Here is a 72,089-nt window from a genome sequence, read left to right on the forward strand (position 1 = left end):
CGTGGTAGGTCGAAAACCCGAAAGGGCGGCCTAGGCAAAAATGCGCTTCCCGGTGGATCGAAAACCCGAAAGGGCGATCCAGGCAAAAGTTAGGGACAAAAAAAATGAATATGAAAAAGCTCGCTGAGATTGTACGCAACTCAGGCAAGAATGAGCGCCTCGATGAGCCGAAAACCCGAAAGGGCGGTTCATGCAAAAATGAGGTTGACAATAAAGACAAGTAACTATATCTGGCAAATCACCATCACCCCTTGGGGCATCTACAACTGTCAATGATCATCTTCATCAGAGGATTCTGTACTTGTGAATTCAAAATTTCTATGAAATGTAGCGGTCATCGTGTTCAATGTATCACCAACCGATAAAATTACCATTTTCCAAGCTTTGTAAATCCGTGAAGTCATGCCTTTGGCTGACTCTCACTCTTCTACATCAATTTGAGCCTTTCTATTGTTTGAAATTCTATTTCCTTTCTACTTTCAAGGCTTTATACAAAATATTTCCTTTCCAATTGATAATGTTAATGTCTGAAACAAACATTTTTGAAAATTGAAAAATCTTTTTCTGTCTATTTTGAAAGCAAACCTGAGCAATAAAGTACATTTCAATGAAACATGCATGAATGAATGAATGTCAATGTCTATTTCAATACATGTTACAAGCAGGTTACTCCCCAGGATGATCTGTGGTCAATGGCAAGAATGAAAAAACAGAATGAAAATGAAAAAATGAAAAAAAATGAAAATGAAAAGCTTGCTAAGTTGAAAACCCGAAAGGGCGGCTTAGGCAAAAATGAGCACCCCGCTGATTGACAACCTATGAAGGCAATTCAGGCAAAAATGGGGCAATGAAAAGAATCTATTCCCCGGTGAATCGAAAACCCGAAAGGGCGGTTCAGGCAAAAGTGGGGTTTGAAAATAAAAAATGGAAAAATGAAATATATAAAAGCATTGACCACAGGTGCGAACATCCAATGTTTACCCAGCACTAACACGCCTAGCAACGGCGGCCTGTACCCAAGAACCTTCCAAGGGTCCTCCTTTACAAGTTTTATTGCCCTCAGCCATGGTTTTGATACGTCTCTCAAACGACGGTCTCTCCAAAGAGGTTTTCCCCTGTGAATATGTCGCAGCACGAGCCACTACGTGCCCAATCTTCCAATGTCTTGTCTGCCTTTGTGAAATTTCTCTGCCAAATTGCCAACCAATCATGCATTTCAAGCATTCATACATGCATAATCATGCATTTTATGTGCTCATACATCCAATAATCTTGCTATACCATACATACATGTTGCATATCCAACTGTCAACTGTCAATGTCAATGTTAATGTCAAATGCCAATGTCAATGTCAATGTTAATGTCAAATGCCAATGTCAATGTTAATGTCAAATGCCAATGTCAATGTTAATGTCAAATGCCAATGTCAATGTCAAATGCCAATGTCAATGTCAATGTCAATGTTAATGTCAAATGCCAATGTTAATGTCAAATGCCAATGTCAATGTTAATGTCAAATGCCAATGTCAATGTCAATGTCAATGTTAATGTCAAATGCCAATGTCAATGTCAATGTCAATGTTAATGTCAATGTTAATGCCAATGTCAATGTCTATGTCAATGCCAATGTCAATGTCAATGTTAATGCCAATCCAATGTCAATGTCAATGCCAATGTCAATGTCAATGTCAATTTCAATTTCCAAGCCAATGTCAATGTCAATGTCAAATTCAACTTTCAATTCAATTCAAATCAATGTCAATTTACTTTTGGGCCAACAAAAATGGTCATGTCTATTTTCAAATCAAGTCAATGACAATTTACCCTCAATTGGTATCTTGTTAAACCAGACTTTCAATTTGTATCTTGTTACTGGTCAAGTGCAAGGTTCAATCCAAAAAGAACCACTTGTACCTGCTTATATGTCTATGTTTCCGGTCAAACGGCAAGTTCGATCCAAAGAACAGTTTGTACCCTTTGCTTATGTTTTGTTATCGGTCAAACGGCAAGTTCGATCCAAAGAACAGTTTGCACCAACTTACATGTTGTGATATCGGTCAAGTGGCAAGTTCGATCCAAAGAACAGCTTGTACCCGTTTCTTGTTTGTATTTCCTCGATCAAGTGGCAAGTTCGATCCAAAGAACAGCTTGTACCCGTCTCTTGTTTGTATCTCTCGGTCAAGTGGCAAGTTCGATCCAAAGAACAGCTTGTACCTGTTTCTTGTTTGTATCTCCTCGGTCAAGTGGCAAGTTCGATCCAAAGAACAGCTTGTACCCGTCTCTTGTTTGTATCTCTCGGTCAAGTGGCAAGTTCGATCCAAAGAACAGCTTGTACCCGTCTCTTGTTTGTATCTCTCGGTCAAGTGGCAAGTTCGATCCAAAGAACAGCTTGTACCTGTCTATTTGTTGCCCGTTCTTTCTACCTTGATGTCTATAAATCCCTTGGTGGTGCGACACAGCCCGTAGATTCCGGTTCGATTGTCTTGCATTCATAAATGAAATGTTGCATGGCATTCATGTTTTTGAAAATCTGAAAACGTATTTTTATGTCCAAAAGCAGTGCAAATGTTAATATTTAAGTATCTTTGTCCCGTCAATTCTAAGACTTCGTCTCTTGATTCTCCGGACAAAGAAACTTAAATAGGGGCAGCTGTTATACCCTAATTTTGGACCTAAAAATACTTGTTCAATTCTTCTTTTCTTGCATTATAAGTCATTTGATATGTCTCTGATCAATTGCATCTTTCTCTGCATTTTATTTCAATGTTATTTGCAAAATTCACATAAAAGGGTATTTTAGTCATTTCCTGCATTCAACTCATTTTAATCCTTGAAAATTGTTTGAGTCTTTTAAATTGGTTTGTATAAGTCCTTATTTCAATCTCATGTCAAAATTCATTTCAAAAAATATCAGTTGAGTCGTTTTCTAGTCAGTTTAGCCCCTAGGGGCATTTTAGTCATTTCTCATGTTAAAATTTCTTTCAATCTTTAAAAATTTGTTTGAGTCTTGTCAAATAGTGTGAATAAGTCTTCATTTCAATTTTATGTCAGAATCCATTTCAAAAATTGCATTTAAAGTCATTTCGAGTCAGTTTTGCCCCTAGGGGCGTTTTAGTCTTTTCATGTGTTAAAAACCTGTTTAAATTCTAAAAATTGTCTCTGAGTCTTTTAATTCGCTTGTATAAACTCTTGCTTTAATCCCTTGTTAAAAAATCATTTTAAAATTTCATCTGAGTCATTTTAGTCGTTTTAAGCCCCTAGGGGCGTTTTGGTCATTTCACATAATATTTTTGATTCGTTTTAATCTGCTTTGTTGTTTTTAATCGTCTCGTTTTATGTCAATTTTCAATTTACTTTTTCAATTCAATTTTAGTTCTAATTTTCATTTTAGCCCGCGCACTTTTGTTATTTACGTTTTAATCCCTTTTAAGTTTGTTAGAGTCCAAGTGCCATGTGTCCAAATGTTATTGGTTCTTAAGAGTTTGTTAGAGTCCAAGTCCATGTGGCATTTCCTCATTGGTCCAAGCATCCCTTTCATCACCTATATAAGTCAAACTTGTGGTCAAAATTATTCATTCAATCATTTTTACACAAAATCATAAAAAATTCCACTTTTCTTTCCCTCTTCTATTTCCATCACGTGGCCTATTTTCTTCTCCTCCATAACCACCTTTCTCATCCTCCATAACCACCACTTTTCACACCTCTAACTAACTCCACCACCATAACTAACTCACTTCAACCACCCTAACCAACTCTAACCACCACTTCTATCACCCTAACCAACTTTTCCTCCACCTCTAACCACCACAAAACCACCACAACTCCACCAACACTCATCATCTTCAACCTTCAATTCACCACCACAATCCACTTCATACTTCAACAACCACCACAACAACTTCCATAACCTCTCAAATTCCTCACAAACTCACCAATTCAATCCATTTTCGCAACACAAATTAACAACAATCACCACTATTCAACATTCCAAATCATACATCCAAAGCCTTCATAACCGTGACTTTCTTTATCCATCACAACAATCTCAAATTCGCCACTGTTCTTGGAGTAAGCAACGGCACCGAATTGTTTCGTTTCAAGGAGGAAGCTCATTCCAACAACTTCGGAAGAGAAGAAGATAAAGGAAGTGTAAACAATTTCGAATCGAAGCCGTTCGAAGAACCGAAAATGGTGGCTGTTTGTTCGAAGTGGAAGTGATCAGAATCAAGGTCCAGGAGAAAGAAGATTCAGGCGAAATCAAAGTCAGGGAGGAAGAAGATTCAGTCCGAAAATCAAAGGCAAGAGGAAAAGGTAATCTTTGATTCATGGCATATTTTCTTTGATTTGTAGATCTAGCTTTGGATGAATTTTGCTTGCTTGTTTGATTTGTTTTTTTTCAAAGAAAATGGAGAATTAGGAGTAGGAAAGTAGGAAGAGAGTGTTTGGTTGTTGTAAAATTTTTTGAACATGGAGGATGAAAGAAAAAGTGGCGCTGCAAGTTGTTTTAGGAAGAAGAAGGTTTTGACCCATGGGTTTGACCCATAAACCGCCCCATACCCGCTCCAAGCCCAATGTTTTTCCTCTTTGTCCAGTCTTGCTATGCGCCCCCCCCCCTTTCCTGCGTGTTTTGCTATTTTCTTGCTATTTACACCCCCTTGCCTGTCCAAAATTGTTCATAAAAATCCTAAAAAATTTTCATGTATTCTTGATCATTTTCTTGACATTTTTCTGGTGTTTTTATGTGTTAAATCTTGGTTAAAAAATGTGTAGTATTTTCTTGTTAAAAGTTTACCATTTTTTGTTGAAAATTGTGAAATTTTACATGTGTTTGTGTCTAAAAATTCTCTAAAAAATTCCAAAAAAATTCATACATATTGCTTGATAGTTTTGTGGTATTTTTGTGATAATTGTTGCATGTTAAAATTGATAAAAATATATGTGGAGTTTTCTTGTGATTTTATGTTACTTTTTGATGATTTCTTGTGAAAATTTTGCATGATCTTGGCCCTTAATCTTGAATATTTGATATAGAACCTTGTTATATGAGTTTTATGAAAATTGTGACTTTGAATCCATGAAATTGGTGCTGTTTGTGAATATTTCATTAGTGCCTTGTGTTCCAAGTTTTGTTTGTGAATAAATAATGTGAACTTTGCCTAATTTTTGTCTTAAATGCTTGGTAGTGTATATTCCTTTAATCCTCTTTGTGAAAATTGAATTAAAATTCTTTGGAAACCCTTTGAAGTATGAGGATTATAAGTCATATTCAAGCCTTGCATTGGTGATGATTTTTTTAGGCCTATTTCACATTTGTTTTTGCTTGTTTTTTTCTTATGTTAATTTTCTTACTTTTGTTATGATAGCTTTGACTTGCTTTATATCTTGTGCTACTAACCATTTGTTCATTGTTTCATACATCATAAGCATTCCATATCTCATCTCTTTCTCCATTTTAATTTCTTGCACTTTAAGTTTCAATTTCGTGCAAAAATTAGAATGTAAAGATTTAGGAATTCTTGTAATATTTTACTTTCATGCTTTTAATTCCTTGGCAAAGAGGCCATAGAATGTATCTAGGGTATGATGTAAAGGACAATGGACTCTAATGATGTACACCGACACAAGCACCGACACATGCACACACACCACTTTAGCTATATAGTTAGAATATGCATGTTTAGATGTATGTTTAGGATTGTATGTTTAGATGAATGTTTAGGCTTATTACTTAGAGAAAAATCAATTTTCCAAAAACTTGAATAAACTTCACTCAAACCAATTTCCAAATAAACCTTGGGATCCAAAATCCCATTGTATTTTCTTTTTCATTTTCTTAATCAAATTTCAATGAAAATAATCAAACTTGGACCACATTTTGCAAATGACTAATTCAACCTCACGATTTCCCAATCTCATGCCCTTGAGGCCTCTCTCTCATTCTTCAAAACTCCATTTTCAAACTTAAAATCAACCAACAAAAACAAAAACATTTTTTGGAAGAGAACTACGGTGGATTTGATCCCTTAAACGGGTACGTAGGCAAGGAACAAAATTCCTTCAATTCAATAAAAATAAAAAATTCAAACACATTCTTCTCCCTCCAATTCTTCATTTAGTAACTCTTAGGCTTAATATCACTTTTCAAAATAGCATTTAAAAATAAAGCGCGCGCGTAGAAATTAAAGACGGTTCCTATAGGATACTATAGTCGTTATGGGTGCCTAACACCTTCCCGTAGCGAAAACAACTCCCGGACCTCGATTCTCAAGGGTTTTGCTTACTTTTTCCCTTCCCAAGAAAAAATAAGATATCACCGGTTAGAAAGGTTCAAACGTAATCAATGTTTGACACCCGAAAACCAAGATAAAACACCAACCAAAACAAACAACTTCAAGAACTCAAAAACCAAACCGGATTTCTGAATGATTCTCTTTCCAAGCTCAATACCAAAGTTGATTCTATTGCTACTCACTCTAAAATGCTTGAAACTCAAATCGCCCAAATAGCCCAACAAGTGGCTACTTCTTCCCAAACGCCTGGAGTCTTTCCTGGTCAAACCGAAGCCAATCCCAAAGCCCAAGTTAATGTCATATCTTTTGGGGGTAGTAAGTTAGGTGAAACTTTTGCTAAGGTTAAAAACATTGGGAAAGAAAATGTCAAGCCTTTAGGTGATAAAATTGTGATAGAAGAAGTAAAACCGCTAGAAGAAAACAAAACTCCATCCCCACTAAATCTTGATAAGCTTAAACTAGAGGGTAAGTTTGAAAAATTTGTTAACATACTTAGGAAGATTTGCATTAAACTTCCTTTTGCAGAGGCTTTGTCTAGGATGCCTCTATATGCCAAGTTTTTAAAGGAAATTTTTTCAAAGAAAAGGGCTATAGAGCATAGTGAGACAATAGCTTTGGCTAAGGACACTAGTGCAATCATTCAAGAGGCACCCCCTAAGCTTAGAGATCCAGGTAGCTTTGCCATACCATGTGAAATTGGGAATGAAACCATAAACAAAGCCTTATGTGACTTAGGAGCTAGTGTTAGTTTGCTGCCTTTGTCTCTTCTTAAAAGGATAGGGATATGAGAATTGAAACCTACCGAAATAGAATTGAAGCTAGCTGATCGTTCTACCATGAAACTTGTAGGATTTGTCGAGGACATACCTGTTAAGATAGAAGGGATATACATCCCAACTGATTTTGTAGTCGTTGACATTGCTGAGGACGAAGACATCCCTATAATCCTAGGTAGACCTTTCCTCGCCACTGCGGGAGCTCTTATAAATGTCAAGAACGGTAGGATAGTTTTTCAAGTGAGTGATAAGATGGTAGGATTTGAGTTGGAAAACGTTATGAAAGGTCCCGCTCTTTACTCTTCTTGCATGCTTAACGATCATGTTGTGAAAGAACGTTTTGTAGCGCCATCTACACAATATGATATCTTTGATCCATTCTAAGGACCCTTTCTAACCGTCAAGCTAATGACACTAAAAGAGCGCTTCGTGGGAGGCAACCCACGCATTTAATCGCTTTTGTTTTATTTTTCTTTGTTTTAAGTTGTTTTGTAGGTAATTGTCCAAGTGTGATTCGAAGAAAATCAAGAAATTGAAAAATTTTGAAGTCCCTCTGACCAGAAGGTTGGCACGGCCTGTGCTAAGGTTGGAACGGCCGTGCCATGGTTTGTGAACAAAATTTGAAGGCCAAAGTCAGAATGTTGGCACGGCCCGTGCTCGACCTCTACACACTTTATAACACAAAATTTTTCTTCCTTCTTCCTCATTCACAAACCACAACCCTCTTTCATCTTCTAAACCTCTCTCTAAACCTTCATAACCATCAAACTTCAAACTTTCACATCTTCATCAAATCTTCACCAAATCACTCAATTCTTTCACCAATCAATCAGAAACTTCATTCTAAACACAAATCACCAATCAAAAAACATCTTTCATCCATCCAAACCCATAATTCACCAAAACCCTAATCTTTCAAAACCTAACCCAAACACCACAAAATCTTAACCAATCTCCATATCTAAACCCAAAAATCTCACTTGAACATCAACCCCAACCCACAACCATCCTTTTTCACAAAAATTCTTACCAAACCCTAAACCTTCCCCAAACCTTCAATTCAAACCAAGGTTAAAGGTCAAATGGCTTCAAGGAGAAGTGGTAAAGAACCAGCAAGCTCCTCGGGAGGGCCTCCACAAAAGAAAAGGGCACCGGCAAAGAATCATGGCATCACCTTGAAGGATAACAACCAAAAAGAAAGGTACAAAATTCTTTTCACTAAACCTTTGCATCCTTGTAGGTACCCTCATTCCCATACTGTGAATACCTTAGGGATTAGGGACAATGCTTTTGAATTGCTGAATAGATTAGGATGGGGTGAGATGCTTAGTCCTATGAGGGGGTATGAAAATTTCACTTATGAGTTTTTAAGTTCTATCCAATTCAAGAAAGATAAGTTGAATTTAGATGACCCCGATCATAGAGTCTCCCTCCGGCTTTTGAATATTGATTACGAGATGTCCCTTGAAAACTTTTGTAATGAAATGGGCTTCGCAAATGCGGGGTTCATCCATGACTCTTGGAATCAAGCTTTAAAGTCGGAAGACTATGACCCTGCTAGCTATTGGAAACGTATCACCGGTTTAAATCAATATGTTTCACGTTCCAACAAGGCTAGTAACATCCACAACCCAGTTCTTAGGTACCTTCAAAGGGTAATGGCTTGTACCATTTGGGGTAGGAAGGAAGTAGGAACATGTAGGACGGATGAACTCTTTATGCTTTGGGCTATGCTTCATAATAATCCTGTGAATACTTGTTTTTATACGCTTGACTACCTTGCCTCAATAGGAACTAAGCCTAATCTTGTAGCTGACATAGTAGTGGGGGGTGTTATCACATTCATTGCTAGGAAGTTTGGAGTGAGCGAGGAGGAAGGGATAAATGAAATTCAGGGCAACAATAGGCTTAACATAGAGACACTAATCTCTATGAAATTCATTACACATCATTCACCCATGCAATATGCCCTTAAACTCAATGTGCCTATTCTATTTTTGCTTCCTAACCCATCTCGGACTAACACCGAGGTGGAGGAGAATTGGTTGTATGTTGATGATGTACAGGTCCTTGGTGAACAAGCTCATGATGCGGGAGAAGGTGCTACCTTGCACCAAGAGGAAGGAGAAGGTGCTAACTTGCACCATGAGAGAGAGTACAATGACCATGAAGCCGATGAGCTCAATAAAGATCAAATATGGGCATGGATTCACAATGAAGTTGAAAGAGTGAGCACCGAGCAACAAAGGCAAGGTGTTGAAATCACCGGACTAAGGAACGATGTTCAAAGGGGCAACCGCTTAACTCAAGAAAATAATGAGATGCTCCGCCGGATGATGCAACACCTACAACTCCAAGGTCCTCCTTATGGACCTCAATAACATGTGAGCTTTCCTCTTCCTCTCTTCCCTTCTCTCTTCTCTCTTTCTCTTATTCTTCTTCTACTCCTTCTTCTTCTTCTTCTTCTCCTTCTACTCTTTTAATTTCTTTTCTTTTGAATCATTGAGGACAATGCTTCCCCTAAGTGTGTGTGTGTGGGGGGGGGGGGGGGGGGGGGAGGGGGGGCTAATAAAGTGTCTAGAGTCGTAGTGTCCCAAACTCCCTCGAACTTTATTCTTTTTGTTTCGTTTTTATAGCAAGAGGCATGACTAGTAGCTTGTTTTTAATGTAAAATATGGCATAAATTTTTTTGTTTTGTCTCTTCTTTAAAGGTTGTTTCTTGTACATAAAAGTAGTTTCTTGTTTTTCTTGTGTTCTTGCTATACCCATGTCTTGTTTTATTGTGAAAATTCTCCAATGAGAAAAGCACCCGGTTGCAATCTTTGAGCAAGTGTATGACTAGGTATTTTAAGGAGCACGTTCTATCTTTAGTGTTAACTTAGACCCTTTAAAGTCTTAAGAGTAAAAGTAGTATAAGTTTGTGTGGGAAATTAATCAATGATCTTAATTGTTATATTCCTAAATTGTTAAAGTTATAATGGGGCGGGAGAATGACACCAACATGTGGGGGAAAGGACAATCCCTAACTTTCTAATTGTGGTGGTGACTCCCTAATTTGAACTTAAAGTGAAACAAATTCATCAATGCTAGGGGGAAAGGACAATTACATCCAAAAAGACTTCCTACGCGGAGATGAAATAAAAATAAAATTTTGCAGCACTGCTTTGGGTGATTTTGAATCTAGGGGGAAAGGACAATTACATCCGAGAAGACTTCCTACGAGGATAGGGACACTAGTGCAATCATTCAAGAGGCACCCCCTAAGCTTAGAGATCCAGGTAGCTTTGCCATACCATGTGAAATTGGGAATGAAACCATAAACAAAGCCTTATGTGACTTAGGAGCTAGTGTTAGTTTGCTGCCTTTGTCTCTTCTTAAAAGGATAGGGATATGAGAATTGAAACCTACCGAAATAGAATTGAAGCTAGCTGATCGTTCTACCATGAAACTTGTAGGATTTGTCGAGGACATACCTGTTAAGATAGAAGGGATATACATCCCAACTGTTTTTGTAGTCGTTGACATTGCTGAGGACGAAGACATCCCTATAATCCTAGGTAGACCTTTCCTCGCCACTGCGGGAGCTCTTATAGATGTCAAGAACGGTAGGATAGTTTTTCAAGTGAGTGATAAGATGGTAGGATTTGAGTTGGAAAACGTTATGAAAGGTCCCGCTCTTTACTCTTCTTGCATGCTTAACGATCATGTTGTGAAAGAACGTTTTGTAGCGCCATCTACACAATATGATATCTTTGATCCATTCTAAGGACCCTTTCTAACCGTCAAGCTAATGACACTAAAAGAGCGCTTCGTGGGAGGCAACCCACGCATTTAATCGCTTTTGTTTTGTTTTTCTTTGTTTTAAGTTGTTTTGTAGGTAATTGTCCAAGTGTGATTCGAAGAAAATCAAGAAATTGAAAAATTTTGAAGTCCCTCTGACCAGAAGGTTGGCACGGCCCGTGCTAAGGTTGGAACGGCCGTGCCATGGTTTGTGAACAAAATTTGAAGGCCAAAGTCAGAATGTTGGCACGGCCGTGCCCGACCTCTACACACTTTATAACACAAAATTTTTCTTCCTTCTTCCTCATTCACAAACCACAACCCTCTTTCATCTTCTAAACCTCTCTCTAAACCTTCATAACCATCAAACTTCAAACTTTCACATCTTCATCAAATCTTCACCAAATCACTCAATTCTTTCACCAATCAATCAGAAACTTCATTCTAAACACAAATCACCAATCAAAAAACATCTTTCATCCATCCAAACCCATAATTCACCAAAACCCTAATCTTTCAAAACCTAACCCAAACACCACAAAATCTTAACCAATCTCCATATCTAAACCCAAAAATCTCACTTGAACATCAACCCCAACCCACAACCATCCTTTTTCACAAAAATTCTTACCAAACCCTAAACCTTCCCCAAACCTTCAATTCAAACCAAGGTTAAAGGTCAAATGGCTTCAAGGAGAAGTGGTAAAGAACCAGCAAGCTCCTCGGGAGGGCCTCCACAAAAGAAAAGGGCACCGGCAAAGAATCATGGCATCACCTTGAAGGATAACAACCAAAAAGAAAGGTACAAAATTCTTTTCACTAAACCTTTGCATCCTTGTAGGTACCCTCATTCCCATACTGTGAATACCTTAGGGATTAGGGACAATGATTTTGAATTGCTGAATAGATTAGGATGGGGTGAGATGCTTAGTCCTATGAGGGGGTATGAAAATTTCACTTATGAGTTTTTAAGTTCTATCCAATTCAAGAAAGATAAGTTGAATTTAGATGACCCCGATCATAGAGTCTCCCTCCGGCTTTTGAATATTGATTACGAGATGTCCCTTGAAAACTTTTGTAATGAAATGGGCTTCGCAAATGCGGGGTTCATCCATGACTCTTGGAATCAAGCTTTAAAGCCGGAAGACTATGACCCTGCTAGCTATTGGAAACGTATCACCGGTTTAAATCAATATGTTTCACGTTCCAACAAGGCTAGTAACATCCACAACCCAGTTCTTAGGTACCTTCAAAGGGTAATGGCTTGTACCATTTGGGGTAGGAAGGAAGTAGGAACATGTAGGACGGATGAACTCTTTATGCTTTGGGCTATGCTTCATAATAATCCTGTGAATACTTGTTTTTATACGCTTGACTACCTTGCCTCAATAGGAACTAAGCCTAATCTTGTAGCTGACATAGTAGTGGGGGGTGTTATCACATTCATTGCTAGGAAGTTTGGAGTGAGCGAGGAGGAAGGGATAAATGAAATTCAGGGCAACAATAGGCTTAACATAGAGACACTAATCTCTATGAAATTCATTACACATCATTCACCCATGCAATATGCCCTTAAACTCAATGTGCCTATTCTATTTTTGCTTCCTAACCCATCTCGGACTAACACCGAGGTGGAGGAGAATTGGTTGTATGTTGATGATGTACAGGTCCTTGGTGAACAAGCTCATGATGCGGGAGAAGGTGCTACCTTGCACCAAGAGGAAGGAGAAGGTGCTAACTTGCACCATGAGAGAGAGTACAATGACCATGAAGCCGATGAGCTCAATAAAGATCAAATATGGGCATGGATTCACAATGAAGTTGAAAGAGTGAGCACCGAGCAACAAAGGCAAGGTGTTGAAATCACCGGACTAAGGAACGATGTTCAAAGGGGCAACCGCTTAACTCAAGAAAATAATGAGATGCTCCGCCGGATGATGCAACACCTACAACTCCAAGGTCCTCCTTATGGACCTCAATAACATGTGAGCTTTCCTCTTCCTCTCTTCCCTTCTCTCTTCTCTCTTTCTCTTATTCTTCTTCTACTCCTTCTTCTTCTTCTTCTTCTCCTTCTACTCTTTTAATTTCTTTTCTTTTGAATCATTGAGGACAATGCTTCCCCTAAGTGTGTGTGTGTGTGGGGGGGGGGGGGGGGGAGGGGGGGCTAATAAAGTGTCTAGAGTCGTAGTGTCCCAAACTCCCTCGAACTTTATTCTTTTTGTTTCGTTTTTATAGCAAGAGGCATGACTAGTAGCTTGTTTTTAATGTAAAATATGGCATAAATTTTTTTGTTTTGTCTCTTCTTTAAAGGTTGTTTCTTGTACATAAAAGTAGTTTCTTGTTTTTCTTGTGTTCTTGCTATACCCATGTCTTGTTTTATTGTGAAAATTCTCCAATGAGAAAAGCACCCGGTTGCAATCTTTGAGCAAGTGTATGACTAGGTATTTTAAGGAGCACGTTCTATCTTTAGTGTTAACTTAGACCCTTTAAAGTCTTAAGAGTAAAAGTAGTATAAGTTTGTGTGGGAAATTAATCAATGATCTTAATTGTTATATTCCTAAATTGTTAAAGTTATAATGGGGCGGGAGAATGACACCAACATGTGGGGGAAAGGACAATCCCTAACTTTCTAATTGTGGTGGTGACTCCCTAATTTGAACTTAAAGTGAAACAAATTCATCAATGCTAGGGGGAAAGGACAATTACATCCAAAAAGACTTCCTACGCGGAGATGAAATAAAAATAAAATTTTGCAGCACTGCTTAGGGTGATTTTGAATCTAGGGGGAAAGGACAATTACATCCGAGAAGACTTCCTACGAGGATAGATAGCCCCTAAGCATCTGCACCCCCTTGTGCTTAATTGTTAATTTAATTTAATTTTAACTTAAATTCCCATCACTCTTATATGAAATGAAGAAATGACTTTTCTCAGTTACTTTAGCACTAAGGATAGAACCTATTCCTCATAATATCTGTCTTATACAGGAGCAAGAAAAGGGTTGGACTGCACACACACACTCACTTGAGACTTGATGTTGGGTAGAATAGGTTCATGAGAAATATTTGAAATTGTAATTAGTGTACTTGAAGCAAAACCTTTCTTTTGAGACATGTGTTCTTAATATTGCCATGATTAATCTTTTGTTGCTGCTATGTCTGTTGCCTTTTGTTTGAGGACAAGCAAAGATTCAAGTGTGGGGGAGTTTGATGAGTCAATAGTTAGTCTAATTTAATGCATTATTTAGTTTAGTTTTATTTAGGATTTGATTTAATTTTATTGCATTTTATTTCCTTTTAGAATATTTTACTTTAAATTGCTTTTTATTTTATTTTAGGAACGAATATATGGTGGAAGGTGTCTTGGAGCAAAAGAAAGAGGACTGGAGCAAATACAGTGCGAAAATACGAAGATGCGGGACAAAAATATAATCCCACATAGTCAGAAGCTTGGCACGGCCCGTGCCAACATGTGGCATGACCGTGCCCGTCCCAGAAACCTCTTTTGCTGCTTTTTCTTCGGGCCTAAGTTACCCTGTTGCAGCTTTACTGTTTTATCCTTTTAGTTGCTTAGTTTCTAAGTCAATTGTAAAGCTATAAATAGAGTAGCTCTCCACCATAAACATTCACTTTTACTTTTGCTTAGAATATTTTAATTATCAATAAAAGTCTTTTATTCTTTTACTCTCTTTCTTGCAATTTTACTTTACTATTATTTTCTCTCTTCTTCCCCCATGTCTACGATGAACATAAGTGAGTAGACTTCTTCGTCTTGGGATTGTTGGGAAGTCTAATGACATAATCCTAAACAAACCAAAACATCATCCCAAACATCAATTCATAAAGCGAGAGCGGAGCTTTGATGTTGGAACAAGTGAATCTAGACAATAATTGCAAAAGAGTGAAATAGTCTTTGCAATTATTGAGACACAAGTAGTTTCAATCCTATATGCATCTTCTAGTAATCAAGTCAGCGAAATAGGCTTGGTTACTAGAAGTAAACTCTCACCGGACTTTCATCGGAAAGGTGAGGGGCTAAGGGAAACCGGTCTTTAGAAATTAAGGTGTAAACCATGAAATTAGATGTTTAAGTCTTGTCTAGTGAAGGGTTTGTTATTATGACAAACCAATAATCCCAAGGCTTTTTATTATTATTGTTAATTACTTTCAGCAATCAAACCTCCTTTTTACTAAACTTTTTCTCCTCTAATCATTCTTTAAAAAGTTAATTAAGTTGAACAACTCCCTAGCGGAACGATACTCTTTCTTACTACTATTACTTCGATAGGCCGTGCACTTGCGGTTTGGCCCTATCGATAACTCAAAAATATCAAGAGGTTTCTATGAGTTAGATCTTGCTGCCTGCCAGATAATATGTCATTTGGCAAGGCAGCAGGACCTAACTAAAAGAAATCCTCTTGAAAACACCTTGTCGTTCTTCATTGTGTTGCAGATCTAACTCCAAAGAAGAGATTCTTATGAACTCGATAATGTCGGCCTGCCGATCGTAACATGTCAGTTGGCAGGCCGGCAAGATCGAGTGCAAAAGCTCCTCTTCGAACACCTTCCCAAAAGATTCATCATTTATGTTATTATGGTTTTTTTAACTGTTTATTTGTCTTATGTTGCTTTTATTTATGTTATGTATCTTTGATCTATTTTTTTCCAAAGCATTCGCAATGAAAACGATCCAAATAAAGGGTCTGGTACTGTTCAGACTTTACACTCCGGACAAACTGCATACGTTCCGGATTGTATAATCCGGAAGCACTCAGTAGCATTTAGGCCGGTGACGTTTCACCAAAGGTTAGGCCGGTTAGTGGAGTTTATGCATTTTTTTACGGTTTTGAATGTGGAACACGTTTTATTTGACTGTAATTAAGACCTATGACTTATATAAGGCTATAAAAAGGCTTGGATCTTCAACATTTTCCTTCATTCTTCTTCACCTCCTTTCTTACATTTTCTTCAAAAAATTTAAGATTTTTAGGTAGCTTTTAGGAGTGTTTGTGGTGTCATGGTCATTGTTGACCGCTCATACGACCCCTGCAATTGCATTGCAGCTTATGCGGGGGTCGTATAACGGTCAACAGAGACCCTTGACATCAAAGAAAGACACAAATTATACAGATCGTATTTGGCCGGATTTTATATTCCGGAAGTTACTAACAATCTGGTCCGGAAAACATAATCCGGACCAGGGGTATTTTTGGAATTTTTGCAGGGCGCGCGAGAAGGCCATAGGGTGGGAAAAGTAACACTCTAAATTTAATAAAAGCATTGTTAGGTATATCATGTGGAATGGGGTTGGGAGGGTAAATTAAAATTGATAAGAGAATGATATGATGCGCCATTATCTAGTTAGTTAATAAAGTTTATTTTCCCTGGCTTTTTCGATTAAATATCTAGTTTTTTTTAGGGAATGTTTAAATATCTAGTTAATTAATTTGTGTTTGGCATAGGATTTTGGTTATGGTCCTAAGATTGGCAGAGAATATTTGTGCCTTGCCGTCCAAGAACAGAATATATAGTTTTTTTTCTTAGAGGACCAGAATATTTAGATTTTTTTAGAGGACCAAAATATATAGATATACACCACCTGCATGCATACAGTGATGAATATATTTTACAATTATCTAACTTTTGTAGAACAAACAATAAATTGTTCCACCCTTCAAAGAAATAAAAAAAATTATTTCAAGTGGTAAGAAATTTGATCTCTTTAAATAGGTGATCTTGGATTTGATTCTATATACTTGCGTTTGGAAAAAAATTGCTTGAGGGAAAAGAACCGACATCTAACTTTTGTATCTTGTATATAAAATTTTGGTATTTATTTAGGGAAGTTTAAAATCTTATATAGACGTAGGAGAACTAGGGAAGTTTAAAATCTTATATAGACGTAGGAGAAAATCTGAGAAACGTTGTGATATAAAATCTTCTAGGGCTTGAGAGGTTTTGTCGTATGCGTTTGGCTTTAAGAATGTTGATGGGGACATGTCCCAACTCATAGTCAATTTGATTATCCTCTCGTTATTTTTGCATTTTAATAAGTTTGTTTTACTCTAAAGAAAAAAAATTAAATTCTTAAACAATATTCTTTTAAGAGTAAACTATTTTTCTATTAAAACACAAACTGCATACTTGTTTTATCTAAACAAAATTCAAAGATCTTTTGAATAAATTATAAATAACAGGTCTTTCAATTTCTTTCTTTCAATAAATTATGCATCAAATTTTATACGTTAATCATTTAATTATTTATATACTTCATCATGAATTTGTGGCTTAATAGGAATAACAGAAATAATGATGCCTCACATAATGGAAATTCCTTAAGGATATAGTCACTAATGGAAATTCCTTAAGAATATAGTCACTAAATACTTCATCATGCATTATGACCGTTAGTTAGGCGAGGAACCTGTTCCCCTAACGAACATTGCAATAATAGCAGATACATATTTTAAATAAAAAATACTCCAATATTATATTGTTGCATACAGTTTACATGGCTAAGGATATAGTCACTAAATATTTATGCATAGTGATAATGATTTGTTTGAGGATTTGCAAAGGTCAAGGGACATGCATGCATCATGTATTTCTTAATATGACAACACAAATTTGAAATGTTTTGCTACTTAATAGTGGGAAACATTTGTTTTGGTCACATTGTTGAGTTTATTCTTGAGTGCAATTTTGGTTTTACTTGAGGGAAAACATAGTGTTGAGTTAGGAGTTGTAATTATTTGATCCACGAGAAGGGCATTATATTGTAAGTGGAAACCAACCAAACATTGTGGATCATAAGAGAAGCCTAAAATAGACATGGATATATTAATCGCATTCGTAGGATACGTCCATATCCGTATCCCAACCTTGACAGAGAAATCATGTTTTGATCGAGTGCAGTGCAAATTTAGGGTTCCTCAATATATAGAGTCGGGACGAAAATGAGAGTGTTGATGCCCGTCCTGCATTCAAATCCTCTTTTTAGTAAAAGATTATTTTTAAGCAAAATTACCTAATTCGTCTCTTAACTTAATTTCAAGTAACAATTTTGTCTTTTATCTTCTTTTTGTCCCGATCTAGTCATTTATGTTATCCCGGTCTAGTCCTTTATGTTATAAAATGTCAACTTAACTAGATCAACGACCCGTGCCAACGCACGTGTCATATGGAAGGTAATATTTGACGGTAATAGGTAACAAAATAGTTTAGATGAATGTCATGATTTTCATATAGTATTTCATAATATTAAGAAGCATAGATGGTACTGTACCATAACATAATTTTCCATGACATCGTCCTTGATACCGTAACGTAACATAATAGATTAAGTATAGCAAGACGGGTTAACATTTACAAGTAAGAAATTAGGTTAAGTATAGCGAGACGGGTTAACGGTTATTCCTTTCCAAAAAAAAACAGCATATAATTAATTAGGAACATAATTTTATTTTACTTTCAATAAACATTAAATGCAAAAATGTGGAGGGAAAAATTAAGATAAAATTAGAGATGACGTTTTGCATAAATCAAATCTAGGGTTAATATAGTAAAGTCACGCGAAAAAATTAGGTTAAATCTAGGGTTAATATTGCATCACGGGTTAACATTTTGAAATAAGATATGACAGTTTACATAAATTAAATCTATGGTTGACTAGCGAAAAGACAGGCACTCCGTGCCCGTTTTTCAGCTCGTTTTATTGCGTTAACGTTTGAAAATTATGAACGGTATTTTTTTTATGAAATTTTGGTTTTGATTAAAAATAAAAATACAAATGTGTGTTGCTTTTTTTAATGACGCAAACAATAATCTTTATTATAGAAAAAATTGTTTAAGAGTATAATTGGAATAATGAAAAAGTAAGTATAAATATAATCATCTAATTTGTTATACTTTTTAAATAATAAAGAAAAAACAGATAAACATATATTCATATCGTGTTTGTTACATTTGTTTTAATATTTAAATTTATTCTTATCTATTTGTTACATGTGTTACTTGTATTTAAAATTAAGGGTATTTTTAGAAAGAAAATTCCAACCCAAAAATGTGCTGAAAGGGGTAGTTTCCTTTATATATAGTATAGATATACTAAATAAATAAGAAAACACAAACCGCCTCTCATATTATTTACAACAGCAAAAATATACTAAATTTTGTCAAAAAAAACAAAAATATACTAAATAAAATTAGAAATAACATGAATCTTTTCCAGAAAATAAAAACAAAGGAAAATAACATCAACACATAAGTAAAGCGTAAAATACTAATATAAAAGTAGTTACCTGGAAGTTTCCTATAACAAATTATAAATACCTTCTGTTACATCGTATAAACATCCAAAATTCTCAAACCTTATTATATACACAAAATTCTTCTTCGCTTCGTTCATCAATCAAAACCTAACAACAACAACAACACAAAATCTCTCGAATCTGAAACTCTTTGATCTTTCTTTGTTCATGAACATGGAATATAGAACCTTAGAACTCAACATCATATCCGCTAAAGATCTCAAAAATGTTAATCTTTTCTCCAAGATGGACGTTTACAACGTCGTTTCAATCTCCGGCGACCCATTAAACCCACAAACCGCTGCCACCCACATCAACCATAACGGCGGAACAAGCCCCACCTGGAACTCCCACTTCAAATTCACCATCAACGACTCTCTCGCAAATCAGAATCGTCTCTCTCTTGAGGTCAACCTCATCTCCGATCATACCCTCTCCAGCGATACCTTGATCGGCAAGGTTCATATCCCTCTCAAGGAGCTTCTTGATAACCCCTCCGGAGATTCTTTCCGGCTGGTTAATTATCAGGTTAGAACGTCTTCGGGGAAAGCTAAAGGGAACTTAAACCTCTCTTACAAATTCGGCGAAAAAGTCCAAGCTTATCCTGCACCTGGAATGGCGGCAGCGGGGTCTAGCTCGGTGCCGTATGGTACACCTTATCCTCCTCAGCCGCAACAACCAGGTTATGGATATCCAGAGGCACAAGTACAGAAACCAAAACCTAAGAGGAATTCAATGGAAATGGGATTTGGAGTATGGTTACCTTGGATGTTGATAGGAGATATGATGTATGATGCTTGTTCTTATGATGCTAGATATGGGATATTTAGCACTTGAGTGACCAACCACAATGTCACCTCTAATAATATTCTTGGATATGATGATGGCTTTGATGATGATGGTGGTTTTGATTTTTAATTCATCATGTTAGTATTGGTTTACTTTTGGTATTTGTTTTTATTTTATTTTGAGGATGTTTCTGCTATTGAAGCTAACATAAATTTGTATTTAGCATTTGATATATAGTATGACTCATGTTTGTGACTTTAAATTTGAGTTTTGTGTAATTTTTTTTATAGTAGCATATGATATTTTGTTGGCAAATGAAAAATATATTCACGTCATTAGGGTATAAAAAATGTGTAGTTTATGTGCCGATGAGGATTGGGCTTATTGATGGGAAAGTTTAGAGCAACATTTTGGTTGCTAATTTTATGGTCTCAAATTGTGGTCTTGGTTATGGTTATACTACGAACTTTTATATCATTGTATAGGCAAACCGATGCGATTAATGGCAAGCTGAATCATTGAATTGACTAAAGAAAACTTATAGAAATCTTGATTCTGAATTTTTGATTGCTAATTTGATGGTTTCAAATTGCTATCGCAATTATCATTGTGTTATGAACCTTTATATTGCGGTAAAGGCAAATGCAGTCTATGTGGTTGCAATTATAGTTTAGATGTTGTTCCATAGACATCTAAAAACTAGGCTTTAGTTGTGGACTGTAATTTAGAACTCTGAATCATTGTAGCATGCAAAAATTATACAGCAAAGAAGCAAAGGCTATGCTTCTATTTTTATGCTTGGGATTTGATTATTTATTAGAACCCCAAATCAGGAAGGGGATAGGTTATTGACAATCAAAGTCATGCATGTGTATGTGACATGTACAATTAGAAACTGATGATTATGGAAAGTTTGTTTACAATTCAGGTTTGAAAATGCAACAACTGGTAAACCTGAATTATATAAGCGTCATTAACAAGAGGCAAATGGGGAAAAAGTATAAGCAAAGCATCTGGCTTTCCTTGCAATCTTTCCCTCCCAACAATTTTGAGATATTCTTGAATAGTGTCTTTGTTGTCGTCATTAAGGAGAAATGGAACAAGTTTATCATCAACATTATAACCTCGAGCAGTACACCACTAGACCAACTTCAACATTTTCTTCTTCACTTTATATTTGAGAGAAGTGACGAGTTCATCCTTAATTTGTTACCATTTGCATTTTGCTCCATTTATGTGCATTAAAAATGGGAGCAAAATAAACAACCAAGTATTCATCTCGTATTTCTCTACTAATATTGGGATCCTTTAGAGATTGGAAAGTTGGGGTCCATACCAATATTGTATTGATCAATCTTTCATATGGTTATCTCCCGAATGCTTTGTTTACCTCACAACAAAACCTAAGACACTATATGATTAAATATTAAATTTGGAAGGGTTCAAATTCTTCTTTTCCTTAACACACCACATGATGTGTTTGTGATCCCATGATACATGGTCTGCAGACCTAACCTTGAGAAAAATGTAGTCTTTTAATATCTTAAACGTAACTATGTAGATTGGTTTGAGCATTGAAGCTATTGTGATCTTCTTTGAATGTACAAAGAGTTCTCTATGCAAATTCCCAAAACCAACAACGTCTATTAAACCTCCACAAAGTAAAAACCCAAAGTCTTCACAATTGATCATTCCATCAAGAGGGTTACAATTAACTTTGATATGGTGTTTCCAACACCAAATGCATTACTCCTTTCTCGTTATCCCTATCATAAAGTCAAAAACTCTTAAATAGTCATCATAAATGGGAAGTATTTTGACCATGAAGTAAGAACACCATTCCATTTTTGTCAATGCTCCATAGAAATCAATCTTGTTATATACTAGGTTTGGGAAATACACTCTTAATTCTCCCATGATTGTAAGATCTAAACGGTCAATATTCATTGTTGGTGCAATGATGTCAAAGTTTGGGTTAGAGTTTTCCATTCCATTGATGAAAGTTTGAAGGTCCCGAGATGAATGAATAATAGTGACGGAGAGAACGTACGATGACGAGATGGTACAAAAGTGTGGAGAGAATGTGAGGTTTTAGATTTTGTATTCGATTAACTCTATGCACTTTTGAACACTAAAACCTTTTGTCTCCATTCAATTTGTTAGGTTAAATTGTTGCTAATGCAGCATTTTAGAGGGAAATTATTAGGTTAAGTTGCTGCAGACCTAATAAAATTAATAAATAAGGATAAGGATGAGAGGGAAAATATTAGGTTAAATTGCTGCAGACCTAACAAAATTAATAAATAAGGATGTATAACAACTTGTCAAAAAAAAAGTCTACAGAAACAATAGATATATACAAATAATGACACAACATGATAGAAATGACAAGCTCATTAGTGAGGAGAAATATTCGGGATTGCTGCATTTTAGAGGAATTTGTTAGGTTAAATTGGTGCGCTGCATTTTAGATGGAATTTGTTAGGTTAAATTGTTGCTAACCTAATGCAGCATTTTAGAGGGAAATTATTAGGTTAAGTTGCTGCAGAACTAATAAAATTAACTAGAACATCGACCCGTGCATCGCACAGGTCAAACCAACCAAAAAAAGTCATGAATAAGTTTTACCGGATAACTAAAATGTAATTGAATATATTTTTTTTTAGGGGAATTGAATAGTTCACATGATGATTATGATGTATTACACAATTCATATTAAATTGACATCGTTAGAGTTTGAGGCTTGAACAAAGAGAGACATTAATATATTTTAGAAAATTGCTATTTAGAATGATGCAGCCACAAATTTAAGCGCGATACCTAAAGAAACTTATATTAAATAGTTAACAAAACTTAATCATTTTCCGTCACTTCAAATAAGATATTCAAGAACATGGCAGGGTTTACAAAACTTGAAACTTAAAAGTAAATTTGCAAGTTGTTACTCGTTAATCATTCCAACACCTGTAACCAATAAGATCAACATGCCTACTTTGAACAACTTATTAATGAATCCAATATCTTCATTCTTATGTGGAATGTGTTAGGATTTACTTTATTATTTACATGATATCAAATCCTCAATGATTTATAGTGACACGCAAAGCAATTTTAAAAATGAATAATAGTATCATAGTAAGCTTAGAGAAGGCATCGTACTATAAATATAACTCGATCAACTTACTATTAACGAAGCCTCAACAAATTCACATCTAAACCCTACAAAATATTCCTTTGGATGACTTAAAAATACTAAACCAATGCCTTCTACAACCTCATAATCCAGGGCTATATACCAAACAATCCAAAGCACTACAAATGGAAAACTTCAAAATACTGTAAAGATCCAATATGCAGACCAATTAAGAGAGACTGACAACATGACGATCCCCAAACTAATTAATTTATTCGATAAAGAATAGACTGACGTGTTAAAAGATGCAGGAAAAAAAATGTGACACTTCATTCCAGCTCTCTCCACAAAAACATGTCTACTCTTAAAATAACAAAAACAGGACCTCAATATCTCTAAAAATAACAAACACATAATCACAATAGTGCCAATTACTGCTAGGAAACAATAACAGAGATTGATACAAAATTGGGCGTGGGATTTGGCTGCTCCATTCAAGACATACTCGTAGACTGCTACTGATGAATAATTTGCCCAAAACTCCTGAACATCTTTGGCAAACTGCTCTGAACGAAAACAATTTCTTCTCGAATTAGTACGAATTCCCACCTCCTAATACTGATGCAATTGTTGTTTGTCGTCCACGTATCTGCTAAACCATCAAGAGTATGAATGAAAATAACGTACGACAGGGAAATTAGAGCAACATATAAGTATTTTGAATCCCCGAATATTAGTTCACCACTTATGCTGAAAATATATACTGTTTTATCTTGGTTTTCGGGTGTCAAACATTGATTACGTTTGAACCTTTTTAACCGGTGATATCTTATTTTTTCTTGGGAAGGGAAAAAGTAAGCAAAACCCTTGAGAATCGAGGTCTGGGAGTTGTTTTCGCTACGGGAAGGTGTTAGGCACCCATAACGACTATAGTATTCTATAGGAACCGTCTTTAATTTCTACGCGCGCGCTTTATTTTTAAATGCTATTTTGAAAATGTTATTAATCCTAAGAGTTTTCTAAGTGAAGAATTGGAGGGAGAAGAATGTTTTTGGATTTTTATTTTAGTCGAATTGAAGGAATTTTGTTCCTTGCCTACGTACCCGTTTAAGGGATCAAATCCACCGTAGTTCTCTCTCAAAAATGTTTTTGTTTTTGTTGGTTGATTTTAAGTTTGAAAATTGGATTTTGAAGAATGAAAAGAGGCCTCAAGGGCATGAGATTGGGAAATTGTGAGGTTGAATTAGTCATTTGCAAAAACAAGTCAAAGTATGATTAAAGTTTATTGAAATTTGATTAAGAAAATGAAAAGGAAAATCAATGGGGTTTTGACCCCAAGGTTTGTTGTAAAAAAGATTTGGGTGAAGTTTGTTCATATTTTTTTGGAAAGTTGATTTTTTCCTCTAAGTATAAAGCCTAAACATTCATCTAAGCATACAATCCTAAACATACATCTAAACATGCATATTCTAGCTATATCTAAAGTGGCGTGTGTGCATGTGTCAGTGCTTGTGTCGGTGTACATCATTAGAGTCCATTGTCCTTTACATCATACCCTAGATACATTCTATGACCTCTTTGCCAAGAAAATTAAAAGTGCATAAAGGAAAATATTACAAAACTCCTAAATGTTTACATTCTAACTTTGGTACAAATTAAATTACAAGAAAGAAATAGAGATGAATATGGGATGAAATGGAAATGCTTATGAAATGATGAAACATGAAATGAAAGGAGTTAGTAGCACATGACAATATCAAAAGAAATAAAGCAAGAGAAACACTAGAACATAAAGGATAGAAAATGAGTGCAAACATGGCTAAAATTTGTTCATAGAATGCAAGAACCATATGACCTATAATTCACACATTCCAATACATTTTTAAAGGTTTAGAATCAAGTCTTGGAATGGGAATTAAGGCAACATGATTTACTTGGCATTTTAAAATAAATTTTAAGCATATTTGCATTATTAACTACTCAACTAACTTGTAAGCTAAGTAACCAACTAAAATTCACCATTATGCAACAATATTAAACACAAACAGCAACTAAAACCCTATGAGACCAAGTGGTATAGGTCACAAGTGCTCATCAAGCAATTGGGATTGAAATCAAGCAAAGTTTCACTCAATTTTAGCACAAAATATCACAAAATAATAGGAAAATTAGCCACATTATCTTTTACCAATTTTTATTATGCAAAATTATCACAAGAACACCACAAAGTTATCAAGAAATGTGTATGAAAATTTTTGGAATTTTTAAGGAATTTTTAGACACAAAAACATATAAAATTTTCACAAGTTTTTAACAAAAATAGTAAACAATTGACAAGAAAATATCACATACTTTTTAACCAAGATTCAACATATAACAATATTACAAAAATATCAAGAAAATGATTAAGAACACATAGGAATTTTTTAGGAATTCTTTAAAGGATCTTTTAGGCTAAAAAGTGCAAGAAAATTACTAATTCTAACAAAAAAAAAAATGGTAAACAAATAGAAAGAGTGCTACACATATTTTTTACCAAGATTCACCACATAACAATGTCACAAAAAAAGTCAAGAAAAATGATTAAGGGCACGTAAAAAATTTTTAGGACTCTTATCATGAAAATCTAACACAACAGGGGGTACGAATAGCAGAAATAGCAAGAAACACGCAGGGATGGGGGGCGCAAAGAGCAGCATATGCACAGGCCAGGCAGAATGGGCTCCAGGGAGGAAATGGACCGGGTTAGGGCTTGGTGTGGGTTAAACCGGTTCAGGGAGAGTATAAAATCCACAGAACCGGTCCAACTCACATTTCCCATTCCAACTTCTCTCTCTAAGTCCATCTAGAGAGAGAGAGTCTGCAACTCTCCTTCTTCCTCTTTGTTCTAAGGCCGGTCATCTTCTCCGATGAGAGAAGGAACTCCGGCGACGGTTACCGACGACGGTTTCCGGCGCCGGTGACTCAAACTTCTCCGATTCGAAATATTTTCATGTTTTCTGAAATCCTTTTTTGTGGCGATGACGAATCCGACCTTAGAATTCTCAGACGAGCCTTGGATCCTACTAGATCTAAAGAAACAGATTCGAACAAAAACAAAATAAGAACAGAAGAGAGAAAGAGGTTTACCTGATGAATATTTGGAGGTTATGACGAAGGAAGACGATAGAGCAAGTTGTTGCCTCGTCCTGGCTTCTGGTAAGTATCTGAGTTCAACCTTTGGAGGTTCTTCCTCTTCTCTCTCTTCGTGTTCTTCGTTTTCAACGAGTATGATGAACCGGTTCGCCTTCGCTTTGATTCCTCTTCTTCTCTGACTCACGCACGCGCCTCTTGTGATCGGTGCTTGAGTTTGTCACGCTCCGTAACGAACTCGCACTCGAATTGCAACGTTCGCGTGATTCTTGCTCGATGATGATGATGTATCTGAGAGCTGCTACTGATTCTGATCGGTTAGATTGAACTTAGGGTTTTGACTCATGGATTTTGACGGAAAAATTGGACAAATTAGGGTTTGTTACAATACGTAACTAACTCTAATGGTGTTTGTTTCTCTGGAATTTTTGATTGCGGTTCAATGATGATTCATGTTGATGATGAATGTTAGTGACGAATTGTGATGATTTCTGGGGAAATTTGATGAATTAGGGTTTAAAGATGATGAATTCGTTCATCATGTTCTTGAGTTTTTCTGCGTTTTGATCTTTTTGTGGTGGAGAGAGAATGGAATTTCTGTTTTTGATGATGTGTACAGAAAATGAATGGTGGTTGCTGACTTTGACTGGTGAGTTGGCTTTTATAGCTGACACATGTATGGACTGGACCAATGGGGTTTTGACATGTGGCATACCCTTGTAACAAACTTCTGTGGACCACTAAGACTCTGACACGTGTACATAATAGATGATTTGGACAAAAGAGGACTAAATTGCAAAATAACAAAATTAAAAGGCCTAAAAAGAAAATTAAAGGGACTTGAATGCAATTTTGGACACCTTGGACTTAGAAAAAAAAAACTAAAGATAAAATTGGAATAAAAAATGGTAACTTGACTAAACGTAAAGTGAAACGATTAAAATTGACAAAACGGACTAAAATGAACCAATGGCCTAAATGAGGTACTTTAAAGTACCTCTCTGCCGAAATTTCGTGTGAAATGACCAAAATGCCCCTGGGGCTGAAAATGACTCAGATGCAATTGAAAAATGGATTTTTAACAGAAATTGAATCAAAGACTCATACAAGCAAAATTAAAAGACTCAGAGACAATTTTTTAGGATTTAAACAGGGTTTTAACACATGAAAAGACTAAAATGCCCCTAGGGGCAAAACTGACTCAAAATGACTTCAAATGCAATTTTTGAAATGGATTTTGACATAGAATGAAACAGATACTTATTCTAACCAAATGGAAAGACTCAAACAAATTTTTAAAGATTGAAAGAGATTTTAACATAAGAAATGACTAAAATACCCTTGCATATGAATTTTGCAAATAACATTGAAATAGAATGCAGAGAAAAATGCAATTGTTCAGAGACATATCAAATGACTTGAAATGCAAGAAAGGGACAATTGATTAGTATTTTTAGGTCCAAAATTAGGGTATAACATATACAATCTCACAAAAAAAAATTGTTGAGCATGAATCCATTGTTTAAAATCACAAAAAGAAGCTATTCCAAAATAAGTCTCATCTCAATCCATCAAAAAATAATTATGTAGAATCCCTAAAGTGCACTTAACCTATGGATAATGAAGCATACGACAGGACGGTTACAACTTACAAAAAACAAAATGTTGATGCATCACTATTGAAAAACCTAAACACCAGGAAAACATAAGTGTCTCTGATATGAACATCATATCATATTAAATATAGAATACAATATGAAATTTCATAGCATAATATTACCTTATGAGAAGGCAATCGATTTATTTGATATTTTTAATTATTTTCTTTGTTGGTATACACTAAATATGAGCTACTCTAACTTTCATCTTAAAATATCTCTTTCCTCTAGTAACAGCTATAAGAGATGAGTGTAAGTGTTGGCCACACTTTCAAATAAAAAATCACCATGTATAACCTTTGTTTTTCGTTTCAAAGCTACTGCAAGTAAAGAGATGAGTACCTTAGATATATACAGGGAGCTGATACATACAAATAAAGGTGCAAGTGATAACAACTAATGTGCATTGAATACGCATTACAGTTGTGTCTTTGTATCCTTTGATAACTAAATAATAGGCTTAGAGTTGCGACATCAATGAGAATAACTAAAATTGAGCAAAATTAGAGTTCCCTTGATAACTAAATAGTAGGCGCAGAAAAATTGGCCAAAATATAGTGTAATTCAAATTGAAAACTATACACCAACAAACTACAAATTTGTTTGAGTATATTAGTACATGAAATATAGTGTAATTCATGTTGGCTAGCATCTAATCTTCCTACACACAGGTTTGCAATACGAATTAAGCATGTAGTACAATGCCGATGCATAAGTTTCGCCCTCTAAATTAACCGGCCATAAACAAATAAGTGATATATTCAGATTAGCTATCCAGACAGAGAAGTAAATTTAACCTATAAAAAAAACACTACAGTTTTAACAATCAGATTTACCAGGCGCACCAAGTACACGTCTTTGTTTGTGCAAAATATCATCAATTAGATTAGGCGAAGTGTTATTCCAAACAGCCCCTGGTCTGGACAGCTAATCAGAGACCATCAATGCTGCAAAAAGTCTTCGCAAATAATGTATGTTTCGACCTGAACTCTTTTGCATGAAATTAATGTCGGATACCACTGTCTCTTTAATAAAATCACCAACAACCGGATTTTTGGCTAAAACTCCATTGTCCACACCTGAATCATGGCCTATACGTCATAAATTAATAATATATAAGAAAGAATGTCAAAAAATAGAAGTATAACTCTGCCAAAAATTAAAATTGCTTAAAGGTCTGTAACCGTAATCTGCTAACCCGAGTTGTTTGGTTTACTGCAACCTTCAATATTCTCAGTAGAGTCTGCATAAGGGCAAGATATGGTGAGGTTTCTCCGAAGCTTTGCATTTGATAAAACATGTTTTCCAGGTCCAAGAAGCTTAGAAGACTCTATGCTACAACTGCTGCATTTGAACACTGAAAAAATACATCCTTAGTGGCAGTTCCTTGAACCTTAAAAAGGAGAAGCATAATTACCATGATTAGTGAAAGCTATGCTTACCACTTCTTATATCACTCAATGGAAATCCTGAACCAGAACCTATGCGATTTTGGCACATTAATTCCTGACCATTGAAATACAAATCATTTGTAACCACCAACTCTAAGGTAAATACAAATAAGAAGGGCGATGGTGCGATCAATGCTAAATGGCTTAATGTAAAATCTTCCTTTGAAATATTTCTCCCTATGTTGCCATCTTAATTTGATGACATAGAGAGCTTTGAATCTTTAACCCAAATCTCAAAACTATAATGTATGACCTTTGAAATATTACTCAATGCTTCAACCTAAATACCAAATGAAAAAAATTAAACAGCAAAAAACATATTAACAAATATGAGCTTTGCTATTTTTTACTGTAAGCATAAGTTATAGACGGATTATACTCGTTTCTCACTATAGTATCTCCATCTGTATACCAGCAATCTCTTTGCCACGAATTTCCCTCTGACTGTCACACAAATAATAGATCACACATCAATCAAATTAACATCAACAGCTATCGCACAACACAATAACAAAATTTACAATAACATACTTTAAAGAACAAAACTGAATCGTCATAGTTATATTCTCTTTAGTTTTTTGAGAATTCAAAGGCACATTTTCATGATAAAATCGTGGCTTACTTCGCATTGACGCCGATGCCGACAATGTTTAGATGACGAAGTTGTTGAAGAGGCCGACCAATTCACACATTTCTTGCTCCAATCGATCCCAATCGTTTCTATTTAGCTACTTGTTTCGATGCCATTTACACTTCTCGCCGAACAAACAAAAATCAACAAAATAATTAGAAAAAATAATAATAATCAAAACAATTGAGTGAGATTTCATCGAATTCAACTATAATCGCAGGCGTGTTCGTGAAAGTTATTAGAGTGACAAAAATTGATGAGAAATGCATAAGGAATATTATTAGCTTAAGATAAGAAGAATTGAAAACTGACCTGAAAATGATGACGGAGCAATTTCATGAATCCGAAGTTGGCAGAATCGGGAGAAGAGATTCGAAGAGGTGAACCTCAAGCAAATATAGTTTTAGTGATATTGGTAGATAGTTTAGTGAATGCAAGCAAATATAGTTCTACTTTTATGGATCGTGTGAAGTGTTGCTTCACAATTAAAGGGATGGAAATATGGCCAAAATTATAGCAAACTTCATAACAAAATTCGGCTGGCCAAAATTATAGCAAACTTGATAACAGAATTCGGCTGACATTAATTAAGTAAGATGATCAATGGCCAAAATTGAATGGCGCCTAAATGTGCAAGATCCAATGGCTCAGAAAAGCGGAGGGAGAAGTGGGGGGAAAATATTAGGGTTAGAAATTGCTTTAGGGGTTAAGCTTTATTATATAAGTTTAATAAGTATAATAAATAAGGATTCGGATGGCCAAAACTATAGCAAAACAAATTTCGGATTTAAGTGAATTGATAACAAATTTCGGATATGGCCAAAATTATAAATAAGGATTCGGCTGGCCAAAACTATAGCAAAACAAATTTCGGATTTAAGTGAATTGATAACAAATTTTGGATATGGCCAAAATTATAAATAAGGATTCGGCTGGCCAAAACTATAGCAAAACAAATTTCGGATTTAAGTGAATTGATAACAAATTTCGGATATGACCAAAATTATAATTAGAGATAAATATGAAATAGTTGTTTCGGAAAATAGAAGAGATAAATACGAAATAGTTGTTTCGGAAAATAGAAGAGATAAATATGATATGATCAATGGCTAAAATTGAATGGCGCCTAAATGCGCAAGATCCAATGGCTTAGAAAAGTGGAGGAAAAAATGGGGGGAAAAAATTAGGTTTAGGGTTAGCTTTACGGGTTAAGCTTTAGTAAATAAGATAAATAAGGATTAAATAAGAGTAGAACATATTGTCAATAAAAAGGCAACAAGATATGAATGAAATTGGTGCGATGCATTTTTTTAGTATTAAATAAGTTTACAAAATATTTCCTTAAAAAAAATTGTACAAAATACTGTAAAAAAAAGGCATGAAATTGGTGCGATGCATTTTTTTATAGTATTAAATAAGTGTACAAAATATTGATAAAAAAAAGGCAAGAGGATAGGAGTGAAATTGGTGCGATGCATTTTTTTTTAGATGGAATTTGTTAGGTTAAATTATTGCTAACCTAATACAGCAAAAGAGAGGGAAAATATTAGGTTAAACTGCTGCAGACCTAACAAAATTAATAAATAAGGGTAAATAAAGATTTCCTTAAAAAAAAGTGTACAAAATATTGTCAAAAAAAAGGCATGAAATTGGTGCGATGCATTTTTTTAGTATTAAATAAGTGTACAAAATATTTCCTTCAAAAAAAATTGTACAAAATACTGTTAAAAATAGGCATGAAATTGGTGCGATGCATTTTTTTAGTATTAAATAAGTGTACAAAATATTGTTAAAAAGAAAGGCAAGAGGATAGGAGTGAAATTGGTGCGATGCATTTTTTTAGATGGAATTTGTTAGGTTAAATTATTGCTAACCTAATACAGCAAAAGAGAGGGAAAATATTAGGTTAAACTGCTGCAGACCTAACAAAATTAATAAATAAGGATAAATAAAGATTTCCTTAAAAAAAAGTGTACAAAATATTGTAAAAAAAAAAGGCATGAAATTGGTGCGATGCATTTTTTTAGTATTAAATAAGTGTAAAAAATATTTCCTTCAAAAAAAATTGTACAAAATATTGTAAAAAAAAAGGCATGAAATTGGTGCGACATTTTTTTAGTATTAAATAAGTGTACAAAATATTGTCAAAAAAAAAGGCAAAAGGATATGAATGAAATTTGTGCGATGCATTTTTTTAGATGAAATTTGTTAGGTTAAATTACTGCTAACCTAATACAGAAATTGAGCGAGAAAATATTAGGTTAAATTGCTGCAGACCTAACAAAATTAATAAATAAGGATTTGTAAGGAACAATATTATAGGTAGCAAGTATAACAATTCAAACACGCTAGGAGCCTAGGACACGTTCTCCAACCTATCGATAATGTTTGTGTTGCTGGATGTGGTTCCTCTGAGACGACGGATCATCTCTTCGTTCGATGTGAATTGGTTGGGAGACTCTGGTATTTAGTTTGTCAGTGGATTAATTGGCGTGCCTTGCGTTCTTCCAGGTGCGGTTACGGACCATTTCTTTCAGTTTACTCACTTGGCAGGCCTACCACGACATTCTCATTTCTATCTAAAGGTTATTTGACTTGCTTGCATTTGGGCAATTTGGAAGGAGCGAAACAACTGTGTCTTTAAAAATGCGGTTATTGATCCTCTCATTATTGCTGACAAAGTGAAGCTGAATTCCTTCTTATGGTTATCTTCGAGTTTTGTTCCGATTGCGTTTGGTTTTCATGATTGGTGGAGACACCCACTCCTTTGTATGGGTGTCATGTAAATTTTTTATTCTTCCCCTATGGCGGTGACATCTTTTTTAGATGCCTTTGGTTTGTACATTGGGTGATTTACCACTTTTAGCACACCTTGTGAGGGGTGACTCACTTTGCCTTTGAGCAATTAATCCCATTTTGATTTGTTCAAAAAAAACATGAAAAATTCCTAAATAAGAGTAAAAATCACGGATCTTACGAACACCAAATATCTCTACTATAATCAAAATAAACTTATAAAAGAGTTTAAATATGGATCACAAAATGTTCCAACAACCATTAAACAACAAAGCACAAAAGTTTACAAATGAAAACAGTACATGAAAAATAAGCAAATTTTCACTATTGTGCAAGCGCAATATCTCTCGTTCCAAACTTCTTTTCGACGATCCAATTGTTGAAAACGAAGAACCAAGAGTCACAAATCTGCTATATAAAATTTGAGCATGATCGAACATTGAATAAAATACTCAGTTGCGATTTTTACTGTAACAAGTTGATGAGAAAATGAAAATGACTTCTCATATCTTGATTTCTCACTTCGTGGTTGCTCTCCTTTTTAACATGACATCTTCTTTTAATTTTCTAACATTTACTCTTTTACTAGACTCTAACCTGTGCGATGCACGGGTTTTATAGAGTTTCATATGTAAGTATCATTTAGCGGAAGTAATCAAAGGTGGACATCAACACAATTAAAATGATAATTCATAGTGAACATTGTAATCAAAAGAAAATAATAGACAAAAGTTTGCACCAAGAAAATAATATATGAAACCGATATGTGGTTACAGAAAGAAATAAAAAAAAGAATAATGAAAAGAAGTTGTTATGCAGTAACGAAAGGGAAAAAAAAATAAGAAAAGGAACTGCTATGTAGTAATTGGGAAAAATATAAAAGGAACCGCCAATAATAAAAAAGTAACTGCTATTGGAAAAGGAACCGCCAAGGTGATAGTGGCTTAAAAAAAGACCTTACATATCTATTTTATAAGCAACAAAATTTCAACAAAATGGTTGTGGCCTAGTGGTAAAAGTTACGGAAGTGGTGGCATATGGTACCTGGTTCGATTTCTTGCAAACCCTTTTTTCATAAAAATTCCCAGAAAAAAGGGTGGGATTAGGGTTAATCAGGTTGATTGGAGACTGTCTAACATTTATATATATTAAGATTAGGTAAAACTCATGTAAGTCTCACCATTTTATGTGACTCATTTTTAAATTTTGAGATCCAAATTAAATAAGTTTCATTCAAAGAGAGATTGTCTATTAAAGATAGGCTTAAATGCACTTTTCACCTCCTATGTTTCAAAAAGTTGCGATTTTGGCCCCCTATAAAAAAAATGGATATTTTGACCCCCTAACTTTTGGCCATCTTTTGATTTGCTGATTTTGATGGAGATTATGACAATTTCTCAGTCTCTGATGGTGTAAACTGACATGTGAATAGAATGATGCCGATAAGTGGAGTCCAAACTGACATTGTTTAACTTTTGGCCCCCCTAAAGAAGGATCCACTTATCAGTTTGGACCCCACTTATCATGTCAGTTTGAGCACCATGCAAGTTTGGACTCCACTTATCAACATCCTTCTATCCCCATGTCAGTTTACACCATCAGAGAATGAGAAATTGGCATAAAATCAGCTAATCAAAAGAGGGCTAAAAGTTAGGGGGTCAAAATATCCATTTTTTTATAGGGGGCCTAAATCGCAACTTTTTAAAACATAAGGGGTGAAAAGTGCATTTAAGCCTTAAAGATATTGTTAGAAGAGTATACACAGTACTCCTCTTGATGACTAAAATATTTGGACCTTTTCTCCCCCATAAAAAAAAGGAGCTTAATTAATACGATACTCTCGTATATACCGTGAGATTTAAATTTACATCCTTATAAACTATGAGATGAACCTATATCAACTTCAACAACATTCGTTTACTCAAAAAATTGAAGCAATAATAATAATAAACATAATATCATTTTCAATATTCAAACTTAGTATCCAAAACCTCAGCATCAGTTAGGCAGATTTAGCCGGTGTGATCTTTAAGATATTGTTATATCAATTTCAGGGTTATTCTTTTGATTTTCTATCTAATAATTTATAAAGAATAAAGAGTTAAAGAATATGAGATTCAATTCCCTTTTCAGTGTGGAATCTGTCCTTCACATTTCCTTTTTTTTTTTCCAGCTATATATTCCTCATAAGCAAGTTGTGTGCAGTATATGATAGGAGATTCCTCTCTCAAAATTTTCCAATTTTACCAGAACAAAATTAAGTTGTTTCATTCAAAATAAGGTATCAATATATGTTAAATTCAACGTAGGTAGCACGATTCGTGAGTTAAGTGACGTTGAAGGAGATTTAAGAAGGAGGTTTCAGATTCAATTTTCGGAAACAATCATTTCCCCCTCACCTCTAACAATTTACTAACAGCTAACATTATCTATTTAAAATATTCAAAAACTTGATGACTATAAAGAAAACAACATAGTTGAGTTGTCTCTTAACAAAACTAACCTTAAAAAATTGTACCAAAAAAAAAAAAAAAAAAAAAAAACTAACCTTAAAATTTGAAAAAAGAACTTAGTGTTGATCTACGAACATTAGAAAGAAAACCAAATTCAGTTTGATCATTAAGATTTTCCAAAATGTCGTCAACCACTTATTTACAATCCAGCTCGACAAACACTTTAGAGAAACCTTGCAAACCACCAAGCCAATAAATGGCTTGGTTAAGCCCCAAGCTTTTGTTTCATTTGGGAGTGGACGTTACTAAACACAGCTAGTGTGTATGCCTTATTGATTTCAGTCCATGAGGCATACGATCAGTGGCAATTTCACTGCCTGACGACCCCGGGCACGACCTCGGGCTCCGACCCAATTTTTTTGCAATTTCTTATGTAAATTCCTCTAAATTTCTTATATAAACCTCTATAAATTGGGCAATTTCTTTAGATTTTTTGATTATTTGCTTGCAATTTCTTATGTAAACACCTATAAATGTGTTGCAAATTTTTTTTGCCCAAACTTTATAATAATCTTGGCTCCGCCACTGCATACAATGCTTACATAGACTTATGCAAACTCCTAATTAGATAACTATAACGGCTACACGCAAGAACATTGTTTAGTAACTATAAATAGAATATGCATGAAAAATTCCTTCCAGATTAAGATGAGTCATATTAACTAACTAGTCACCACATTTATATTTCTTATTTTAAATATCCTATCACACATTTATATATCTTATTTTAAATATCCTATCATTCCAACTCCAGGCCCTATATATTGTCACGACTCACGATCCTACAAATCATGATCTCTCAAATGTTATAATCCTTGCACAGTTGGACTAGAAACGCACACATTATCATAAGCGTATAGTTAAGGATCAAACCACACATTTATGTTTCCCCCATCCCATATCCTCCATCTTAATCGACCTATAACGATAATCTTGAATAATGAATACTATGCCACACAAAAATTTGGATCATAACCCAATCCCCATCCCCAAAAGAGTCTTTATTTGGAAAGTGTCTAACTTTGAAGAAGCAGCTGCTATATATTATCTTGGTTGCTTTCAAGGCTCCAAGTCTAACCTTGTTTCTCTATAATGGATAAGTTGAGCACATACAAACAAAGGAAACTTATTCCTCCATTTTATTTTGGCATAGATAACTTTTCTCGACTCAACGGACTAATTCAGCTACTTACTATATTCGAGCCCCACCAAAATTAGTTGATCATTGTTTGAAACTTCTTCGGACATGGTGGATATATAAAATAAGAAAATTGCTCATACAATATGTAGGAATTAATAGGGCCGTGTTCTTCATAAGAACCCCCCTCCATGATTTTGATAGGTTTTTTACTCTTCAAATTTAGATATATGATGCCTATATTGGCAGGTCAAAGAAGCACAAAATTAATGATTTAGTTTCAAAAGCAACTCCTAGGAGCCAACAACACAAGGTCCAGAAGAGATATGTGATTTGCTAAAAGAGATATGTAAAAAAGAAAAGAGTGGTAGAAAAGATAAAATAACCATTTGTAACAATCACAACCTCAATTAGAGAGCTTGTCATAGGCCATCAATTTTTAATGTTCTAATTAGGAACCGGGATTAAAATACCTTGATGCTTAGTTAGAATAATGCATGCATATGATTTATCCTTCAAGCTTATTTAGGAATATGCATACTGAAATTTATCTTTGATGCTGTTAGGAATATGAATATATAAGGTTTATCCTCGGTACTTAGTTAGTTGTTATTGCTTAATCGTGGACTTATGAATACCCATATCTGAACCAGTCAAGACTGATGCAGTTCATATGAGAAAAATGAAAGGGACTTATAGGGTCCATGATAGCAAATGACAAGGACTTAGTTGATCGATTCCAATTATTATTTTTTTGTTTTTTGTTTTTGATTTGTACTTTGGTGTCATTGTTAATTATTGTGTTTATGACTGCTGATGTGGAAATTGTATTGGCTGGTAGTTATTTTCAATTTAGTAAACTATGTTCAGTTTACAATTATATTGCTTTGTAGTAGTAATTAGAAGTTAGTGTTTTTAGCACTATTTTAAAAGAATAAATGTATTGTAACTGCCCTAATGTTCATCAATTGATCCTTTCCATTCTTGTCTCTTTATTATTTCTCTATTCTTGTTCAATTAACATCAAATAGGTATCTAGATTTTAGAGCCATATTCCCAAGGGATTTGTGTGCAAGTTAAACATCATGGAATCCGAAGCAAGTGTTCCCAGAATCATTTCGATGGTGTTCGACAGAAGCAACTACCAACTTTAGGCATTACATGTGGAAACATATTTGGAAGCATTGGAGTTGTGGGAAGCAGTGGAAGAAGATTATGAAATCCATGTACTTTCAAACAATCCCACCATGGCACAAATAAAAGTGAAAAAGGAAAAGAAGACAAATAATGCAAAAGCAAAGGCATGCTTGTTTGCTGTTGTCTCAACCACGATTTTTACAAAAATCACGTCCTTGAAATCACCAAAGGAGATAAGGGGAAACAACGTGGTTCATTGAGTACCGATTAATATATTATAACGTACCACGAACCGAAACAGCGTACCGACTATGCATACCTCCCACATACCTAATTCTTTGAAAGTTGTGCACCACGTACTCGAACCCGTACCACGTATCAGAGAGAATTGTGAACCAGGTGACTATGGATCAGTCATTATCATTATCAGGGTTTGCTACAGTTAAAATCCAAGGAGATGGCAAATGATCTTCCATAACTTGATGACCATATTTCAAAGTCAGATCGAAAAGCAACCCAGGAAGCCATTTCCAAAGGAAACATGGAGAGCAACAAAGGAGTAGCAATTAATTGATACTGACATTGCAGGCTCACAAAGAATACCTTCTTCGAATGGTAGTATTTATTATGCTATATTCATTGATGATTTAACTCGTATGTGATGGGTATTCTTTCTATAGCACAAGTTGGAAGTAGTAGAAGTATTTTGGAACTTCAAAGCTAGAGTGAAGAATTAAAGTGGTTGTAAATTCAAGCTCTTAGATCAGACAATGGAAAATAGTATACATCTGAAGCATTGAATCGATTTTGTGAAAGAAGAAATAGATTTATATTAGAGATGGCTCAATGTATGCACATGAGAAGAACTTGCCCAAGCAATTTTAGGCAGAATCGGCGGACACTGTTATTTATTTTATAAATAGGCTTCCTATAAGAGCAATTAAGTATAAGACGCCGTTGCTTCTTCAAAAAAAAAGTATAAGACGCCGTTTGAGGCTTGGTATGGTTACAAACTCTCCCTAAATTTTATTAAAATATTTGGATGTTTATGCTTCACTCATGTTCCAAAAGTAAAGAGAGATAAACTAGACAAAAGAGCCCTTCCAAACATTTTTATTTGCTAAATGGTAAAATTATTATAAGCAGAGATATGCATTTTATGGAAGATAAAGAGTGGAATTGGAATGATTCAAATGAGATAAAGGCAATTTCGAAAGAGCCAAAACTTGAGTTTCCTAATTTGGACAAAATCGACGAAAGCAATAAAGATTTGGATAATGAAATGGTAGATGAGAATTCATGTCAGGGGAACACACCTGCTTGCTGATGTTTACCAAAGATACGACATTGTTGTTTGTGAATCTGCCAATTTTGAAGAAGCAAATTACTTGATCAAAACTAGATGGCTAAAATGAAGGAGAAGTAATTGCGCATGATTGAGAAAAAGAATAAATGGCAGCTTGTTGACAAACCTCAAGATAGAAGAGTCATTAGAGTCAAGTGGATTTTCAAAATAAAACTCAATGTTGATTGATCCATCAAGTTCAAGGTGAGACCAGTAGATAAAGGCTACTCTCTGCTACTTTTCCACATTTGCACCAGTGGCCAAGCTAGACACCATCAGGATGTTGTTTGCCGTAGCAACCCAAAAGGGTTGGAAAGTATACCAGTTGGATGTTAAATCAACATTTTTAAATGGTTTATTGCAAGAAGAAATCTACGTTGAACAATCTGAAGGCTTTATGAATAAAGGAGCAAAAACAAGGTTTATCTTCTCAAGAAGGCTCTCTATGGATTAAATCATGTACCAAGAGCCTTGTCCAGCTGAATCGATAATCATTTATTGAGTTTGGGGTTTGTAAACAGCTTGTTTGAGTCTACTCTTTACATCAAATAGAATGAGGTACATACGATTGTTGTTTCTCTACATCTTGATGATATTTTGTTGACAGGAAATAATGCAACATTGATTGATGAATTTAAGTTAGAAATGATGGAAAAATTTGAGATGACAGATTGGATTAATGACTTATTTTCTAGGAATGGAAATCAAGCAAAGCAAGGATGAAGTTTTCATTCGTAAGAAAAAAATATGCTGAAGAAATTATGAAAAAAGTGTAAACTTAGAGAATGCAGAGAAATGAGCACTCCAATGAATACAAAGGAGAAGCTTTGCAAAGAAGATGGAACTGAAAAGATTGATCAAGTGTATTTTAGAAGTCTGCTTGGTTGTTTAATGCATCTCACAACCACAATGCCTAACATTTTGATTATCGATTCATTTTACAAAAATAGATTAAAAAACTATCAATGATTCTGCAAACCCAAATAAAAACGGCAGATAACCAAATCACGATTAATATAATCAATCATCAAAAGACAAACCAACACAATCCCAAACTTTTTTTGGGAATTCGATAACAAGCGACGAGTAGTTCAAGGCGGATCGAAACAAGCTCTGATACCATGTTAACAATACAAATACAAAAGAAAGAGAGAATAGGAATAGCAGAGGCTAGGGTTTCATAGAATATACATAGCATCATATTACAAAATGTTATAAGAGAATATATAATAAACCTAATGGACTCTAACTTACTAATATAAAGGCCCAAGAACATAGCCCGATACTTTATTATCTAACACCTACCCTCAAACTCATGATGCATCACAAAGAATCATTGTGAGTTTGTCAAACAAAATACGAAGAAACATACTTAATAATATAAAGTTCTAACACTACCCTTCAAGCTGAAGCTTACTAAGCTTTAAGCTTGTTACAAATTAACCCAGAAAAATAAACCAAATCAGCTGATAACAAAACCAATGGTGAGAAGCAACCAAAGTGAGTTATCTTCATAGAGATAGCAGCAAGAACCATCACCATCAACCAATCAAAGAGAGAACCATCCAAACAAAAGAACCGATAGAGAGAGTCATACAGAAGAACCAATAGAGGAGCAACCAAAGAATCATCAAAAGTGGGAGAAGTGCAATCAGAAGAATCAAAAGGGGGGAGAAGAAACCAAAATGTGAGCACTCGACTCACCAAAAAACCAAATGTGAGAACTAGACTCACCTTGAAGAATCAAAAAGGGGGAGAACAAACCAAATTATGAGCATTCGACTCACCAAACAACCAAATGTGAGAACTAGACCCACCAAACAACCAAATTGAAGAATCAGAAAGGGGGGAAGAAACCAAATTGTGAGCATTCGACTCACCAAACAACCAAATGTGAGAACTAAACTCACCATACAACTAAATTAAAGAATCAGAAGGGGGAAGAAGAAACCAAATTGTGAGCACTCGACTCACCAAACAACCAAATGTGAGAACTAGACTCGCCATACAACCAAATTGAAGAATCAGAAGGGGGAAGAAGAAACCAAATTGTGAGCACTCGACTCACCAAACAACCAAATGTGAGAACTCTACTCACCAAACAACCAAATTGTGAGCGCTTGACCCACCAAACAGACAACCAAATTATGAGCACTTGACCCACCAAACAAACAAATTGAACTAAACGAAAACCAAAACAAACTGAACCAAACTAAAACGAACAAAACTAAATCAAGACAACTTGAAGAACTAAAACGAACCGAAACGAATAGAGGCAAGCTGAACCAAAGCAACCAAAGACATACATACAGAGACCAATTAACCAAACACAAACACAAATAAACACACGAACACTCAATAAAAGATTGAGACAAGAAGACTGCAAAGCTGACCCAAACACCACATATGTCATAAAAACACCCTAAGACTCAACCAACCTACAAATAGAAAACTAGACTCAAACAAATAAAACAAAACCTGAAACTAATCCGAACACAAAAGATAAAGGACAATAAATCATAGGGACGAATCATTGTACCAACAAAGAGGTGATTAACCAAAGAACCCAAACAAAACCAATAGAAATCAAATTGACAAAACAAAACCAAAAGCTAAAGAGAAAAAGGAAGCTTCACGTGTGAGAAGAAAGCCTCACGTGTTCAACTCCAACAATCCACATAAAAAGCAAGAAAACACTTGGATGGAAAAGTTAACCAAACTAACAAATTCCAAAATTCCAACCTCTTGCAATATCAATTAACAGCCACGTGTGTCAGTTGCTTTGCAAATTCTAAGTTGCCAAATCTTCCTTCAACATGAACAATCCGAATGGCAAATAATTCTAAAAAACTATCAATGATTCCGCAAACCCAAACAAAAACGGCAGATAACCAAATCACGATTAATATAATCAATCATCAAAAGACAAACCAACACAATCCCAAACTTTTTTTAGGAATTCGATAACAAGCGACGAGTAGTTCAAGCTGGTTGGTTTTTTCGGATAGTAATTGGGGAGGTTCTGTGTATGATATGAAAATCACTTCTCACTCTTGCTTCACTCTTGGTTATGGTGCTTTCTCTTGGAAACTTCAGAACTATGACGATGTGAGAACCATGTTCTATCCATCATGTTAGACGCCACCTCCGTGGGATCTGTTCATGCTCTTCGAAAAAGTTTGATTCGACCCAAGACATACAAAGACATCGAAGTATGCATGGATAGACTCAGTGAAGAATTTAATTTGGTTGTTCCATGGTCTTGTCTGTGTTTAAATATGTTGTTGCAATTATTATTCTTGTTGTATTATGTTGTTAAATTAATATTGAACATGTTTTTTTTTAATTTGGCTGTTAAATACTTCCCCTGTCTCTTAACTGTTGTTATCTTTCTGTTAACATATGGATGTGAAGTTGAAGTTGTCACCGTCTTCATTTACCATTTTAGTGATTTGTCTATTTTGAAAATATCATCATCCTATTAAACCATGAAGCTTACAAGCTAATTTAAAAACAAAATTTACAAAATGTGAGTTATACAAATCCTTTCAGGTCCTTTTTTTGTTTGTTTAATGTTTTACAAATCCTTAACTTGTTTGGAAGCCTCTGGTGTGTTTGGAAAAAGAGGTTAAATGGGACTTCAAGTTTAATTTTTATTTTGTGTAAAAGTTAATGTTGATTATTAGAATTTAAAGATAAAATTGGGAATGAATACAAGGGAAAGGGGGAAAAATAGGAAGATGCATGTATTAGATTTCTACAAGTGTTCAGACTAATTAGCATGAATCAAAAATGAGTTGAAGAGTAGTACACTGACACCACAAAACTGTTCTTAATTTTCTTTAAGAAAACTGTTTGCAATCACCGAATAATTTGGATGAATATTAGCCATAATTGATCCCTCCAGCGTACATGGATTCAACCATTTAGGATTTGACAAATTCATAGTAGGGCTATTTATAGTATCACTAAGTTTTTTGAGACAAGTTTTTTCTCTCTAAACTAAACAGATGGTTAACAGAGTTAACTTGAGGGGAGGTTAATGTATTTTTGAAACTAGAGGGGAGGTGTGTGACATTTAAACAAACCTCGAGGGAGGTCATTGTAATTTTCCCTAGTATTATTGTTTGTTAAAATTTCAACCGCGTATTAAAAAAATTGAAAAATATTATATAAAACTTGCCCTTAAAAAGGTATTCACTTTCTTAAAAAAAAAAATTACACTAGAATTTGATACCACTTTTATATATAGGTATAAATATTATATATATAATAATATACTAAAAGGAGCGTTATTGTCTCATAAGTACAATTCATATGGTAAAAGATTGTCCAAATTTTCAATATACCGAATCTTGAGTTAGAATTAATAATTTTCTTTTTCTTATCATTTTGTGAGTGTGTTAGGTCAAGTTTGAGAAAAGAACCCCTTAAATAAATACTTCATAATTTTTTTCCCTAATAAACGATGAATGCGACACACATTAATTATGGTGGTTGACTTGTCAACTATGTTGACACCCTAAGTTACCATAATAAAATGTTTTAAAATCGCAACTAGTCAAATGCACCTCATCATATGTATTATTAATAAAAAAGACTAACAAAACAAAAAAGTAATAAAACTATGATATATAGATCACCATTAAGAATCTACAATTGTTTTATAAAATACCAACAAAAAAAAAGCTTCACTTTTATCAGGAAGCCATAAGATTGTGGTTTCTTTGAGATGCAAAATCATTTCAAATGCCTTCGATTCCTCAAATTTATTTTTAACAAAAGTAATTGTCATATAAACAACAATAAAAAAAATTGGTTCTTATGAAATCTTGATCAAATAATTTGTTGTAATAAATATTATGTTAATTTAAATGTATTATGAATTCTTAATAAAATAATAAAAAGTGTATAATTTTTGACAATTTGTATTATGTCTCTTTAAATTGTCATTTTCATTTATGTCATTTTAATAGTTTATGTCACTGTTTTGAAAAAACTAGTTAATCACAATTCAGATTATAAAATCTAAAATACAACAAATAAGCTTAAAATTATAAAATTCAAATGGAAAAAATATCAATTTGAAGGCACTTAAAAAGTGAGTCGGGTAAGAAAAGAAATTCCAAAAAAAAAAATAAAGTTGTTGGTAAGTTGAACTTAAGTCTCTTTGGGTTTGGGGCTTTTTGAAGTAATTTTGCAAAAAAAAAAAAAAAAAACAGAGATGCGCCTTAGAGAATTTTTATACGTTTTACTATATACAACCTCATAAAACGAAGCTTTACTATATACATCCCCTCTCTGTAAAAATGAAAATAAAATTTAGGCTCCCTATAGGGCTAGGTCCTAAGACGTTTCACCACTAATTTTATAGAAAGAAAAAAAGGAAAATTGCTCTTCTCCCATCAAGGTTTGCTCACTTCCATACAAACTGACGAAAATACCTCCAGTGTGAGTTAAGTCAATCTGGAATTACAACACGAGTGAGTTAAGTCACTCTAGGATACAACATGCGTGCGTTAAGTCACGCTCGGTACTTTCAGCGTGAGTTAAGTCATAGTGACTTAACTCACTCAGGTTGTAACTGTAACTCAGAGTGACTTAGCTCAGTCAGGTTGTAATCCCAGAGTGACTTAACTCACTTAGGTTATAATCCAGAGTGACTTAACTTACGCTGGGTATAACACCTGCGTGACTTAAGTCACGCTGGAGGTATTTTCATCAGTTTGTATGAGAGTGAGCAAATTTTGATGGGAGAAGAGCAATTTAAAAAATAAATAAATAAATAAAGGTTCTATTTAAGCTAACAAACACACATTTTATAACAAAAGTACAACTCATACTATATGTCATTTTTTTTGTTACAACACGATATGACACATATGTATATGTTCTTCATATGTACAACTTATATGGAGCAGACTTAATATAGTAAGGTAAGGTCTCTAGGATTTTCTAGTTAACCTCAGCGCAAAGCGTTTGGCATACATAAATTAATCTTCAAGATTTGAAGGCCTTAAATATATTACCCCAACGGTTCTTTGGTCTAGTCTTAGGATAATTGACAACCATAATACCACCATAATTATAAGCTGCATCTTTGCTATTGATAACTGTCTCTTCCTTGTACTGACATTGGTTAGGTTGAAGTCCCTTACGACCCTGTCCCTGTCTTCCCCCATTATTGGACATTTTTGTTGGTGGACCATAAAAGTTATCTATGAGAGCAAACCCTTCTAGCCCTATCTTAACAAGATCTGGTTGAGGTGCCATAGAAGAAAATGTGTGTGATAAAGTATATATCTATAGGAAACAATGCAATTGAGCTGTTACTTGATTGAGATTAATAGAGTACTTCGTTATTTATACACTAAGCTAATATGGTACTTTACCTAAAAAGTATCAAGGGTTTTTATTTTATTGTACATTATTAAGAGATGGCCTTTGTAGATGCCCGGAAACATACCTATAATTTAAATGCTTTTTTGGTTTGCCAATGATTAGATTTTTTAATTTTTGCATCTACTTAAATTAATGTGTTGCCTCCACCAAATGGAAACTCTCATATAATGAAAGGAGTAGTCTATTCACATATATAAAAAGAGGATTCCTATCCCCTAGTAGAAAATGTGTACAGTTTTTTTATTAGTTCTTAATATGAGATAAGACGGTTCATATTGCATATATAATAACAAAAACAATTAAAATAATCTCGACGGTTAATTTGAAATCCTCTACCCCTTAAATTTAATAAAAGCATTGTTAGGTATATCATGTGGAATGGGATTGGAATTTGGGAGGGTAAATTAAAATTGATAAGAGAATATATGATGCGCCATTATCTAGTAAATTAATAAAGTTTATTTTCCCTGGCTTTTTCGATTAAATATCTAGTTTTTTTTTTTTAGGGAATGTTTAAATATCTAGTTCATTAATAGCTTTGTGTTTGGCATAGGATTTTGGTTATGGTCCTAAGATTTGCAGAGAATATTTGTGCCTTGCCGTCCAAGAACAGAATATTGGCATAGGATTTTTCTTAGAGGACCAGAATATTTAGATTTTTTTTAGAAGACCAAAATTTATAGATATACACCACCTGCATGCATACAGTGATGAATATATTTTACAATTATCTAACTTTTGTAGAACAAATAATAAATTGTTCCACCCTTCAAAGAGATAAAAAAAAAAATTCTTGGAGGACCAGAATATTTAGATTTTTGTTAGAAGACCAAAATATATAGATATACACCACCTGCATGCATACAGTGATGAATATATTTTACAATTATCTAACTTTTGTAGAACAAATAATAAATTGTTCCACCCTTCAAAGAAATAAAAAAAAAATTATTTCAAATGGTAAGAAATTTGATCTCTTTAAATAAGTGATCTAGGATTCGATTCTATATGCTTGCGTATGTAAAAAAAATGCTTGAGAGAAAAGAACCGACATCTAACTTTCGTATCTTGTATAGACGTAGGAGAAAATCTGAGAAACGTTGTGATATAAAATCTTCTAGGGTTTGAGAGGTTTTGTTGTATGTGTTTGGCTTTAAGAATGTTGATGGGGGCATGTCCTAACTCATAGCCAATTTGATTGTCCTCTCGTTATTTTAGCATTTTAATAAGTTTGTTTTACTCTAAAGAAAAAAAATTAAATTCTTAAACAATATTGTTTTAAGAGTAAACTATTTTTAATAAATTATAAATAACAGTTCTTTCAATTTCTTTCTTTTAATAAATTATGCTTCAAATTTTACAAATTCATCATTTTATAAAGAATTTGTGGCATAATAATAACCGAAATAATGATGCCTCACATAATGGAAAATCCTTAAGAATTGCCATGTACTAGAGGCAAACTACTTTTTATCAAGAAGCAGTGAATATTTCTGGAGAAGAATATGAAGGATTGGTTGACAAAGACAAGTTATTCACAAGTAGGGATGGAAGAGAACGTGACGGAGGTACGATATTTATGCCTTGTTCAGCAATAATAAATTGGGGGAGGATATGGGCTTCGCATCACTTGTACCACAAATTCATGGAACTCCTCCCAAACTGAAGGAAGGCGAAGGATGGAGTGTTGTCTGTCTCATTTTGGCCACCCTAACAAAGAATATGTTAAGTTAATGACGTAAAATAAGCATTCATTTTGAGTACTTATGAATAGATTAAGTTTTGGAAGGAGATAAAGTTTTGCATTGATAATAAACTTGAAATTGAAAAACTTTGTTTTCTTCTCAGTTTGTTAGGCGAGGACATGTTCGCCAAACATATCTATTTATTTTCTATAAAAAAAAAAAAAAAAATTTACATTTTATGACCGTTAGTTAGGCGAGGAACCTGTTCCCCTAACGAACATTGCAATAATAGCAGTTACATATTTTAAATAAAAAGTACTCCAATATTATATTGATGCATACAGTTTATGGCTAAGTATATAGTCACTCAATACTTATGCATAATGAAAATGATTTGTTTGAGGATTTGCAAAGGTCAAGGGACATGCATGTATATGACTTTCTTAATATGACAACACAAATTTGAAATGTTTTGCTACTTAATAGTGGGAAACATTTGTTTTGGTCACATTGTTGAGTTGATTCTTGAGTGCAATTTTGGTTTTACTTGAGGGAAAACATAGTGTTGAGTTAGGAGTTATAATTAGGCAATTTCTACGGTACTCCAAACAAAATTGAGTGTTTTGGTACTCTCAAATGTTTAACCAATAGAAAAGTGTCATTTCAATTAAATAGTCCATGTCAGCGTTATTAGAGATTGACTTGGGAAAGAGTTTTGGTACACTTCTTTATTCAATTTAACCCCCAAAAATTGTACAAATTATTATTCCAATAAATTAATTAATTAATTTTTTTAATCAAAACAAAACCAAATCATTAACCACCGTCACAATTTTCTCTCCAACATTCATCATCTGTAACCTAACCTCCTCTTTTTCTTGCTGGGAACACAAAACTGCAAATTAGTGCCGTGAGTGCCTGAGTGTTCCCCTTTTTCTTGCTGCAAATCATTAACTGCAAATTAGTGTTATTTTTTTCTTGTTGTTCCCCTTTTTTGGTTGTGAGTGTTTTTGGTAGCTATCCCTTTTTTTGCAATAAAAAATAACTGCAAAGTTTAATTAAAATCTGTCAAATTAGTTTTTGTAGTTTCCCACATATAAGCAAATTAGTCCATATCAGTAGCATTCCTTCATGATAATACCTCTCTTGGAGACCAGAAAAATAAAAGATTTTTATCGTTTGGCAACGTCCAAATAAAACTTGATGAAAATGCTCAAATTATTGCAATGAAGAAGATGAAGAAGAAGAACTGCCATGAAGGAGAAGAAGTAACGATTTAAATTTGTTTTCTGTTAAATTAAATGAAAATTAATTATATCATAAAATAAAAGCCCCAAAGTGCAAAATTCACAAGTTTGGTGATGCTAATTCTATGATCCAGTCAAACTTACTTGTTCCATCTGTCAAAAACTATTGGCCATTTTAGTTTGGAGTATTGGTACATTCAAATATATGGGTGTACGGTAGAAGGAGCCTTATAATTATCTGATCCACGAGGGGCATTATATTGTAAGTGGAAACCAACCAAACATTATGGATCATAAGAGAAGTCTAAAATAGATATGGATATATTAATCGCATTTGTAGGATCTGTTCAAATCTATCCCAACCTTGATAGAGAAATCATGTTTTGATGGAGTGCAGTGCAAGTTTAGGGTTTCCTCGATATATATAGAGTCGGGACGAAAATGAGAATGTTGATACCCGTCCTGCATTCAAACCCTCTTTTTAGTAAAAGATTTTTTAAGTAAAATTACCTAATTCTTTTCTTAACTTAATTTCAAGTAACACTTTTATCTTTTATCTTTTCTATATTCTGATCTATTTATGTTATCCCGATCTAGTGTTTTATGTTATAAAATGTTAACATAATTATCTCCTTTTATCAATAAAAAGTTCAAAAACTTCAAAAGAAAAAATCATCAAAAACACATCAAACTCATAAATAAATCCAAATCTTCATCATACAAACCTAAAAACTCATATTTCATTGAAACAATTTCATAAAAAATGATAAGACATTGTCATTTTATAACATAAAGGAATAAATTGGGACGAAAAAAGATAAAAAAAAAACGAAAGTGTTATAAAAAATTAAGTTAAGGGACGAATTGTATAATTTTGCTTTTTTAAAAAAAAAAAACTTAATTTTATACATAAACTTATTAATTCTTTTAATATTTAATTATATATTATAAAGTTTTATCTTTTTTTTAAGGAGTTATAAAGTTTAATCATATCTTAGTAAAAAAAATACAATTTTATTATTAGTTAATAATTTTGTTTTGACCAAGTCAAAATGAAATTTATTAATCACCATGGTAAACAATCTTCTCAATAAGGTGTGCAAAAAAAAACCTTTAAAATTCAATACATAATACAAACAAACAGAACACATTTAATCGACGCCCAAACAGTCGAAAGGACGCTGCCACCAGCGATAAAGACCTACAGAAACATTAACAATCTTTGTCTTCAGCCACCAAAAAGACATATGTTTAACCTTATCTATAAGCTGGGACAAAAAAAAATTCTTAAAAATAAAGACAATGTTATTTCTTTCCTGCCATATGACCCAAACACAAGTAACCAAATCAAATGCATAAAAGAACGTCTTGCTTTCGAGCCACCTGCCAGATTAGCATAATGAACAAAATGACCTGAAATAGAACACGGGTTAACTGAAGATAAACCAAACCAATCACAGGCAAGATACCAAAATTGCAACAAAAAAAAATTACAATTTAGAAACAAATGATTCGCCGATTCCACCTCCCCACATCTAGCTAAACAAAGATTTGCGTCAGCAGTTCTAACACCGACCTTACCAAATTATCTTTAGTTGGAAGTCTATTTCGAAGAAGCCGTCGTGCAAAAACTGAAACCTTCAAAGGAACATCCTTATGTCAAACCAAGTTGGAAACTGCACAAGCTTGTTGTGGTTAAGAGCTAGTAAGGAAGAGATAAACGTCACCGATTGAATATTGAATGCCCTTGTCTAACTGCCAATACCATGAATCTGCTATGTCATCCTGCACCTGCACGTTTGTAAGAAAAATGCAATACTCCCTAACCAACTCCTCCTCCCAAACCAACAAATGACATCTCCACTACCAAGCCTCTCCACCTACATCCCAACCAAAGCAAACATATCTGCAACTGAAACCCATCTATCCTCCGTCAAATCAAACAACCGTCTAAACCTAATACACAACTGAATCTCTTTCAACCACCTATCAATCCAAAAATATGTATCCTCCCCCAACCACCTATAAGTGAAAAATTATTATTTTATTGTATTAATTATAATAATTTCAAATTTTGTTATTTCTACGTATGAGTAGGGGTGGGAAACCCGACCACTATCTACCAACCCCGATGACGAACGTGGGGGTGCGGGTTTTAGGGGATGCCGCTAAAACTCTTTCCTACCCCATTTGTTGCCATACATGTCGTATAATTATTACTTGTTTATCAAAACAACAATTTATATTTTGTTCTTGCTAACAAGTGCCCTAAAGATATTCTTTAAAGATTCTTAATTAAAAAAAATGTTTATTAAAAAATAAATTAGTTCAATTTCCACTGCATTAAATTCATCAATTTCTATAAAAAAAAAAACTTACAAAAACTTACTGTTTAAAGTTGTTAAAGAGTGCCCTTAAAGCACTCCTTAGCATTTCTATTATGACAAAATTTATTTATGAATTCTGTAATCATTGCCATATGCACTATTTAACTGTCTTCTCTTGTAGGGATGGACTCCACTTGTGTAACATAGTAGTTTTCTATGTTATATAACATTATCCAATCAGTGTATGACATGTGGATTTTGTCCTCTTAACCTTTTAAATCGGTTAAATAGAAAAGCGATTTTAAAAGACTTTTGTCTTTTCTGAAAATAATATTTTACTTTTATTTTCATTTTTATTTTCATCCCTTAGGATTGTATTACTGGCTCTGATACCAGGTTGGAGCAGGGTCGCCAGCAGAATTTTCTCGAACTTGGTTTAACATTTGTTCGATTTTATTCAAACCTTGAAATGGTTTTAAGAGTGTTTTAGCTCTTTCTCTTTGTATAATTGTAAGATTTTCTAAATCTTCTGTTTCTTTTAAGAAATCGTCAATATACTCTATATGATATTTTACTAAATCTTGAGCACAAAGAAGAATTTGTTTTAACACAATTCTTTCATTATAAAAGTTTATATCAAAAATTATCTTTTCTAATCTCTTTTTAAAGAGTTCTACTTCTGTCTTAAGGTCTAATCCGGGCATTATTGATTAGTCGTGGAGTTTTCCAAATTTTTGGCCTCTTTTTAAAAGTGATTCGATTTGTGTTAGAGCTTGAAAAGGTTCTAAAAGAATTTTCGCTCTTATTTTTTGAATCTCGGTGAGATTATTTTCTTGAATTTCTTCTAATAGATTTTCAATTAAATCTATGTGAACCATTGTTATAGTTTGAGCCTTATAACAAATTTGTTTGAATACTATTAAATCATAATACCATTCAATATTACTGACTATGGTTTTTAGTCTCTCTTTTAAAATTTCTAATTCTGTTTTAATTGTTAACCCCGGCATTATATGTTTGAACTTTCTAGAATTTTTTCTAAAGATTGTTCAAATTCAATTAGTTTTTGAGATGGCCATAACAGGGTTGTGGCTCTTTCTTTTTGTGTAACAGAAATATTTTCTGTTTCTTCTAATTCTTCTATCATTTCATTTATATTTGAAATTTGTAAGATCATTAAATCATGGATTCCCCAAATTGCGTTTTTCATTTCTATTCTAAAGAAATTTTCTTCTATTTTGTTAACTAGAACATCTAGTTTTATTCTGAATAATTTTAGTTCATTTTTTATTGTTATTCCTGGCATTATAATTTTCTATTAATACCTGAAAGTTCAGTTTTTATTTCTGATAAAGCTTTATTAAGCTTTCTTTTTTCATAACTATCTAATGAAGTTCTTGCTGGTAAGAACTTTGGTTCACTAGTACTTTCTTCTTGTTTTAGAAGAGGTGTTCTTTCTATTGTCATAATAGATTTTGATCTTTTTAGTGATTTTAGAATTGGTGATTCTAGTTTTATTAGTGGGGCAAATAGTTCATCTATTTGTATCTTTTCTTTTCCACTAAATTCTATACTGTAATGAGAATTACTTAATGCATAATTCATTTTATAACTTATACTGAAAGGATGATTTCCTGGTCTCATGAGAGTTTGATCTTTAAGTTTATAATGAATTACTAAAGATCTATCTAGATCTATATCATTTAGACTTAAACCTATCTGTAGATTTATGTCAAATTTTAATTTTCCATACTTTAAATTTCCCTCACCTTGGGTTATTAGTGAATGTCTTTCATTCATTCTAGCATCTTCGATAAGAAGTTCTAGTTCTGCATCTATTCCTTTCATAAAAGTACTTTTTATGATTATCTGGATAGTTGATATATGAATATATCCTATCTTCTGTTTTTTTTTCTAACGATAGATGTTTTAATCTATTATTAATTTGTTCATTATCAATTAAAGATATTACAACAGATCCGTCTGTTGATTCCATTGGTATAGCAACTTCTCCTACCATCATTCCATATTTTAATATGTTTTCTCTGGATAATTTTTCTTTTATCAAAGAAAAAATGCTCTTTTGTCTAAAATTTTCTTCAGGTTTTAAAGTAAAGTCTACCTTTTCTATATGATCTACTAATACATCTGCCATAAAACCAGATGAATTTTCTTTTATCATACTATATTCCATCATGAAATATAAAAATTATAAAATATTTAAATTTTTTAAAATCATACCTGACTTTGTCTTGGATTTTTGATGATTCTGATCTTTCGATCCTTTGGAATTTGAAATAATCTTTCGATTATTGATATTGTAAACTATAAATCTTTTGATTTAGTAATGACAACCTCAAATCCTGCGAAGCCCTTTCCCACAATGTTTCTCATAAACTAAGGTACTTACTTCATTGATTTTAGTTGTCCTTTACAAGTGAGCATCGAGGCTCTTATTTATAGGCAGATGAGACTCACAAGTTGGTCATATGTCTCTGTCTTGCCAGCTAAAAAGAAAAACAAACAAAACACGCAAAGGAAAAAGTAAAAGCATTATCACATAAGGTGATAAGATTTTCAACTAAATGGACCCCATCTGACTCAGATGATAAGGTTCCATTATTACAACTTTTTTCCTACGGCCACCTACATGACGCGTGGTTAAGCTTTTTCTTTTGCCTTGTCCGTGATTGTCGGTACTTTGTCTTCTTCTACCGACACTTTCTTTTTTGCACACCATTTACAGATATGCCCTTTGTATTTCGAGAAGTGTTGACAACACTCCTGTTGAACTTCATCTGGGACTTTGTCAAGAGCATTCTCAAATCTTGAGAATAGTTCTTCATAAAAAAGTGTTTGCTTGAGGTGTTCCTCTGAAACCTTCTTTTTTGAATCACAGACCATGAGACAGGTTTCTGTAGTGTAGAGGACCTTATAATTAATAATGGTAGAACCATATCTAATAAGGTTATCATAAAAACGTTTCATTTGATAAATGAACGAATCTACTGTCCATCCAACACTTTCTGAATTTGGAGGTAGATAAGTTTTATTTGAGATTCCTATTTTGATGACTGTTCTTGGTTTTACAGCCATAAAATTATTTTCTTCAAAAAACCATGGATAGGTTTGTTCAAACTGGAGATAAATTTCCCTTCCTTTAGCAAGGAAATCATTAAATCTCTTTGCTGTATCACCAATCTCTTTTGGAAGATCAGCGAGTTCTTGGAATCTTCGACCTTCTCCTTCTTCAAGATACACGGTCTTAAGCATTCCGTAGTCATAAAATTCTTTAATCAATTCCTTGGATATTCCTGGAACTGTATTAGCTTTTACCCCATGTGTAGTATTGACTGGATAAAAACATTCAAGAGCTAGCTCTTCTTTGAAGTTGGCTAGCCATCTCCACTTTCCCATGAAATCATCAAGGGTTTTTGGCTTATTTTTTTCCTTCTGGAGGTTTATTATGGATCCCACTGAGATCTTTTTCTTTGACTCCATTTTTGATGGTTGGCCAATTTCTTTAGCAATGGTCATTTCTTTATAGGAGGCTTTGTAAGCTTCTTTCGCCTTTTCCATTGTTGGATAAGCTTTGTGTCTGACATTTTTGCCATTAATATGAAGACTTGCGATTGCCCAATTGTTGTAAATTCCTTTCATTGGACCATCAAAGATGACATACACCTTCTTTTCTGGTTGTAGATCGACAGCGTCGCTTGGTTGGTCTAAGCCATTTTTTGACTCTTCATCTTCTTGTTCAACTTTTTCAGCCCATGACTTTTTCATATCTTCTTCTGGCATAGAACCTGCTGAAGATGTTGATGAAAAACTTTGTTGTTCATTCAAAGTCTTTGGTTCTTCTGTTGTTGTTGGAGTTTCAATATTTATTATCTTGGTTAGACTTTCGATCATTTTAATCATCTCCCCCCTCTCCGAAGAGAGTTGTTTTAGCTTTTGGCTATGAATTTCAATCTGTTCATCTTTTTGCTTCAAGCTATTGTAGAGAACTTTTAGAGCTTGCTCCATTCTCTTGTCAGAGTATCTGCAAAACAATTGTTTTCTGATTTTATTAGTTGAATATAAGGATAGAATTGTTGGATGCGCATTTGCCATCTAACAAGTCTTCCTTGTTTATGATCAACTTTTAAATTGTAGCGCCAAAATCCGCTAGCATAAGTTGAATCAGTTCGTAATAAAAATCTTGATGGAATTAAATCCATTCTCCATTTTTCTAAAACATTTAAACAAGAAAGAGTTTCTTTCTCATTGATATGATATCTTGTTTCAGCATCTTTAAAAGAGCCTGAAACATACTTGCATAAAACAAGATCTTTATCCTTAATTCGGATGTTATTACTTGAATAATCAAGTTTTGAATCAGTTGAAACTGATGTTTTATCTGATCGCCCATTAGGGATATCTGATTTTAACTGTGGGGTTGCGCCCATAGTGGTATAGGATTGTTGTGGGGTTTCATCCTCAACATATCCATTGAGATTTAATCCCAATTTTTGTTTACCATTAGGAAGAGCTCTCATAACTCCAGCCCAAGTAAACTGGTTTGCATCAACATTTACAACCAAAAAATCATTTTCTATTGGGTTGTATAGTTGTGGTAAAACTTTTAATTTTTCTTTTAAAGATTTTACAGCCTCAGTATCTTTTTGTGTCCATGACCATGGCACTTTTTCAGATATCTTCTTCTGTAAAATTTTTCTATCATTTGCTAAATCCTGAAGGAATCCTTCATTAGCAATGTAGTTTAAGCATCCCAAAAATCTTTGGATTTGTTTTCTATCCGTTAATTGATCAGGAAAAAGTAAAATTTTTTCTTGAACATGCGGTGATAAATCGAGTTTTCCTCCTTCCCTTATAATAAGACCAAGGAATTCGATTTCTTGTTTCAAAAGTATTGACTTTTTTCTGGATAGAACAATTCCTCTATCTTTTATTCTGTTTAAAACAGTCATAACATCTTTAACATGTTGTTCTTTACTTCCTTTAGTAAAAATTAATATGTCATCGATATATACAAAACAAATATGATCAAGACCTTTAAGAGTATTGTCCATAAATCTTTGATATATTGATGGTGCTTGTTTTAAACCAAATGGTAAAACATTCCATTCAAAATGTCCTTCTGGACAACTGAAAGCTGTTAAAGGTTTAGTTTCTTCTGACAACCTTAACTGCCAGTATCCAGATTTTGCATCTAAAGATGAAAACCAATTACATCCTCTTATTTTTTCAAAAACATAATCTTTTCTTGGTAACTTATATGAGTCACTTATAGTTGCCTCATTAAGTTTTTTATAATTGATCACCATTCGAGCTTTTCCTCTTTTTATTTCATTGTGTTTCCTGACATAAAAAGCTGGTGCTGAATGTGGACTAATTGAAGGACTTATTAATCCTTTCTCTAATAGTTCTGCTATTTCTTTTTTAAATTCTTCCTTATCTTCCCCTGAGTAAGGGATCTTGTATAAGGCTTTGACTTCTTTTTTAGGATCTTTAAGTTTTACAACAATTAAATCTTGTATTTTGTTTACTATAGTATCCAATGGATTTTCAGAACAAACTTGATCTAGATGATGTTCTAGATTTTGTTCAGTTGTTAAGTAAAACTTTCTTTTATCCCACATACATCTAAGTATGTTAAGATTTTCTGAAATTGCCTTTAAAATTTCATTTTTTGTTATAATGTTCGTTGTAACAAATTCACTTTCTTTTGGGTTATTGATATCAAACCAATTTAATGTTATGGTATCAGTTTTTTGAATAAAAGGATTATATAACTTTAAAAAGTTATTTCCTATTATCAGATCTATTCCAGAATCATGTTCATAGATTGATTTTACATAGAAGTATCTATGTTCAATTTTTATAAAAACATGTTTTAGAACAAACCAGATTTGGTGTTTTTTCTTATCAGCAAAGATAATTTCTTTTGGTTTTTGTAGTCTAATCCAACCTTCCTTTATTATGGATCTTCTACCAAAACATAAAGTAGCTCCAGTATCAATATAACCCATAATTTTCTTTTTATTCAATGTTATCTGAATAAATGTTGCATTAGGGTTTCCATTTTTTAAAATTTTCCTGCTCATTCTTCAATTTCTTCTTCAGTAGTATATTCAAAAATACTACTTTCGTCAGAGTCTATATCTAATTCTATTGGTTCAAAACCTACTTCTCAAATTAATTTCAAGGTTTCTTTTTTAGAATTTTTCTTTTTAGGACATTCATTTGCATAGTGTCCTTCTTCATTACACAACCAACATGTGCATGTTTTCTTTCCTTTAGGACATGAATTCTTTTTAGGATATTTTTTATTTCTCCTAAAGTATTTTTGTTTATTAAATTTTTTAGGAAATTTCTTTTTTCTTTTATATTCAGAACGATCTATTTTCCTAAAAACTTTTTTCTTTTTCTTTCTTCTAGGTTTATTACATCCGTAGTTTCCTACCTTGTCTCGAATCTTATCACAGCAAACATTTATTTTTGCTTCTCTTTTGGCAGTCTTTTCCATGCATTTTTCGGATACCCATTTCCTTAATGCAGTTATCCTTGTTCCTAGGGTATCGTCTAATCCTACGATTACTTCTAAATGCTCTTGGATTACTTTTTCCATTATTGTTCCAACAGATGATGGAAGTTTATTATAAAACAAACCTAAAAGATTATACTGTATTCTCTTTTGTGGAGATATTGCATAATAATATTTGCTAAACTCACATATAAATGGTTCAACATAACACATATCACAGATTCTTAGATTAAAGATTCTATGAATGTTCGTGCTTTCTAGGTCTGATTCTGCTTCTGGCGCATCAAAACCTACGAATTCTTTTTTCAGAATTGAATAGACATGATTTATAACCTCTTCGGTTGTTGATGGAAGTTCTGAGTCTGATTGTTCAGACATAAAACTCCAAGCATTTCCTAAGGTTTTTGTTTTTAAATAATTGAAAATACTTTTTGGACTTAATTTTCCTAATGTAGGATCTAATTGGATTGTTACCATGTGATTATGATACCAACTTCTTAGTTCTTTTTTAGCATCATCACTACAATCGAGATTTAGAATATCTTCATCCTTGTGACGATTTATAGTAGGTATATATTTAGATGATATATTTTTAAATTTTCTTTCATCCATTTTATCTTGAATGATTTGTTGGTCGATAAAATCTTCTTTACCCTCTCGACGTCCTCTTTTACGTCCATGTTCTGATGATTCTGGTTGCTCATTAGTTTTCACAAGTCCTACTTGTGGTTCTTCTTCCATACTGAAAGAACTTTCTGATCCGAAGTCGTAGACAAATTTGTTTTCATCATCAGATTCTTCTGTTATTTGATTTTTTCTATTAATGTCTAAAGAAGCCATTAATGTTTGTAATTCATTTAACTGATTAGCTATTTCTTCTTCTGTTTCGTCCATTTTTAGGGTAATGGCGCGAAGAAGTTAATTTCTTTTTCTGATTTTTCTATTTTTTCTGAAATTTCTACCATATCTCCCCCTTCTTTTTTGACAAAAGTTTGTAATTCTTCTAGGGTTAGACATTTATCTCTTATTGGTAAGAGTTTTAATAGATCGATTAGATCATCTATTTTAACACAAAGTTTTTCATCTAACAATTTTTGGTTTTCTTCTAAGTTAGATAATTTTTCATTGAGTTTTTCTTCAAATTCTTTTAGTAGAAATTCTACTATTTTATCTAACTGTTCCTGAAGTACTGTTAGGTTTTCAAAAATATCTTGTATATTTTCACTTACACCTTTACTAGCCATGTATAAATTTTTGTACTCTAAGGCTTAAAAGATTTGCAAAATTTTCATACTCCCAGTATGTAGAGTAATTATCTTCAAATATTAGAAACCAATATGCTGTTTCTCTTAACCAACTAATTTGGTTTCTCATTCTAATTATATTATTATAATTAGGTTCTAATATAAATGGTTGAGGTATTACTTTCCCAAATGGGTTTATAAGACCTTCCATAAAATATTTAATTTTAGATATTATCTAAATTATTTTATTTTGCTTTAGACTTTTAAAGCCGGTTTTCATAAGAACTGGTTCTAAAAGATTTCTGACATGTGTCAAAATTTGACTGACCAATGGTACAATGGTACCCAATTACTATGGTACGTAAGTATTTCCCTTGTAGGGATGTGTCATAAACTATTTGTGTAATTCAGATGTGTGGATTAGCATATTCATCCGATGCTTCTCGATTTATCTTCCGTGATTAGTGATTATCATGTTACTTTATGAGCTAAACTAATCCAATTTAACAAGTGATGCTTTCGAGTAAATATGGAAACGTTTGAGCAGAGAATAAAGGACAAAGCTAAAGTAAAGAGAACATTCGTCGCAAACGCACAATGGATATTTTTTGCTGTCATTTGAGTCTCTCTCAATTTTTATTTGAATCTCTTTCTAAACTTAGGTATGTGTAATTTCGTAAATGTAAATTATCTGCTTTTGTTTTTCAAACTAAGAGTAGAGATACTAAGAAAAAGGGAGAGAAAATAATGGGGTATTAAGAATTTCTCTTTACAATTATCCAACTTTTGTAGTTTGCACATAAAATTTCATATTTGTTTAGAGATGTTTAATATATTTTCTTTTTAAAGGTTAAGCTATTTTTCTCTTAAAGCACAAATAGCACAGTTGTTTTTTCTAAACAAAATTCAAAGATCTTTTGAATAAACTATACATAACATTTATTTGAATTTCTTTCTTTGAATAAATACTGCATACAACCTTCTAAATTAATCATTTAATTATCTATATAATTTAAAAATAATTGTACAACAGATAAGAATGAGTAGTGCTTGTTAACAGGGGTGGCCCTGAGCGGGAGGGACGGCAGCCCAGGGCACCATTATATTAGGGGCACCAAAATTATTATTTTTATTTAGTAGTTAGTACTATATAGATAATTTTTTTTTAATTCGGTTTGATTAATTATATTGAAAATATATTTTTATAAAACATTGATTAGAAATAAATCTTTCGCAACAAAAAATGTAAGAAGAAAACCATTGAAATAATGAAAAGAGCACATTTTTATTATTTCGCCCAGGGCACCAACAATCTTAGAACCGATCCGGCTTGTTAAAGTGTGGATGCAAAAATCATTGTGTTAATTAATTAACACAAGCTCAAACAAAAGCATGATCGTATTTGTGTGTTTTTCCTTAAAAAAATATTTGTATTTTGTCTTAGAGTGTTCCGTATGTCTTCTGATAAGGAGTGTGGTTGATTGTTGCAATGCAAATCTGAGTGATTAGTGCCACAATACACTCAAATGTATGAAGCTTTTTTATGGAGATCATGTGATGTCAAAGTTTTATTTTAGGGATGTCAAAGTTTTCATGTAGATACGATATTTAAATCATAATTTGTTTTCTCTTATAGATTTCCATATAGATACCGTACATATCCTACCTCTTTGAAGATTTTTTCTTATAGGCATGCATTTTTGAAGATTTTTTCTTATAGGCATGCATTTCAATAAAGAAAAAAAAAATCACATGAACTTTTAGCTCAATCGTAAGAGTTTAGTATTTTAATTTCAATGTATATAATTCAAATCTTATTAGTGTTACTTTAATCAATAAAATTTCTCATCCGCTATTTTAAAACAAAATCTTAAGTTTTTTTATTTCAACAATATTCTAAACTATGTGTGTAACTCACATTTGTGGATTAGCATATTCATCCAATCCTCTTGGATTTTTCCTTTAAGAGCTAAACTAATACTAATTTAACAAGTGATGTTTTCGTGCAAATATGGATACGTTAGAGTTGAGAATAAAATACTCTTATTCGATGGTGACAACTCGCAAGTGCATCTGATTCTTCAACATTATTGTTACTTTCCACCTTCAAATTTGTGATTAGGATAAACACTTTTGGAAAATCTCGTGCCTCTCTAGCAAACTGACTTATAAGTTATAATTAATTAATTTCCCACAAGCAAAATATATCTAATTAATTAACTTAAGTATCCATTAAAGTGTCAAATAAACAATGTACTAGGACTACTTCTATAAAATTATTTAGTTGCTCACAACCCCGGATAAATATTACTTAGGTACAAATATAAAAAGTTCATTCTAAAACTGGTTATTTCCAGGAATTTTCAAAGTCATCTCATTTTGGTGTCGTTTTTGTGTTGATCTGATATATTCATTAATATCGGGTGGCACCTATGTGACCACATATTAATGAAACGAATATTCAGGTTACCCCATAACTATAGTTGTCACATCATTGATTAATAGGTCATGTCTGCAAAAATGACCCCAAAATAAGATGGATATGAAAATTTAAGTCTTAATTATTTTAAGGGAAATACTAACCGGTTCCCCCGGGACACTGGTTAAGGATATGAAAAAAGAAATTAATTATTTTAAGGGAAATACTAACCGGTTCCCCCGGGGCACTGGTTAAGGATATGAAAAAAGAAATTATATAGTAGTTAATGCATTGAAATTGTGTAATTAATTTATAATAAAGTTAAAAACAGTTTCCTTTTATGGTAATAATTCCCTTTTATGGTATGCTTAACCAGTGCCCTGGGGCACCAGTTAGCAGAACCCTAATTTTAAATATACACATAATTCAATCATTTCTTCTTTTATCTTTTTTCGTGTGTGCGCTACTAGTGTGCATAAATCTTGTGACCACACAAAATTTTCTCCCCTTCTATTTTTATCATTTGTTTTTCATCTGTGCAAATTTATTGACATATAGTTATGTGCGACATATGTATATGCATGACAACTGGGCGGGGCAGAGATGTTTTTTGCCTCCACGAACCGATTGAGTTTGGGTAGACATTACTCATACCCGATCCCTAACGGAGATAGAACTTGAGCCTTGTATTCCGATACTTTTTATATAAAAAACAAACTAAAAAGCCTGAAATTATGTCGTTTTAACAATATGATTTTTTTTAAAAAAAAAATAGATGAAACCATTTGTTTAAAGTTCACCTTAAAAATAAAATATATGAATGTAATTTAAGACTGATAGAGTTGGCTAATTCATAGTTTGAGTTAGTTTCACAGTTTTAGAGTAGGTTAGAAGGTTGTTAGTTGAATTGCTTGTGTAGCAAGTAACTAAGTTAACTCTATGTACTAGTATAAGTAGATGCCCGTGCTAATGTGTGGTTTTATCCTTCAATATTTAAATCAATCTCACAAAGAAACATGAAGGAAGCATGGGAAATCTGAACAATGCATGTTCAGACACAAAAAAGTTAAAGGTGTGCTTGCAAACACTTCGAAGGCAATAAAACTCTCTATATGAAGAAAGAAAACATTATAAAGAAACATTGAGAATTGTGAAGAAAATTTATCATATCAAACGATCGTTGAAAATATTCTAAAAAGTATCAATCTAAGATTTGATCATATAGTTGATGTTATATAAAGAAATCAAAAACATGCATCATTCAATAATTTTTTCTCTGGAGAAATATCTAGGGGACAAAAAAATGTGTGAGAGAGCGCGTGGTCGAGAGTTAGTGAGAAGCAGTGATCCTAGGTTCCACCACCATGGACCACCGCGACGGTATTCACCTTCATCGGAAGCAAGGTACTATAGGGTGGGACGGGGTCCAAGCACGGTGCCACCAAATGGGGGGGATAGGGGAGAGTGGACTGTCGTGAGATCGCGGAGAAGGAAAGCGTCTGAACAGGTAAGCAGAAGACAGGACAGGTTTTGGGAGGAGCAGCGGCATGGAGGTTCAAGGAAGCGGCGGATTGGTCAGTCTAGGGTTAGGGTTAGGTCGGTTTCAGCACATCAGCACAGGCTTGCAAGGGAACAGAATTATGAATCCGATCAGGATTTTTATGATGATCATTATTACTCTTATTCAGGTCGATCAAGAGAATTGGTGGAAGAACGCAATCTGGCACGTTCGCGTCGTCATGATAGACGGCCGAACAAGAACTATGGGCATACACAGCAAGCGCGCTATTTGGTGTTAGATGGTGATGTTCCTGCGTCTAGCAGGAAGGAACCTATGTCGAAGTCGCATCAGTCAGGAAAGGCTCAGCAAACTGATTCTGGTACAGTGCCTCACAACTCTGTTTCCTTTTATTTTACAAATGTTCCATATGATATTTCATACAATATGTTAAGACAAGGTTTTGAGGTGTGTGGGATTTTGGAAGACGTCTATTTGGCTAGAAAAAGGAATGTTAATGGTGGGGTGTTTGGATTTGTGAGGTATTGTAAGGTGAAGGATGTCAACAAGTTGTTGAAAGCTGTGAATAATGTATGGTTCGGCGATTTGAAGGTGGTTGCGAAGGTTGCGAGTTTTGACAGGAAGGGTAAGTCCATGGAGGCAAGTGGGAAATTGGTTGAGGGAGAAAAAAGAAAGTTTGAGGGAGAAAAAATTATAGAGGGAGAAAAAAGAGAGATGGTGGGGAGGCCTAAGGGGAAGGATGGTGACGTGAATGGTGTTGAGAAGGGGGGAATAACTATGGTGGGGAATGTGGTTGTGAGGAAGGAGGGGGTTGCCGACATGGAGGGGTTAGGCGGTACAGCGAAGGACTTTGATGATTTACATGTCCGTAATGAGGTGGTGCAACCAAAACAAAATTATGTGCCTAAGTATCGCTCTGATGACCATGATCTTATGTGGGCGTCGAGAGGGATGGTGATGACGGTGTTGAATGGTGAGGTTATACCGGTGCTACAAAAATGTATTTATGATGCGGGGTTTGTATCAATTGATATTATTCCGTTGGGTGCCGATAGGGTATTTTTGAGATCAACGGATGATGGTGATGTAGGAAGTATTTTATCAGAGGCTGCTGATTTTTTTAATAATTTCTTTTCAAAGCCAGTAAAGTGGAACAAGGATCTTGTGTTTCGTGATCGTGGTGCTTGGGTACGGATTTATGGTGTGCCAATTCATGCTTGGAACACTAATTTTTTCAAGCTTTGTGTTCTGGATTGTGGACGTTTGTTGCGAGTGGATGTGGCCACGTTGGAAAAAGAACGATTTGACTATGCGCGTGTATTGATTGTTACGTCATCTTTAGAGGCAATTAACACAATGTCTTCGGTTGTGGTGGATGGAGTTGTTCGTGTTTTTAAAGTTATTGAGGAATGGGGTTTGGAGTTGGGTGAGGATGCTTGTCTCGAAATGGAAGAGGACGAGTCTAGTGGTGCTCATTCGGACAACGCTGATTTACATGAAGATTATGATGGTCGTGAGGAGGTCGATGAATTATTGCAGCAGCTATCTAATGAATGGAACAATGAACGTCCGAAGGATCATCAAGCTGCTAAGTCTTTTGAAACGGTACAACAATTTGCTGTTGACGTAGATGCAGTTTGTGGGAAGGATGATATGGGACTGGTAGTAGCTGGGAGTGGAACGAAACCAGCTGCTGTTATCATGGCTGAGCATCTTAATTCCATGAAAGAGAAGGTAAATAATAATGTTGTCCCCATTCATGTCATGCAAACGGTGGAAAATAATGGTATTATTCCTATTATTGTCATGCAAGAGGAAGCTAATAATAAGGATGTTGATACGGAATTTAACAAGGCTGAGCCTACTCATGTCATGCAAGATAAAGACGGTGATGTGCAAAGTAAAGTTGAGAAATTATTGTTTGGCCCTCGCCGAGGTGTGAAGCGTACCACATCTTGTCCTCCGGTTCGCGGACGTTCGGTTTTATCTGGCCCGTGGAGTTTGGAATGGGTGAATAGTCAGAAGTTTGATGGGGCTGCTAGTTCTATTTCTAAGAATAAAAAGGTGATTAATGAATCTTCAAAAACAAATGGGTCGCACCCTACAAAGAAAAAGGGAGTAGGCTACCTTCGACATACAGCACAAAGCATGAGGCGTATAGCACGACTTCCCGCAAAAGACCGTGAATAGGTTCTCCGTGCGTTGAGAAGAAATGTTAAACGACGTACGGGGGCGCCAGTTATATCCCACAATAAGGTAACTACTAATGCTGGCTCTTCTGTGAATGGAGACTCACAGGTGTCTGTTAATAATGAATGGTCGAATTGGTTGGCTCTTCATGGTAATAATAAGGTTGTTGATGAGGATATTCGGGGGATTGGGAAGGTGATTGGGTTGAATTTTGAGGGGGTTAATCACAATATGTCTGAAGTGTTGTCGAAGGGAGTTCGTAAAAATAAAGAGGGTGTAGGGGCTGGAGAGTAGCGTGGAGAGGGTGTGGAGGTAGGTTGGGGTGGGTGAGGTGGTAGTGTTTAAAATGAAGATTATTTCTTGGAACGTAAGGGGGTTGGGGAGTTTTGAAAAGCGAAGGGAGGTGAGAACATTGGTGAGGGAGAAAAATCCATTTATATTGTTCCTTCAAGAAACAAAGTTAGCCATTGTTGATGATTTCGTGTGTACAACCATTTGGGGAGATGCTTGTGTTGGTTTTTCTTTTCGGCCTTCGTTGGGGGCTTCAGGAGGATTGGTGACTCTTTGGGACAGCAATGAAGTTGATGTGTGGTCGACAATCTCCTTTGATCATGTGTTGGGGATTGTTGGTCGTTTTGTGAAATCTGGTGAGTTGTTTGTTGTCTTCAATGTGTATGCCCCGTGTGATGTTACTCGTCAGCAGGTTCTATGGGATAATATCTCTAACAGATTGGTGTCTCTTGCTGGGCAAAATATTTGTGTGTGTGGTGATTTCAATGCGGTTCGGTGTGAATCAGAGCGGCAAAGTGTCGGAAATAATTTTTCTCAGGTTGGGGCAGCCGCTTTGAATCAGTTCATTGATAATAATTTGTTGATTGATTTGCCTCTTCAGGGTCGCAACTTCACGTGGTTCCGAGGGGATGGAAAATCTATGAGCCGAATTGATCGTTTTTTGTTGTCGGATAGTTGGTGTGTGACTTGGCCGAGTTGTTCTCAAGTGGCTTCAACGCGTGGTTTGTCAGATCATTGCCCGTTAATGCTTTATGTCGATGAGGAAAATTGGGGACCAAGACCACTTCGCATGTTGAAATGCTGGGAATCCTTTTCTGGGTATCGAACATTTGTTGAAGAAAAGTGGAGGTCGTTTGATGTCGACGGATGGGGTGGTTATGTGTTGAAAGAGAAATTCAAGTTAATTAAATTGGCTTTAAAAGATTGGCATCAGCGTCACACTCAGAATTTACATGCAAAAATTGTGACATTGAAGGATAAAATTACTGATATCGACTTAAAAGGTGAGACCACGGTACTCCTTGATGGGGAGGTGGAGGAGCTGCATCGGTTAACTGAGGAAATGTTCTCGTTGTCCAGAGTTAATAACAGTATTTGTTGGCAGCAATCTCGGGCCCTTTGGTTGCGAGAAGGGGATGTTAATTCAAAAAATTTCCATGGTATTATGTCTGGTAGAAGACGTGGAAATGCAGTGGTTTCTTTTGTTGTTAACGGGGTGTCTATTGAAGGGGTTGATAATGTTCGTAATGCTATGTTTACACATTTCTCTTCTCATTTCAAAGCACCAAGGGTGGAGCGCCTCACAATGGAGGATCTTCAGTTCCCTTCTTTGAGTCACAGAGAGGGTATTAGCCTGGTGAAACCGTTTACTGTGGAGGAGGTTAAAGTTGCGGTGTGGGATTGTGATAACTATAAGTGTCCGGGTCCTGATGGTGTTACTTTTGGCTTCATTAAGGATTTTTGGAATATTTTGTGTGATGATATCATGCGTTACCTAGTGGAATTTCATAGAAATGGGCGATTGACTAAAGGGATAAATAGCACGTTCATTTCTCTTATTCCTAAGGTTGATAGTCCTAAGCGATTGAATGATTTTAGGCCTATTTCTTTGGTGGGAAGCATGTATAAAATTCTGGCGAAGGTTCTTGCTAATAGATTGTTGTTATACCCTAATTTTGGACCTAAAAATACAAGCTCAATTCTTCTTTTCTTGCATTTCAAGTCATTTGAATTTGTCTTTGATCAATTGCACCTTCCTCTGCATTTTATTTCAATGTTACTTGCAAAATTCATGAAAAGGGTATTTTAGTCATTTCCTGTATCCAAACTCATTTTAGTCCTTTAAAAAAATTGTTTGAGTCTTTTCAATTGGTTTGAATAAGTCTTTATTTCAATTCTATGTCAAAATCCATTTCAAAAATTGCATTTGAAGTCACTTTGAGTCAGTTTAGCCCCTAGGGGCATTTCAGTCATTTCCTGTGTTAAAACCCTGTTTGATCCTTAAAAATTGTCTCTGAGTCTTTTAATTTTGCTTACATAAACTCTTGCTTTAGTTCCATGTCAAAAACCATTTTAAAATTGCATTTGAGTCGTTTTAGTCCCAGGGGCATTTTGGTCATTTCACATGAAATTTTGGCAGAGAGAGGTTACTTTGAAGTACTTCATTTAAGTAATTGGTTCGTTTTAGTCCGTTTTGTTATTTTTAGTCGTTTCACTTTACGTTTATTTCAAATTACATTTTTTAATTCAATTTTATTAATTTTTGCATTTTAGTCTTTTTGTGTTATTTTGCATTTTGGTCCTTGTCTTTTATTATTTTGCAGATTAGTCCATATTGTCCAAGTCATTAGTCCAGTGCCACGTGGCATAAATAGTCCAGTCATCATACACATCAGCTATAAATAGTCCAGTCACAGTCCAAGTCATGGTCAACACCAATCACTTTCACACTTCCCAAAAAAAAACTTCACAAAAAAAATCAGAAAGAGAGAAAGAAAAATTCTTTCTCTCTCTTCTCCCTCACCATAACAGAATTCGTCCACCACCTAGAACCACCGTAACAAACTTTTCCGGTCATCCCTAACCTCCCAACCACCGCCATAACAACTCAAAACCACCGTAACTTTCAGCAACATCATCACAAACTCAATTTCACAAACAGAAAATCAAGATTCATCACCAAATCGATCCGAAATCGATCTCAAACGCGCGAATTCAACTGTTTCAAGCAACAACACTGAATCGCAACTCACAGCCGAATTCAGCAACAACAGCAAGAAAGGGAGGAAACGCATTTCAAATAAACTAGCGTAGCTTTTCACTACCAGAGTCAAAACCGAATCAGTCATTTCACAACAACACTGAGGACGGATCAAAGCAAAGTGTAGGAAGCCGTTTCAAACCGAACGAAGTCCACAGCTTGAAGATCCGACGCGTTTTGGAGAAGAAGAGGTAATTTTTGTTCGTCTTTTGTAAGCTAGATCAAGGCCTATATGTTGATTGTTTTGAAAGATTGATGCTAGATTTGGAAAGAGGAGGAGAAGAGGAGTGTTTTGATGTAAAATTTTCAAAAAAAAAATAAAAAAAGCTCCGACGCGGCGGCTCTCCGGCCGACCACCGCGTCGGAGCAGCTCCGACCGCCCCCTCTTTTCTTCTACGGCGACGTTCCTTCAGAGCTTCTCTCTCTGGATTTCTGTTAGAGAGAGAAACGTTTGCAAAATATGGTTCCTTTCTTCATTGATTTGCTTTTATACCTGCCTCTGATCCCATGCGTGTACGCCTACGGTAGTTCTGTGTTCCTTCGCATATCTTGAACATTGGATCTTGGATCCGATCCAATTGGATCGATCTAATGATCCCTGTGTCCCCTAATAACCCAGTTTTTCTCTTAGGCTTGGGCTTGGACCCTTATAGGTTGTGGATTTCGTTTTTTGTGAATTTCCTTGCTATTTCTACACTGTTTTTGCTAAATACACCACTGTTGTGTTAAAATTTCTTAAGAAAAGTCCCAAACAAATTTCTATTGTTTTTTCTTGATGGTTTTTGATTGTTTCTTGATATTTCTTGCATAATAAGTATTGGGAAAATATGTGAAAATATTTGTCCTTTGTTAATGCATTTCTTTCAAACTTTGTTGAAAAACTTTGTTAAAAAACTTGTAAAAAAACTTGTGAATTCTCTTGCATTTGTTTTGGATGACCAAGGCTTGTTTCTTGTGACTTTTTGCATGCTGAAAATTGTTGGAAAATGTATGAGATTTGTTTGTGATTTGTGTTGCTTTTTGTGCAATTTTGTGAAACCTTTTTTTGCATATTTTGGTTCCAATATTTTGGCTCATGATAATTGGTGCTTGATGAGCAATTTTGAGGCATTGTTTGTTGTTTAATTTGGAATATTTGGTGTTGTTTGTGATATGTGATATTGGTTTCTTGTGTGGCAAGTTATTTGAATGTTATTATGTGCAAAATTAGTGCTAAATAGGCCTATAAATACACCATAAATCATTGGTTTGTGATTGTCTTGTGATTCTCATGTTAGGGCTGAACCTAAAACTCTTTGAAAATTGTCATGATGTGAGGATTATAAGTCTTTTATTTGCTTTGGACTTATGGTATTTTGTTAGGTGTATTTTTTCTACTTTTTGTTGTTAGTTTACCATTTCGTTATAGCATTTTACTTGCTTTTTCTTGATATTATCATATGCTACTAATCATTTTTGTTTCTTGTTTCATGAGCATACTCCATCATCTTCATCTCCCTTTCCCATCTCATTTCTCTTGCACTTATTTTGCTTTTAATTCATTCATGTGGAATTAAGTCCCCACAAGGAAGTAGTGTGTATGTAGGTGAAGGATGTAATATGGACTATGGACTCTAATGATGTACACCGACACAAGCACCGACACATGCACACACATCACATGGATGCCTTAGATGTATAGCTAGGATATGCATGTTTAGGTGTATGTTTAGGATTGAATGTTTAGATGTATGCCTAGGATTTACACTTAGAAAAAATCATTTTCCAAATAAATATGAACAATATCACTCAAATCATTTTCTAAATAAACCTTGGGATCAAAATCCCATTGTATTTTCCTTTTTATTTTCTTAATCAAATTTCAACGAAAATTAATCATACTTGACCTTTTTTCCAAAATCACTAATCAAACCTCACAATTTCACAATCTTATGCCCTTGAGGCCTCTCTCTCTCATTCTTCAAAATTCCAATTTTCAAACTTAAAATCAACCAACAAAAACAAAAACATTTTTGAAAGAGAACTACGGTGGATTTGATCCCTTAAACGGGTACGTAGGCAAGGAATCCAGATTCCTTCAATTCAAATAAAATAAAAATTCAAACACCTTTTTCTCCCTCCAATTCTTGACTTAGTAAACTCTTAGGTGTAAATATCATCTTTCAAATAGCATTTAAAAATAAAGCGCGCGCGTAGAAAGTAAAGACGGTTCCTATAGGTTACTATAGTCGTTATGGGTGCCTAACACCTTCCCGTAGCGAAAACAACTCCCGGACCTCGATTCTCAAGGGTTTTGCTTATTTTTTTCCCTTCCCAAGAAAAAATGAGATATCAAAGTTTAAAAGGTTCAAACGTAATCAATGTTTGACACCCGAAAACCAAGATAAAACAATTGTGGCAGGTTATTGGGTCCGTTATTTATGATTCTCGGTCTGCTTTCATTAAGGGTCGTCAGATTCTTGATGGTATTCTGGTGGCGAATGAGATTGTTGATGAAGCTTGCAAACGACGGAAAGAATTACTTCTTTTTAAAGTGGATTTTGAGAAAGCCTATGACTCTATAGATTGGGGATATCTGGATGAGGTGATGCGTAAGATGGGTTTCCCGACTCTTTGGCGAAAATGGTTGTTAGGAAAATGATGTTGGAGGTTTAGGGAGTTTAATAATGCGTTGTTAGGAAAATGATGTTGGAGGTTTAGGGAGTTTAATAATGTTGTTAGGAGAATTAGGGAGTTTAATAATGCCGTGTTCGAATCCTAGTAGCTGTCATTTTTATATTTTTTATATTCTAGTAGCTCTCATTTTTATATTTTTTATATTTGTGTTATATTAATGTACCGTGTTCGAATCCTAGTAGCATTTTTATATTTTTTATATTTGTGTTATATTAATGTGCCGTGTTCGAATTATATTAATGTACCGTGTTCGAATCCTAGTAGCTCTCATTTTTATTCATTTTTATATTTTTTATATTTCTGTTATATTATATTTTTATTTTTATTAAAAAAACGTTCTTGAGGGGGAATCGAACACGCACCCCTAAACTTAATTCTAGAAAAAACAATCGCTAGACCAGTTAGTGATCACATGAATAATTTGAAATAGATAAATATATATTTCATGCATTTTAGCTAAATATATTATTCAAACAACGGTAAAGAGGTCTCAGAAAGGACATTTACCTTCTAATTTTATTTAGCACACTATTAACATGTTATGTTTCATCTCTCTTATTTCAAATTGTACTTTTCTCGACAAAATGACGAGACTCTTTTATTTCGATTTATGACTATTTATATATTATGTCCCGTGTAAATTTGCGCTCAAAATTTCGCCCAAGCTCGATAAAATTTCTGGCTCCGCCACTGTCCTAAAATGTTGAGGAATATTGAGAGAGACTTATATGCATCGTATCTAATCTAAACCTAATTTTGACATCATTTAAAATCAAACTAATTCTAGATTTAGGATAGACATATACACTCACATCTATTGATTTGTTGTTATGTCAATGGTTAAATGTTCACAAGTCTAGAATCAGTTTATATGTTATATATAATAATAAATTTCAAATTTCTCCCTCTCAAAAAAAAATCTCAAAATTTCTTCATAAATTAACGTTAACTCTACATTAAAGGCAATTAAAGCGTGTCACAATTTTTCCAAAAAATAAAAAGGGTGTCACAAATTGGATGTAGAATGCACACTTAGAGTGCTTCAATATCAATTTGTGATTGTATGTGGTCCAACCTATACATGATAAATATGATTGTTGAAGAAGACCAACACATATGTAATGGTAAATTTGACTATGATAATTAAACAATCTCACCGCCGCAACTGAAGTATTTTAGGGTGCGTTTGGATTGAGAGTTTAAGATGAAAAAGGAGGAAAGGGTTTACTTTTCTTTTTTAAATTACGGATATTATAAAATGATTTTTAGAAAATTGAATTAACAACATGATAAATGATCATATGATACTTCAAAAACACTTAATTTATGTTAAAAACATTTTCATTGTTCGTAATTTAAAAAATAAAAGTAAACCCTCCCCTCCCTTCTCCTCCTAAACCCTCAACCAAACTAATAACATACGTTTGGAACATATTTAGGAATACTTCAAACATGATAATAACAAAAAATAGCAAAGTAATTGAAGAATTCCTTCGTGAGTTAATTTTTTTTTTTGTGGTGGCTGGGGTTTGAACCCCAGACCATGCATATTTTATGCATTGTCCATGCCAACTGAGCTAAGCTCATGAGAACCTTCGTGAGTTAATTATCACAATGTTGATGTGTCTCATATTCAATGAAATAATTTATTTCTGTATTCCGGTAGCTATATAATTTCATGCATTTCTCATAATTTTAGCTTTTTGTGATAAATACAATGAATTAGGAATATTTCAATATTATTCATTTTGTTGCTTATATATTATTTCAAAAAATATAATTATATGAATCAACACTTAAAGTTTAAAATATATAAATAAATATATGTGGAGGTCATCGTGAAACTCCATATTGAAAATCAAAACAACAAATATAGTTATTACATTAGAGTGAAAATATG

General features: G+C 34.1%; 1 protein-coding gene and 1 long non-coding RNA gene across 2 annotated transcripts; one reads left to right on the forward strand and one right to left on the reverse strand.

Annotated features, from left to right (window-relative positions):
- Window positions 1–19,154: 19,154 nt before the first annotated feature.
- LOC146945381 (protein SRC2-like) lies at window positions 19,155–20,380 on the forward strand. The gene has a single exon (XM_085743718.1). It carries the CDS (start codon window positions 19,327–19,329, stop codon window positions 19,993–19,995), a length of 669 nt encoding a protein of 222 aa, XP_085599844.1. The 5' UTR covers window positions 19,155–19,326; the 3' UTR covers window positions 19,996–20,380.
- A 9,292-nt stretch (window positions 20,381–29,672) lies between these two features.
- Window positions 29,673–30,504, reverse strand: LOC146945382 (uncharacterized). Its single transcript, XR_015028167.1, has 3 exons — window positions 30,265–30,504; window positions 29,944–30,073; window positions 29,673–29,765 (listed from the first exon to the last, which is right to left on the reverse strand). It is a non-coding gene; the product is annotated as an uncharacterized LOC146945382 (long non-coding RNA).
- Between the last annotated feature and the right edge of the window lie 41,585 nt (window positions 30,505–72,089).

The sequence above is a fragment of the Medicago sativa genome, chromosome 2, assembly GCF_051527215.1.
Source record: "Medicago sativa cultivar Bolivia chromosome 2, Bolivia_mono, whole genome shotgun sequence".
Lineage (NCBI taxonomy): Eukaryota > Viridiplantae > Streptophyta > Magnoliopsida > Fabales > Fabaceae > Medicago > Medicago sativa.

Bases quoted from the DNA above. Each gene is read 5' to 3' on its own strand.
- LOC146945381 (XM_085743718.1), top strand. From the start codon at position 19,327: ATGAACATGGAATATAGAACCTTAGAACTCAACATCATATCCGCTAAA.